Genomic DNA, 71580 nt, shown 5'->3' on the forward strand with positions numbered 1-71580 from the left:
TATACAATGATTTATTTGAAAAGGAACACTGGGAAATTCCAGCTTCATGTTATTTCACTACTTTCCCAGCACAGGACACAACACACTTATCCAATGGAAACAGCGCTACTGTAATAAATTTGTGATATTTGCGATATGCTGGGGCTTGCCCTATCCCCATAAATCATGTCATTACATGCAAACACCAGTGCGCTCCAGCTTAGCTGCACCTCAAGGAGAAAAGGAGGGACTCCATAACCCTGATCAGAGTAGCTGGAGTGTTTAGGGAGCACGGTGGGCTTGGTAGTAGGCCCAACTGGTGACTCTGATGCAGGCATGAACGTTTGCTCCTCTTCCTCCCAGTTTTCTTTTTGGAAATGCCCCTAAAACCCATTTGGAAGCTGGAACTGGCTCAGAATGCTGGCTGCCCGATTGCTGTCTGCGTGAACTGACATCGGCGATGCTGGTTACCAGTAGTCGAGGCACTAGTCTTTACCCTTAAAGCCCAAATGGCTTTAACACCAGAACCAGGGGACATCTGCTGAAATTGAGTGTCGGGAGAGTTAGGACAGACAAAATAAATTTTTTCTTTACTCAGTATGTAGTTAGTCTGTGGAACTCCTTGCCACAGAATGTGGTGATGGCATCTGGCTTAGATGCCTTTAAAAGGGAATTGGACAAATATCTGGAGGAAAAGTCCATCATGGGTTACAAACCATGATATGTAATGTGCAACCTCCTGATTTTAAAAGTGGGCTACCTCAGAATGCCAGATGCAAGGGAGAGCAACAGGATGCAGGTGTCTTGTGTGCTACCGGAGGCATTTGGTGGACCACTGTGAGACACAGGAAGCAGGACTAGATGGGCCTATGGCCTGATCCAGCAGGGCTCTTCTTATGGGACTAGGAAACCACAAGGATCATTTCCTCCTACGTTCAGAGGTGAGGTCAGATGTCAGGTTGGGTATTGACTGAGGGCCACACACATCAGGCTGATCCCTGAACCTTCAGGACCAGTGGCGATGGTAGCGTTCAATGCAGAGCACCTGCACCTCTCATGCAGGTGAGAAGGCATGTGCACGTGCTAAGTGGTCCAGTGCAGTGCTTTGCCTGGGACCCTAAGGAACCTGGCACCTGTGCTGCCTACGTGAACTTGCCTGGACATTAACGGCCAAACCCTATCCAATTTTCCAGGGCTGACGCAGCCCTGCCAACGGGGCAAGCACTGCACCCTGCAGTGGGGAGGCGGTCACGGAGGCTTCCTCAACATAAGGGAATGTTTGTTCTATTACCTTGTGGCTGCATTGCAGTCGCATCAGTGCTGGAAAACTGGATAGGATTGGACCCTAACATCCTTATTGGAGGCATGACGTGTGGCGTAAGGTGCGTGGTGATCAGAGCACTCCAGAGTATGCAGTCTAGATCAGAACCACAGGAGGGGCAAAGTGTTAATGCCCTGTGCCCCACTGGGCTTCTTATTCAACTTCTGCCGCTCTCCCTGTGCATGCTGCTTGTAAAGATAAAAATGATCAATCCATGCATTCAAAGTAAAGTGCGTCTTGTCCCGTAGTACAACTGATGACCAAATGTTCTGTCCCTCCTCCCTTACCAAGATGTTCCAGCCTCTTGCTTCTCCTCTTGCTGGATTAGAAAACAAAGGGGGGGGGTATGAAGTGGAAGAGGACCTGTGGGGGAGGAGGAGAGTGGTAGGCTATGGTTGAGATGTTCAAGGCTGGATTACAGCAATGTGTTGTACATGGGGCTGCCCTTGAATACTTCACTGGTACAGGTGGTAGCCTCTACCAGGTGGTTTTTGACTCAGTCATGTCATTACTGTACTAACTTCACTGGTTGCCTGCCAGGTGCAATTCAAGGTGCTGGTGAGGACCATTAAACCCTTCCTGGAGCAGGGTCAGTGTACCTGAAGGACTGCCTCCCCTGCGTGAAGTGGCCCATATTTTAATCCTTTCTTATTTTTAGTTGCTTGCAATGCCTCCAACTGGATGGAGAAAGATTGAGTATAAATATTTAAATTAAATGTAACCTGTTTTATTTGCTAGTCTTATGCTACTTGATAGCTGCGACAACCTGACTTTAAACACACTGGGGTTATAATGCTTCCTTCTTGTTCATTTACAGGACTGATCGTCACTTTAGAGGAAGTCTTGCCTTATAAGCTGAACGCTGGTTTTCTTTCACATCTCAGAGCTTTCACTTCCCATTGCGAACAGCATACCAACGTGACCACGTCGTAAGTGATGCAAACAAATTTCCAGTGAGGAAAGTACTACGGGAAAATGCTGAGGTTATTTAGTTTGGCTTTCAGCACCAGGCTGATCACTTTTAGCCAGATTGCAAAGACTGCATTTTGCCCTCTGCACTTGTTTCGCAATGGAAAGGGACGAGCTGCTTTGTGTTTCCAGTTTGGTCCAAGATTACTTGCAATATGTTGACCAGGAGGCACCAGCTGAAGCTGCCCCAAGCAGAGCCGCAGAGGTCTTGCGGAAAGTGGCATCTTCGCTTCATGGAGAGATTGAAGAGAAGCTCAGACCTTTCTTGGATTCCATCAAGATAGACAGTGTGGCTGATGCCTGCAGTATTTTCACTCGAGTCATGGAGGAGGAATTTGCTGATGGAAACATCAACTGGGGACGCATTTTGACAATATTTGTATTTGGAGGAATTCTTGCTAAGAAGCTACGGGAACATGGACTTTCTTTGACAAGAGAAAACAGAGAACAGATTTCTCATGTTATCACGGACTATATAATAAAGACCAAAGCAGTGTGGATCAAGGATAACGGAGGATGGGTAAGTTTCAGCCAACTCTTCACTCTCATCTTGAATTTAGCTGAACCCATAAAAACACTGAGCCAATTCCAGCGTACAGGAGCAGATGACAAATGCTCATTTAAAAGTAACCTGATAATTATGAAGAGCTTTGCATTGACTTTTTAAAGCTTGTAGGAGTTCAGCCTATTTGTGTGACAAAATGATAGTTCCACATGTGTGATGCTGTACGAGAATGAATGTGGCCTTTTGGCAAGCACTACTGTACTCTCAACATGTAAGGAAAGCTCCATATTAAGTGAAACTTGGGATGCTTTTTGCTGGTTATTTAAAACATTTTTTTTTTAAAAAAATTCAATTTTCAAAGAACAATATGCAAACTTAAAAAAAAACCTATAATTGTCATGGGCCTCTTGTGTGCAGGGCAGATTACAAGAGGGCAGGTCTTTGCTCCAAGAATCAACATTTACAACTCTATTCACATTCTACATGAGAATTCATAAACCATATAATTAATGTTTCACTTGACTTTTATGTACAGTACTTTTTCTCTGTTTCTAAAAATGACAACCAAAATGCCATTGTATTTTTTACTCAGAGGTAAACCCGATTGTGGGACATTTCCTTGGATGAGTGTTTAGTATTTTGCTACTGTTCCATAAGACTTTCTGTTAATACCTCTGTTGTGATGACTTCATCCTCCAAAGCCAAAGATGTTGGCTGCTATTTTGATTTTATCTTCATACATACCTTTAACCATAATTTCTTTTTAAATAATGTTTTTGTATTATTGTTTTTATGTTTATTGTTATTAGAGGAACTGAGAGCACAATCCTATGCATGTCTACTCAGAAGTAAGTCCAGTTGTAGTTGATGGGGCTTACTCCCTGGAAAATGTGGGTAGGATTGTAACCTTAGACTCATTCCAGTCCAAGAGGGCATCTCATATCAGGTCCTATTCTGCTTCTTTTAGGGAAAATGAGATAACACAATGCAAGACAATATTAAAGTAATTTGCCCTCTCCCAGTGTTAATGTGCACTTCTCTGAAGAGTTGCTACAGATCTCTGTCAGGTTTTCAACCCTCTCACCAAACTAGAATTCCCAGGGTACTTAGGGAAGAAGTTAGTTAATAAAACCAGTTTAAGAGAGCAATCCTATATCCACTTTCCTGAGTGTAAACTCCATTGAGCACAATGGGACTTACTTCTGATTAGATCTGCCTAGATTTGTGATGCAAGTTTGTAAAGCAGAAGTGTACCCTAAGTGCATTCAGTCAGGAGTGGGCACCTTCAAGCTTCTGGGCTGTAGTTCATTCTTCACTAGAACGGTGAGGTAGATTCCAACAGATCTGCCTTCAGTAGGGCTCACTCATTCACGAAGAGAACTGAAACAGTAGACCAGTGGTTTCCAAACTGTAAGCTGTGGCTCCCCAGGGAGCCACAGAAACCAGCCAAAGGAGCTACAAAATCCTTAAGAAAAACCCACTGCCTTATACAATGTTTAGGATTGTAGCCCTAACAGGGAGCCATGGCCAGTGGCCCAACAGGTCAAGGTAGCCACCAGTCAAAAGGTTTGGGAACCACTGTAGTAGCCCCGTGTGTGTGTGTGTGTGTGTGTGTGTGTGTGTGTGTGTGTGTGTGTGTGTGTGTGTGTGACACTGCCATTCACTTTGGCCCCATCCTCTACCACCATTTTAACTTCTGTTCCCATTTCTCCTCCTTTTCCTTGAATTTGAAAAGGAGAGAGCAGAAAACAAAGTGTGAAGGAGAGGAAGTGCTCCAGAGCCCCACTCTGCCCTCTTCCACTCTGCTCCCTGCTTCCTTTTCAAAGAGGCAGCGGAGTGTAGGAGGAAGGTAATGAAGACATGGGTGTGGGTGGTCCTTAGTACCTGTTGGATCACCACATTTAGTGCCCTGTGAGTGCAGGATCTGGTCCTGACCTTCAACTCAAATTTCCTTCTTGGTATTAAGGAACTAGCCCTAACTTTGTCATCAGAAAGCAAGCCCTCATGAGTAGAGGGGGGAGAAAACAGTTTTATTTTTTCATGCAGTTTGGTATTTTCTAAAGTTAGAAGTGCAGAAAGCAGAGTTGTGTTTTTATTCAAAATTTACATTATAACTGCTTTGAAATTGTACTAGGCAGGTAATATAGGTTGTATAGTGTCAGCAGCTGCAGCCAGTCAATATCCAGGCACCCCCCCCCCCATTAAATAATAAAATCCAAATAAAATGGTTTTATTCTTTGCAGATTTTGGTTTTTTTGTTTTGTTTACAAAACTGGAAGTGCAGAAATTTATTTCAATATCACCATTTTCTCCTACCTCTACTCACGAGCCCACTGTTTTATTTCCTGCAGGATGATGGCTTTGTGGCAAAGTTTGATGATGAAAAGCCCTGGCTGTCCTTGCACAATGTGAAGACAAAGATCATGGCTGCCTTCTTATACTTCAGTCAGTACCTCTGACAAATTTACTCAATGCTTCCTGGGGGAACAAGATGTGACCAGGAGATATGACATCAGCACTGCTTCCAGGAAGACTACCTGTTGTGCAACTGAAAATGTCTTACTGAGCCAATTTCAGCAGTTCCTTCTCTGCATTTTAGCTGTTATTTATACATTATTTATTTACTTTTTGGTATTTTTTTAATGAGATCTGTGATGTTTGCAATAAATCAAAAACAGCATCACACAATTGACCAGCATTTTGCACCACATTTCTCATTAAATCTTTGTAAATAATTGAATCCCAATAATAACCTCCAAGTTTTTTCCCCCTCATACAACTATGATCTTGTTGAATGGGCTGTTCTGAGCGCATGCTGAGCTTTTGTTGAGGAGCTTCAGTACTGGGTCTCCACTGATTCAGAAAGATGCTTATATGAGAAGCATTGTCCATTTCTGAATCTGCACCAAGTTCTCCACCTTTCAACTTGCATCTTCCTACTCCTCCAGCTGCCTTTGCTCCTGCTCTGTGATGCAAATTAATCAGCTACTAGTCTCATTTCTTTGCATCTCCTATTCTAGTCTTCTACCAAAATAGTACTTGGCAATTGTATGCATGGTGCTTTTGAGCGTCCCAAACATTTCACTGTGTTCCCTTATTGTAATTCTTACAGGAAAACTGTAAGGCAGTAGTTCTCAAACTTTTCAGCCTCTGGAGTCCTTTGTACTCCTAAAAGGAATCCTGGGGAGACCTGCTGGTACATAAATGGAGTCTTGGGGAGCCCCAGCGCATGCACAGAGTGGTTCAGCACTAAGCCCAATGCTGAATACCAGCAAGGAGCCAGAACAGAAGGGGAATGAGGGCCACGAACAGGGGAAGGAGAGGCAAGCAAACTATATAGGGAGCAGTTGGCAGCCACTTATGGAGCCCCTGAAGGGTTCTCAGGAAGCTCCAGGGCTCCTAGGAGCACACTTTGAGAAACACCACTGTATTGTATCCCCATAATGCAGGTGAGGGTGCTGAGGATGAAACAGAGTGACACATTTAATGTCACCCAGTGACTTCATAACAAGAGACAAGATTCAAACCCAAGGGGGACTTCCCATACCATAACTTGGTCACTTAGCTACTATGCGACATCAGTTCCAAGCCATGTGAATTCCTATTGTAACAGAGTTTGGATCCACTTCCTCAGTTTGTGCTTTGGTTCCATCTGTAATACAGGACCCTTAGCTACGGGGACAGATTGCTGGGAGGACACACTGTTCTCTGCCCAGTGCAGAAGAGACAACCTTGGCATTCCTGAGAAACAATTGGCTGGCTGGTCCCCCTGCTTGTGGGACTTAACTGGCTGGCTGCTTTTGATGTGTCAGGTAATGCAAGGAGTTCTACGCAACACTGCTGGGACTAAATCACTGTTAAACATTGTAGGAGTTGCAACAGAGAAGAGTTCTGAAACTGAGTTCATTGAGCATTGCTAATCTAACCACAGTACTTTTCAATTTGACCTTTAACAAGGAGGTTGGAAACAACCTAATTCAGCCTTCAGTCTGTATTTAGCAAGCCAGGCCTTCATTTCCATAAATTCCACATAGTATATTGTATTCTCCCCTTTTTTGCATTATTACATCAGAGAGAGATATATATCTCTGAATAGATTTATTTATTTAAAAGACAAAACCTTCTTCTTGTAAATGCTTGGGATTTCACCTTGAAAAACTGGTTTGACAGTGATAGCCACAGATAGCCACTGTCCCACTGGTACAGTGGGATAGTACCAGAATAATTGGCTTGAAGATTGCACAGTTGTGTGTTCATGAGGCACAATCTCTTCATTATTAGATACCTGGAATCAAGCATATGAGCAAAACCAACTACAATACACAACCACTTGTACAATATGCCTTCTGCATGGTTCTGAATTCATGATAAACCTTTAGGTATATGCATATTGTAGTTCAAAGTGTATGAATCCAGAGCAATCTGCTTTTGAATACCAACTGCAGGGGAGCAATGGTGAATGAGAAGTACACTTTTCTCTCCTGCTGATGGCCCTCCCAGCAGCAGTCGGTGGGCTATTGTGGGATACTGGATGCTGGACTAGGTGGGCCTTTAACCAGATGCAGGCTAATGCATCAGGCTAAAGGCCCATATTCAGACTCATGTTCAGAATGAGTCATCTGGATGGTGCTCTCTCTGATCCCTTTCACCCAGAAAAAGAGATCTTTCAATATGCCAGGAGGCAAAACAAGCAAGACTTGATCCTCACCAAGCTGAACACTAGCCATTTGGCCATGCTGTTTTGGCTAAAAGCCTACATAAGTGGTTGGTGGGCTGCAAATTGGCTTGGTGGCCCCGTGTTCTTCAGGTCTGGCTTGTTAAACAGAAGACTGCTGAATCACTGCTGATGGGGAACACATGGCCAATGACCCGACTGCAGCGCACGTACAGCACGGCTACGGAATGACAACTGTTGGGTAAGAATGGAGCGGCATGAGATAAGGATTCAGAAAAGAACTTTCAGCAACAAAGCACATTGACGTAGAATGAACTGTGCAGAAGTCATGTGCAAAAACATAACGTCAACGGGGAAAGCATCAATGAACATCCTTAACGGGAGCATTTCCACATTTCCTCAATGTGATCTTGAACAGCTTTGTGGGTATAGCAAGCTTCAGGATGGAACTGTAGCTTACAGGAAACTATCCCCCAAACAAGAGGAACTTATTGAAACATACAGCAGCTGTCAAATCTTATGTTCTAAGATAAATGCAGCCTTCACAGTACATGAGTTTGAACTTTGTTCCAGAGAAAGAAAACATAGATATTCACCTCCCTCTCTCAATCAGGCATCGAGGGCCCAATTCTATCCAATTTTCCAGTGCTGGTGCTGCTGTGCCAATGGGATATGCGTGGCTTCCTGTTATGGGGAGGCAGTCAGAGGCCTCCTCAAGGTATGGGAACATTTGTTCCCTTACCTCAGGGCTCTATTGAGGTTGCACTGGTGCTGGAAAGTTGGATAGGATCGGGCCCTAAGATAGTTCCTTATTCCAGTACATCACCAAAGGGCATTTTGGGGTACAGATTGCTGAACTATTTCCTAAGTCAGTTTGCTAAAAACCAACTTCAGCCTCATTGCCTTTTGCGACATGAGAAGCAACTTTGTAGTCCCAAAGGTCAGAAGTCAGCAGAATTTCTTCTAATTTGAGAAGCCCTGCAAGGTCAATTAATTGGTAGGATTAATCCAGTAACATTTTTTGATTGCTTGAAAAAGTGCCCTCATTTCTGGATTTTTAAGGGTTAATTTAATAAATGTACCAACTAAAAAGGCTTGTGTCATCTCAGAAGAGGCATTCCGTCTTCTCTTGCAGGAGGCATGCCTCTTCCAAGACAGCATCTAAATGTATCAGACTATCTTCTACCGCATCAGTCCACTGACTGACCTTGCTCAGCAGTGTTGTCACAGACCAAAATGGGTTTGCAGTTTCAAGCAGGGGTCTTTCCCCAGTTCTGCCTAGGAACTGACCTAGAACTAGAGCCTTCTGCGTACAAAACAGGGACTCTCTCACAGAACTATGAGCCTCCATTTAACACATTAATTTAAAAAAATTAATGCTTGTGGGCTTCCCGGAGGCATCTGGTTGGCCACTGTGGGAAGTGGGATGCGGGACTAAGCAGCAGGCTCCTCAGCCCAAATCAAAGAAATTGCTCGGTCTCTCTCGGAATGATTGTCTCCCCCACAGGAGCGCCCCCGATGCTTCTAACAGCTCCGGAGGGCTGTTTTTTGGCTGTGCAGGACTTTCCCCCCGAATCTCTTGCTAGCCGTGCCAAGGCTGGGCTGCAATCCTATCCCAGCTGACTTGGGGGTAAGCCCCATGGACTCTAACAGGGCTTACTTCTGAGTAGACCTGCCTGGGCGTGGCTCCAGCTCCCGCCCCGCCCCGCGCGCCGGAGAAGCAGCCTCGGCGGGGCGTGCCGCGGCGCCTCTCCAAGCGGGTGGGCCGTTCCCGCGCCGGCCCTCCTTCCCTCCCTCCGCGCGCTTGCGGGGCCCCGGAGAGGCCGGAGGGGCGGCGGCGGCATGGCGGCCCTGCGCGCGGCCAAGGGCGCCCTGCGCGCGGAGCTGAGGCGGCGCCTGCGGGCGCTGAGCGAGGCGGAGAAGCGGCGCCAGTCGCGCCTGCTGGCCGGCCAGGTGGGCCCTCGTGACGCGCGCCCGGGCTTTCCGCGCGGCGCTCTCGGTTCCTGCCGCCGACACCCGCCTGCGCGCCCAGGCGCCCCCCGCCCGCGCCCGAGAGCGGGCGCGCCGCTGCGCCCCGGGAAAGCCCCGACTCTCGGAAGGGGCGGCGCCCGTCTGGCCGTGCGCACTCCCCTCTCCGCAGCCGGGCTCCGGGGGCGTAGCTGGAAGGGGCGCAAGGCACTAGGTTTTGCGGGAGCCTCGGCATGGCGTGCGTGGCCCTCCCCGGTGGGGCCATTCCGGGCAGTGGGTATCGAAGGGGGCCCCCGTGCCCAGGCGCAAAGCGCAGAGTTTGGGACACGCTGGCATCGGCGGTCTGGAATGAAGGCATCTGCACCAGGCTGCGAAGCGCTGAGTTTTGCAGGGAGCCTCGCCGCAGCCTGCAAGCGGCCCCCTCCCCGCTCTGGGTGTGGGTGCAAAATGGGTGTGAATGCCCAAGGGGAGGGGCCGCTTGCATGCCCTGGTGAGGCTCTCTGCTTGCCCTCCTCTAGCTACACTACTGCTTATGCTGCGAATTCTGTGCCGGTTTAGGGCCTAATCCTAGCCAGCTTTCCAGCACCAGTGCAACCGCAGTGCAGCCAGGAAGTGAGCCAGTGCTTCCTAACCTGGGGTACGTCTACCCCCAGGTGTACTTGCCAGGCCCTTTCAGGGTACTTGAAAAAGAACTGAATAATGGTGGGGAAAAGGCAGGTCTATTAGAATGCCTTGCAGGGCTGGCAAGGCAGGCAGCTAGCTGGCAGCGAGGACCTCCGTCACTGCTTGTTTCCGGTCATCAACTTGTATATTATCAGATTGGGATCAGTAGTTGAAAATATATAAATCTGAAATACCAGGAGCTATGTTAGTTACAAACATTGTTAATATGAGGGGTACCGTTTATGGAAATGGACTGCCAAGGAGTACATATAAGTGAAAAAACACTGGGAACCACTGAAGTCAATGTTCCCTTACCTTGAGGAGCCCTCTGTGATTGTCTCCCCATTACAGGGTGCAGTGCGCACCCCCTTGATATGGCTGCATCAGCTCTGGAAAGTTGGATCAGGGCTTACTTGGGGTGCAATCCTAAACCCTTATGTCAGTGCTTTCCAGCACTGGCATAGTGGTGCCAGTGGGACATGTGCTGCATGCTGCAGTTGGGTGTCACTCATAGAGGCCTCCTCAAAGTAAGGGAATGTTTGTTCCCTTCCCTCAGAGCTGCATTGCCCTTAAGTCAGTGCTGGGAAGCACTGACAGAAGGGGTTAGGATTAAGCCCTAAGTCAAAAGTAAGGCCTGATGTGCATAGGGTTTATTTCCTCCTATGTGCCCTTTAGGGTTTTAGGCTGCAATCCTAACCCCACTTTCCTGAGAGTAAGTCCCATTGAACACAATAGGACTTACTTTTGAGTAGACATGCCTAGGCTTGTGCCTTGTCTTGCCTGGAGGTCTCCTTTTAGCCTGAGAAACTTCCCCCTCCCCACCCCTTCACAGATCATGCATTGAAATTGGCCCGGGTGAGCGGCTTCCTGTGAGCATGCACAGAATGCAAAGGTTTTGTTTTTGCATTGCTGATTCCATTGCTGAGCATAATCTACACAAAAAAGTTATGGGCTCAAGTGAATCAAGTGAAGAATGTAACTGTTCTTCCCTGCACTTCATTTCTCACACACAGGATCCAAAACTATATGCTATGTCCAAAACTTCCCCACCCCCAGATACTGGGACTTCCACACGCCCACACCTTCCTCCTTGGAAGTCTATACCAAGTTCAGAGATGAATGTCTGGCTATTGGACTTTCCCCTACAGCCTGATCCTGTGTATGTTTATATTCAGAAATAAGTCTCAAGTGAGGCCACAATTCTTTGCATGCTTCACACCTGGGTGCAAACTGTTACTATTAGTGGCATTAAATATATGTTTAGCCATAGCTTGTTTATTTGTAGTAAATGCTGACAAACGAGCAATATTCTTCTCCAAAGCATCACCTTATTAAAACAGACATAAATATAATACATTTGTGTACATGCAAAATTACACAAGCAAGTATAATGTGGTAAGATCACCTTGCTTTCCAGTACTCTAGCTAGCCTACCACGCCAATGGCAGGAGGAGCAGTGGAGATGAGTGACAGCCCAATCCTATCCATACTTTCCTGGGAGTAAACCCCTTTGACTCTAATGGGACTTCTGAGTAGACGTGCATAGGATTGGGCTGTGCGTGTGCGGAGGTAGGTGACCTTCCATCTGACCACCTCAGTTGGCCACATGGATGAACCAGCCTTGTATTAATGTTCAGGGGAAGCCTGACCCAGCCATTAAGAACATAAGAACATAAGAACAGCCCCACTGGATCAGGCCATAGGCCCATCTAGTCCAGCTTCCTGTATCTCACAGCGGCCCACCAAATGCCCCAGGGAGCACACCAGATAACAAGAGACCTCGTCCTGGTGCTCTCCCCTACATCTGGCATTCTGACTTAACCCATTCCTAAAATCAGGAGGTTGCACATACACATCATGGCTTGTACCCCATAATGGATTTTTCCTCCAGAAACTCGTCCAATCCCCTTTTAAAGGCGTCTAGGGTAGACGCCAGCACCACATCCTGTGGCAAGGAGTTCCACAGACTGACCACGCGCTGAGTAAAGAAATATTTTCTTTTGTCTGTCCTAACCCGCCCAACACTCAATTTTAGTGGATGTCCCCTGGTTCTGGTATTATGTGAGAGTGTAAAGAGCATCTCCCTATCTACTCTGTCCATCCCCTGCATAATTTTGTATGTCTCAATCATGTCCCCCCTCAAGCGTCTCTTTTCTAGGCTGAAGAGGCCCAAACGCCGTAGCCTTTCCTCATAAGGAAGGTGCCCCAGCCCCGTAATCAGCTTAGTCGCTCTCTTTTGCACCTTTTCCATTTCCACTATGTCTTTTTTGAGATGCGGCGACCAGAACTGGACACAATACTCCAGGTGTGGCCTTACCATCGATTTGTACAACGGCATTATAATATTAGCCGTTTTGTTCTCAATACCCTTCCTAATGATCCCAAGCATAGAATTGGCCTTCTTCACTGCCGCCGCACATTGGGTCGACACTTTCATCGACCTGTCCACCACCACCCCAAGATCTCTCTCCTGATCTGTCACAGACAGCTCAGAACCCATCAGCCTATATCTAAAGTTTTGATTTTTTGCCCCAATGTGCATGACTTTACACTTACTGACATTGAAGCGCATCTGCCATTTTGCTGCCCATTCTGCCAGTCTGGAGAGATCCTTCTGGAGCTCCTCACAATCACTTCTGGTCTTCACCACTCGGAAAAGTTTGGTGTCGTCTGCAAACTTAGCCACTTCACTGCTCAGCCCTGTCTCCAGGTCATTTATGAAGAGGTTGAAAAGCACCGGTCCCAGGACAGATCCTTGGGGCACACCGCTTTTCACCTCTCTCCATTGTGAAAATTGCCCATTGACACCCACTCTCTGCTTCCTTGCCTCCAACCAGTTCTCAATCCACGAGAGGACCTCTCCTCTAATTCCCTGACTGTGGAGTTTTTTCAGTAGCCTTTGGTGAGGGACCGTGTCAAATGCCTTCTGAAAGTCCAGATATATAATGTCCACGGGTTCTCCCGCATCCACATGCCTGTTGACCTTTTCAAAGAATTCTATAAGGTTTGTGAGGCAAGACTTACCCTTACAGAAGCCATGCTGACTCTCCCTCAGCAAGGCCTGTTCATCTATGTGTTTTGAGATCCTATCTTTGATGAGGCATTCCACCATCTTACCCGGTATGGATGTTAGGCTGACCGGCCTATAGTTTCCCGGGTCCCCCCTCTTTCCCTTTTTAAAAATAGGCGTGACATTTGCTATCCTCCAATCTTCTGGTACCGTGGCCGTTTTGAGGGACAAGTTGCATACCTTAGTCAAGAGATCTGCAACTTCATTCTTCAATTCCTTAATAACCCTTGGGTGTATGCCATCAGGGCCCGGTGACTTATTGATCTTTAATTTATCAATGAGGTCTGAAACATCTTCTCTTTTAACCTCTATCTGACTTAACTTCTCGGTTAGGAGGGGCCGTTCGGGCAGCGGTATCTGCCCGAGGTCTTCTGCCGTGAAGACAGATGCAAAGAACTCATTTAATTTCTCTGCCATCTCTAAGTCTCCTTTTATCTCCCCTTTCCCTCCCTCACCATCCAGAGGGCCAACCGCTTCTCTGGCGGGTTTCCTGCTTCTAACATATTTGAAGAAGCTTTTATTATTCCCCTTAATGTATTTTAAATCCCCATTGATTTTATTGTAAAGTGAACCCATTATAAACTGGAGTTCCACCTTACTGAACTAGACGGACCAGGGGTCTTGTTCAGGAGAAGGCAGCATCCTGTGTTTAATTCCGTCTTTTCAATACTGCTTGTATGTTTCTTGAAGCAGCTACGTGCTGTCCTCGTTCACACCAAGAAGGGGCTAAGGAGAAAGCTTAATAACAAAGATACAATATGAAAGAAGATTCTAGAAAAGTCGTTCTCAAACTTTTTGAGATCCACCTTTTAGAATGACAATCTGTTGGGACCCGCTGGAAGTGACATCATCAAGCAGGAAAATTTTTAACACACCCCTGTATGACAAAATCAAATAATTAAGTAAATTACTTAAGGACTAAATTACTTAAGGACTACTAACCATGCTTATTACAAACCACAGGCTCCTCATAGATCAGTTACCCATGGTTTGAAAAGGGTTTGCAAACCATAGTTACAAGAAAATATGGTTTGTGAGAAAGGTGGTATATAAATACCTATGCATGTATGTTCACCATGGTTTGCATTGGCACATGTGTAAAAGGTAATAATTACAGAGTTATATGAAAGGCCTGACAGGGATGATAAACTTGGAAAAAGTACTTTAAAAAATAATTTCAGAACTTTAAGTGCAAACCCCCCTTTTTTTAAAAACAGGTGATCAATCATTCTAAATACCAAGCATCCCAGCGAATTGCGGTCTTTCTGAGCTTGCCGGATGAAGTCCAGACTGAGGAAATCATCAAGGACATTTTTCAGCAAGGCAAAGAGTGTTTCATTCCGCAGTACAAGCCCCAGAGCAACCACATGGATATGGTGAGACTGGCATCCTATGAAGAAATTGCTTTGCTCCCCCTGACTTCCTGGAACATCCATCAGCCGGCTGAAAATGACAAGAGGGAAGAGGCCTTGTCCGTGGCGGGTGAGCGCAGCCTGTGTAGGCTGGTGTCAAACAGAAACCTCCCTGTGGCAGAAGAGATGGGCAGTGTCAGTGGCATAGCTAAGGGAGTGCAGGGTTGAAATTGCACCGGGCAGCAAGTTGTGTTTTTTTTTTTGGGGGGGGAGAACAAATTAACACTAGTGCTTGACACTAGTGACCAAAATTGTGAAAACCTTGATATGTACAAATAATACCATCATGTTATATATCATTGGAAGGGTAATTTAATGCTGAATGCAATGAAACAAACCATGCTGGAATATCTGTATGCTATCAAACGTTATGGCCAATTAATCAGAAAACTTTTTATTTATTTACTTAATAAATTAAATTTTATTTTTTTGTGTGTGGGGGGGGGGGGCTACAAAATCTTCTTTGACCCCAGGTAGCAAGTGCCTTAACTATGCCACTGTCCCATTTTTCACTTTCTAAAGTCTGGTGTTACTTCCAGAAGTGACGTTACTTCTCAGGCAGCATTCTGTACCCGGCACAGGGCTATGCTTTCATTAGCTACACCACTGGGTAGTGTGGTGCAGTGTGAGAGGATTGCTGTACTTGTTTAGAAACATTTAGAGATCAGGACCTTCAGTGATGTAGTTGTTGCCTCTTCTGGGATTGTTCTCACACTGTTCCGGGTAGCGTGGATAGCTTCTGCTCTTGTGGTTAGGGCGGATTGCATGGCCCTTGTGAAGCCTGTTTACTGCCTGCTTCTTATGCCAACTTTGGACAATCCCAGTGGTACCCATAAGCACTTGTATTTTATATTTCAGCTGCATGTCATAGGGTTATGGGGCTTGTTGGGAAGCAACTGGGAACTGACCAGACAGTCTCCAAGCAAAGATGGGAGAACTGGAATGTCTGGTGACCAGGGAAAACATTGACATAGTGGGCATAACGGAAACCTGGTGGAATGCGGAGAATCAGTGGGATACCGCAATCCCGGGCTATAAACGCTACAGGAGGGACAGGCAGGGGCGTGTTGGAGGTGGGGTGGCCGTTTATGTTAAGGAAGGGATAGAATCCAGCAAAGTAGAGATTGAAGGTGGGTCCGACTCCGCCGTAGAATCTCTGTGGGTTAAATTACCAGGCTTGTGCAGCGATGTAATACTGGGGGCGTGCTATCGTCCTCCAGACCAGAAATCGGATGGGGACCTTGAAATGAGGAAACAGATCAGGGAGGTGACAAGGAGGGACAGGGTTATAATCATGGGGGACTTCAATTATCCTCATATAGACTGGGTCAATTTGTGTTCTGGTCACAAAAAGGAGAATGGTTTCCTTGACGTGCTAAATGACTGTGGCTTAGAGCAGCTAGTCCTGGAGCCCACCAGAGGACAGGTGACTCTGGATTTAATATTGTGCGGTACTCAGGACCTGGTTAGAGATGTCAATGTTACGGAGCCGTTGGGGAACAGTGATCATGCTGTGATCCGTTTTGACGTGCACGTTGGGGGAAGAATACCAGGCAAATCTCTCACAAAAACCCTTGACTTCCGAAGGGCGGACTTCCCTCAAATGAGGAGGCTGGTTAGAAGGAGGTTGAAAGGAAAGGTAAAAAGAGTCCAATCTCTCCAGAGTGCATGGAGGCTGCTTAAAACAACAGTAATGGAGGCCCAGCAGAGGTGTATACCACAAAGAAAGAAGGGTTCCACTAAATCCAGGAGGGTGCCCGCATGGCTAACCAGCCAAGTTAGAGAGGCTGTAAAGGGCAAGGAAGCTTCCTTCCGTAAATGGAAGTCTTGCCCTAATGAGGAGAATAAAAAGGAACATAAACTGTGGCAAAAGAAATGTAAGAAGGTGATATGGGAGGCCAAGAGAGACTATGAGGATCGCATGGCCAGCAACATTAAGGGGAATAATAAAAGCTTCTTCTAATATGTTAGAAGCGGGAAACCCACCAGAGAAATGATTGGCCCTCTGAATGGTGAGGGAGGGAAAGGGGAGATAAAAGGAGACTTAGAGATGGCAGAGAAATTAAATGAGTTCTTTGCATCTGTCTTCACGGCAGAAGACCTCGGGCAGATACCGCTGCCCGAACGGCCCCTCCTGACCAAGGAATTAAGTCAGATAGAGGTTAAAAGAGAAGATGTTTCAGACCTCATTGATAAATTAAAGATCAATAAGTCAACCCTGATGGCATCCACCCAAGAGTTATTAAGGAATTGAAGAATGAAGTTGCTGATCTCTTGACTAAAATATGCAACTTATCCCTCAAAACGGCCACGGTGCCAGAAGATTGGAGGATAGCAAATGTCACACCAATCTTTAAAAAGGGAAAGAGGGGGGACCCGGGAAACTATAGGCTGGTCAGCCTAACGTCTATACCGGGTAAGGTGGTGGAATGCCTCATCAGATAGGATCTCAAAACACATAGACGAACAGGCCTTGCTGAGGGAGAATCAGCATGGCTTCTGTAAGGGCAAGTCTTGCTTCACGAACCTTATAGAATTCTTTGAAAAGGTCAACAGGCATGTGGCTGCGGGAGAACCTGTAGACATTATATATCTGGACTTTCAGAAGGCGTTAGACACGGTCCCTCACCAAAGGTTAGTAAAAAAACTCCACAGTCAGGGAATTAGAGGACAGGTCCTCTCATGGATTGAGAACTAGTTGAAGACCAGGAAATAGAGAGAGAGAGAGAGTAGGTGTCAATGGGCAATTTTCACAGTGGAGAGAAGTGAAAAGAGGTGTGCCCCAAGGATCTGTCCTGGGACCGGTGTTTTTCAACCTCTTCATAAATGACCTGGAGACAGGGTTGAGCAGTGAGGTTGCAAAGTTTGCAGACGACACCAAACTTTTCCGAGTGGTAAGGACCAGAAGTGATTGTGAGGAGCTCCAGAAGGATCTCTCCAGACTGGCAGAATGGGCAGCAAAATGGCAGATGCGCTTCAATGTCAGTAAGTGTAAGGTCATGCAGATTGGGGCAAAAAATCAAAACTTTAGATATAGGCTGATGGGTTCTGAGCTGTCTGTGACAGATCAGGAGAGAGATCTTGGGGTGGTGGCGGACAGCTCGATGAAAGTGTCGACCCAATGTGTGGCGGCAGTGAAGAAGGCCAGTTCTATGCTTGGGATCATTAGAAAAGGTATCAAGAACAAAACAGCTAATATTATAATGCTGTTGTACAAATCTATGGTAAGGCCACACCTGGAGTATTGTGTCCAGTTCTGGTCGCCGCATCTCAAAAAAGACATAGTGGAAATGAAAAAGGTGCAAAAGAGAGCGACTAAGATGATTACTGGGCTGGGGCACCTTCCTTATGAGGAAAGGCTACGGCGTTTGGTCCTCTTCAGCCTAGAAAAGAGGCGTCTGAGGGGGGACATGATTGAGACATACCAAATTATGCACGGGAAGGACAGAGTGGATAGTGAGATGCTCTTTACACTCTCACTTAACACCAGAACCAGGGGACATCCACTCAAACTGAGTGTTGGGAGAGTTAGAACCGGCAAAAGAAAATATTTCTTTACTCAGCGTGTGGTTGGTCTGTGGAACTCCTTGCCACAGGAAGTGGTGACGGCATCTGGCCTGGATGCCTTTAAAAGGGGATTGGACAAGTTTGTGGAGGAAAAATCTATTACAGGTTACAAGCCATGATGTGTATGCACAACCTCCTGATTTTAGAAATAGGCTATGTCAGAATGTTAGTGCAAGGGAGGGCACCAGGATGAGGTCTCTTGTTATCTGGTGTGCTCCCTGGGGCATTTGGTGGGCCGCTGTGAGATACAGGAAGCTGGACTAGATGGGCCTATGGCCTGATCCAGTGGGGCTGTTCTGATGTTCTTATGTGTTGTGGTTGTAGCCAAATTTTGTTTCTATGTGGTTTTAAACTGGTTTTATTATTTCAGATTTTGCACTCTAATATTTATTTATAACAAATAAACCAAATGAATATGCAATACAAAAAAACCCCTAAAAACACAACCAAACAACAACTCACTAGTAACAGGTAGGAAAGGCAAACAAAAAGTTATATATATAAAATAAAACCCTATTAATGTCATGTAAATATGGAGAGTGTCCTAATTCACTATAAATTCCTAATCATCTAATCCCAATATCAAGAAATATGTCTCCGTCTGCACTTACAGAATTCTTTTTAACTTACCAGCTAGTTATTTAGACTCTTCTCAATAGTTTATTTCATTTCTCTCTAATTCTCAAATCCAGAAATCATTATCTTTTTTCCCTCTAGTATGCAGAAAGTCAATGAGTGATTTCCAATTGCTCATAAATGAGCAATAAGTCATTTTGAGTGCAGGGTGCTGTGGGTGGGTGGGGGGGTTCAAACCAGAATCTCCAGCAGCCACAGCCAGATATTTGACTCCCTGCATCCCTGGAACAACTTGCAGGCAAGGAGAGTTAGGGTGCAATCCTAACCAACTTTACAGCACGAACTTAGCTGCAATGCAGACCCAAAGTAAGTTAACAGACATGCTCTTACCTTTGACTACCTCCCCACTGCAGGATGCAGTGCTTGCCCCACTGGCACAGTTATGTCAGTGCTGGAAAGTTGGTTAGGATTGTGCCCTTAGGTCCCAATCCTATCCAGTTTTCCAGTGCCAGTGCAGCTGTGCCAGTGGGGCGTGCACTGGATCCTGTGGTGTAGAGGCAGTCACAGAAGCATCCTCAAGGTATGGAAACATTTGTTCCTTTACCTTAGGGCTGCATTGTGGCTGCATCATTGCTGGAAAGTTGGATAGGATTGGGCCCTTAGTCTGCAACCCTATACACACTTGCCTGGGAGTAAGTCCCATTATGAACTCGTTGGGCTTCTGAATAGACATGCGTAGGCTTGCACTGATAGTCTGCATGAAAGTGCAACGGGGGGATGACGTGAATCGTTCTCAGACTGATGGGCTCTTGGCTGCCATTAGTGGTCCTGAACAATCCCATTCCCCACCCCAGAATAGTAAGTAACATTGTGGCAGTCCATTGAAGGATTTAAATAAGATACACTGCAAGTGACAGATAGATGGAGTACACATGTTGGTAGCAGCGGTGTTAAATAGAACAACATAATGGGAAAACAGAAAATGCTCCAGACAAGATTGTAAAGTGACTGCCAGGACGATTAGATTTTCTTTCCTTCTGGAAGGGTTGATTAAAACTTACAGTACAATATATATCCAAGGCGAGATATTAATTTAAAAGCGTGTGGTTCTTTTCTTTCTTTCGTTTTTTTTTTAAACCACACTGGTCATAAAAAAAGACCATGGCAGGAGACAAAATTGAAAATCAAGACTTGGCTCTTAATGTAATTTATTTTTTAATGAAATGATTTGAAGTTTGGAATGAACTTCTGCTTGGAGACAATGAGCCATGGCGTTTCAATATAAGGAGCGTGGAGGAAGGCGAGAAGCAGCAGGGCATTAATATTCTCGTGGAGGAGCCTCACTGGGAGAAAAGGTGGAGCTTCCTGGTGCAGCTCAGGATGTGTCAGGCACCATCAAAGCTGGTCCCGTCCCCCCACCCTCATTGCACTGGGTTGCTGGGAATGTGCTGTTCCCATGGCACCTCCTGCCTGCCACTCCCTTGCATCCGGCATTCAGGAGATAGGCTACCCTAAAACCTGGAGGATGCATATAGTCATCGTAACCTCTGATGGACTTTTCCTCCATAAATCTGTCCATTTCCTTTTTAAGGGCATCTGCTGTAGGCCAGGTGCCATAACTACATCCTATGGCAAGGTGTTCCACAGATTGAAGGTACATTTGCTGCTGATACTGCTTTCCCTTGGGGGCTAGGGGATAAGAAAAGGCCCTCGGTTTGGCTGTATTTGTCTTAAGAGGTGACTAAACAGCCACCGGATAGGTGGGACTCCTCAGCCTGGGAAGGCAGCTCATTTGAGAGAAGGAAAACTCTGATCCCAAACCTCCACTGCCTTGTGGCTACATCCAGTCATGGAAAAGGCTTCAGGAGTCAACCTCGAGGCAAAATCCGGAGCCGGAGTCCCTGAGGCAGTTCGTGGCTGAACACAGTCACATTCTGGCAACTCCTGCGCCGCCGCTGGAACCAACCATATTGGCCTCTGCCTTTCCATTGGACCATTTCAGCGACGTGGAGAGGGGGGATTTGCTGCATGGGAAACAGTCTATCCTCCATATCTACTTTACCCAGGCTTCGCACACTGGAGAGGACACTCTGTTCCAGAACCACCATTCAGAGCGTGACACCATGGTCTTCCGAGACTGAAGGATGCCAACACTGCTTCAGGGTGGCCTGGAACTGACAGAGTCTTTGGCCAGGGCCCTCGGTCAGTGGCCAACCTCTGATCCCTACTGCCTTCTGGGCCCACCTTTAACAAATACCTGGGAATTTCTGCTGGTGCAAAATGCTGTTTTTTGAACTATGTGACTCTGGTATTCTGCTGCCTTCACTGTTTTGTTTCTGAGCACAATTCAAAGTGCATTGATCACCTTTAAAGACCTAAACAATTAGTGATTGAGGTATATTAAGGACTGCCTCCTGCATTATTCTGACCCACTCAGATTGCAACCAGAGGCATTGCACTGGTTCCACTACACTCAGAGATGCTGCTGGTGGGAATACAGGACAGGACATGTTAAGTTGTGGTGCCCCAGCTGTGGAGCACCTAACCCAGTCTTATCAAAGCTTTCTCAGTGGAGCTCTTTAATCTTTCTAGAACATAAGTGCCATCACTACATCCTGTGGCAAAGGGTTCCACAGATTGATTACTTACTGGATAAAGAGATACGTTATTTTATCTCCTGCCACTCAATTTTAGTGGATGTGCCCTGATTCTGGTGTTGTGCCAGAGGGAAAAGAATGTCCTTCTATCCACTCTGCCTGTCATGCATAATTTGTCTGCGTATATAAATTCTAAACTTATTTCTCTTTGTAAACCACTATGAGAAGTTTTTGTTGTTAATAAGTCTACATATAAAGTTTAGAACTGTTACAGAATGCAATTAAGTAAATTCAACCTAAACAGAAGTATGGTAGGGAAAGAGCACATGTGCCAAAGGGGGGGAGAGAGGAGAAGAAAGGGAAATTAGACTCATGAACCTTGAATTTTTTATTTGATTGATACCCTGTTCCACTGCAGTAAATAATATATCCTTGAAAACAGTCTCTACTAGCATAACTCAGGGGGTGAATCGGAAAGATGAACGGAATCAGAAAGATTCTCAACATTATCTTTAAGCTTTGTGGATTCCAGAGAATGGAAAGTTTATGTGAATCTCTCTCTCAGTGTGTGTGAGTTTTCAGACATTTATCAGTGGGATGGAAAGTTTGGCCTGATTATCGCACGTGCGCGCGCACACACACACACACACTCTCTCTCTCTCTCTCTCTCTCTCTCTCTCTCTCTCTCTCTGCAACTGTGGAAAAATTGCAGAGATTGCTTCACAGTTTGCAACAGTGCACACAAAAAGGACAGAAAAGCAAAGGCTTCTGAACAAAAATAAATACTCATCATTAATTTATACATCAAGAAGGACTTGGAAACTTCCCTCCCCTGCAGGTTTCATTTCATAACTTCCTTCCTGACATCTTTATAAATGTAAGACCTGAAGATGCTTACGGGTTCTGTACTGGGGTCTAACTGGAAGTCAGAACGTACGTAGGTTGAAACAGCTCGCTCTTGATGGCCCATCGCTCTTGTGCTTATGTGAAAGCACCACAACAAACTGGGCCTGCATGATAACACCACTGTGGACGTTCGAAGCTCAGACATTTCTAACTTGGGGGCCAGTGTACTTATCCAAGTGCCTTATCTCACGATTGTAAATAATTTACCATCTGTAGTCAGCTTAAAAAATGGAACTTGTGACTAAACTTGCTGTGTGTTGTGTGATTCTTGTAGATCTTGACAGCAAGCACATTCCTGTAATATCATCCCCGATCCTCTTTTGTACTTCTGATTTTAGACTAGTGGTCTATACGTGCTTCTGTTTATTGCACAATGTGAAGTGAATTTGCTTTGGTCATATCAGTTTTTCATTCTGGTTTAAGAAAACACTGGATCTTTTGTAAGCCTGTGCATTGTGCAGGCACACTTGTCAGGGAACTGTAACCTGTTGAGCAGGGGGCAGAACAGGCTGCTCAGTGTCATGTGAAATGGCTCTGGTCTGAAATGAACTTGTGCGGTCAGGCAATCCAGGACTGCAAACCTGCAGGTAGAAAACTCTCCACCACTCCCCCCCATGCAAGTGCTTCCCTTGACCAGCAGGTGTCAGTGTTCCATAGGGGAGAGATGGAGTGACACTTTTCCCCATGTTGTTTGGTGTAATTAAAATCTTGCTCAGTCATTGTAGTCACGTACAGAAGAGATCAGATATTCCCAGGGCAGTCTCGGAAACTGTGGTAGGGCAGAATGGCAACTGTGATTAAGCGTGTGAATAAGGAAAAGGTGCTGGAAATAATACTGGAAAAGCCAAACTTAATGGAGTGGCTTGTACAGTTGTGGGTAGTGTGTGGTAAGCGGAGGGAAATGCTTTCCCTGTCTTCATATCACTGAACCTGGGAGTCACTAAGGGAATTGATTTGCAGGCAGTCCAGGGCAGGCCAAAGAAAGCTCTACAGCTGGTATAGCAAAGAGGCTGAACTGAGAATGGGGAACATCCTTGGTGCAAAACTATATCTACCTATATAAAATGTATATTGTAATAAGTTAGCACTTCACAGAGCATTTTTCAAGAGGTCAAATCACTCTGCACGGATTATTTCAGTACAGGCTGATCTAAAAGACCCATTATCCCCCATGGATTACAGAAATCATTGCTAACTATTGTGTTTTTCTTATTATAGGTGTATCAACAGGAATAAATCTTGCCATGTTTCATCAGATTTTTGCCCTCTATTCATATAATAAACTTTATTTATATCCCGCCCTTCTCCCTGAAAGGGACCCAGGGCGGCTATGAGATTGATACAGCAATAGCTTACATGCATTTAAACAATCTATATGGGGGAACGGGACTTTTGGACCAGCCTGTAGTCTTTGCAACAGTCCTGCAAGGTACACTGGCATAGTGATGCAGGTAGGTGGTGGTGGTGGTGATGGTGGCAGCTGAGGCTGAAAGACCAGCCCACCCAATGAGCCCTGTGTGGGAGTGGGAGTTGAACTGGGACTCATCAGCCCGCGGTGCTGTGCTTTCACGAAGCATCCAGTTGTGGCTGGCATAGGAAGACTTACGTGCAGATCCAAGGACAATGGGCAGGGCTGCTGCTGGGCTGCTTGGGCTCGGGCACCGCAAATGGCTGGGGATGCCTGGCCTCGGGCAGCACAAGCACACCCTGCTTCTGGCAAAGCCACCCCTCCATTCTCAGCCACAGGTGCCCACCACTGGTTTGTACCCTGCCTGCCTGCTAGCACTGGCACTCAAGGGAGTCTCCCATCCAGGCGCAGACGTACTTACCTGCATCAAGAGGGCTGCATCATGTGCCTCCAGGCCATGCTGTGGGGCTGTTGGGTGGGCATCCTGCTGGTTGGAAATATTTTTCCTCCCTCCTTTCCATTCTCACCCACAGTAGACTGTTATTGAGTCAAGTTTTCTGAAGGTGGGCAGGAATTGGGCAGGTGTCATCCGGCTCTCATGCCACCAAGTGGAGCAGAGGCCGTTCATAGAGCAGTTGTTAGCGTGCAGGCCTCTGCATTGGGCTTTGTTAGCTGAGGAATTATGGCCACTTGTCTGTCTTAAGCCAGCATGACTTATGGCCATCTTGGGGAGAATCATAATTTCATTTTGCTCAGAGGGGGGCAGGTGTAGACCAGGAAGACAAATCATGCTGTCTCAGAGGTTAGAGAGGGATATCGCTGTATTATCTGAAGTCTGTTCCTAGTATCTGCCGGTGTCTTCACTGAATGCCGGGCGTGAACATCCATGGAGGGGCCTAGCATATGCTTGAGAGGACCAGGCACTAACCAGCCTGGATATTCCAGGCTCCCTTCCCCTGTGTTCAGGTTTCGTTTTATTTTCAACAGTTAGTACCCTTTACATATGGAGATACAAGGACAAATGGGCAGCTTGTTTAGACACTGGGGTGGGGGTGAATGGGTGGTCTCCAGCAGCCGCTCTCTTGTGTCTTGTCTCCTACAGCATCATCAGACTGGTTCCTTCACTGAGGTCTGTTGTTCAAGGATGTCCTCTAGGTTGTAGGGTGTCATCTCCACTTGAAAGGATCTCAGGTTGTTGATGATGGGAAAGACCTCTCCCCCAAACCCTGGATTCCTGCTAATAGTCATAGCAGACAGTATTGGGCTACCATGGGCTACCCTTACTTCAGTAGCTTCCTATGGCCGTATAAGACACGGGGAAGGCAAGAGAGGGAGGGGAGGAACATGGACACAGGGAGCCGAGGTTGAGGGCGCATTCAGTTGGGCTGTATGCAGGGCCGGCTTTAAACCGGCTGCTCCCAATTGGACCCGTGCCTAAAGGGCCCCCATCTACTCTAGTCTTTTCAAAGGCATACAACAACACATTGCAATGGACACCTCACACCACATGGCAGGTTTTACAGAGAATGGCACCGATTTTAATTTTCTTCTGAATTCTTAAAAAGTCAGTAGTGTTTTTTAACATATTTTGAATTTTTTTTTACTGTACTTGAATTACATAATGTGTTAATTCTAGAACAGTGTAAACATGTATTTCTCTTAAAGAGTTAGAAAGACAAATGTACAACTACTTACTTTTCAAAGGTAAGGTATGCATTTTGTTTGCTAACTTGTAGGCTTACGTGTGTGCATTTTACAGCACAATCCTATACATGCCTATGCAGAAGCAAGTCCCTTTGTGTTCAATGAGATATACCCTAAGAAAGTATGTATAGGATTGCAGCCTTAATATTAAAATGTGCTTAGCTCTCTTTGGTCCATTAACTCATATGCACATTTTAAGCACACATTTTGATTGCTTTCCATTCTACTGTAGAAATATAAAGTCTATAATAAATTTTATTTATATCTAAGATTCTACAGACCTTGGCTATGATCCTGGGGCCCCACAAAAAATGTTGCCAATCGGGCCTCAGCAAATAAGGTCAGCTCTTTGTACGTACAGTAAAGGTTACAATATCTAGCGCGTGATGTTATGGAAAGCTGGCATAGGGAGTTCACCTGCCCCAATGTCTGGTTTGCAGCCTGCTGAGGACTACCTAAACAGCCCAGGGGCTCTGCAGTGAAACCAACATTGTTTTGACTGAAACTGACAACTGCCACCATGGAGAGATTATAATTTCTGGAAAATTGCAATACACAGAAATTGTTTTGGTCCCGAAGATGCTGGATATATCACAACTTTTATTGTACTTGTGCTTGGTGTAGGTCAAAGGCAAGGAGCAAAGGGATGCCTCAGAAGCTTCATGGAAAAGCTGGGTTTGCCTAGAAAGCATAGCTGAATTGGAATGAAACACCAAAGCTGCAGACAAAGTGCTTGTGACTAGCTGTGTCTCATTACGCTGTCCCAAGCAAAGGGGATTTATTTGCCAGCCCATCACTCTGCATCGGAAAGACAATGAAGAACAGACATCCTAGGCAAATGCTTCCTGCTTCAAGTAGCAAGGCAGAGCAGTTTCAACTTGCTCATAAGTCATTGTTGTAGATGAGGTGAAGACTGTGGGTGACTGGCATATCGATGTATCAGTGTACGGCGATCTGGCAGATTATTATTTCTTACCAAATAGGCCGTCTTTGTGGCGGAGTGGGAGTGGAAATGAGGGCTTGAATTTGATGGTTGCCACTTTTGGAATCTATATATGCATGATTCTAATTTGGGTTGAGAAGGTGCTTCTCATTTGCAAACTCTGAGGATTTATTTCCTAAGGGGATTGTCAATGTTTTTCTTTTCTACCCAAAAATGCTTTTTCAATATTGATTCAGAAAGCTATTTATTTAAGACTCTGTTCTCACATTATTTAATAGGGAAATCCTGCCGTGTTTAGTTTGCACTGTTAACTGTGTGCTTGCTTGCTTTTTATCACTTGCTCCTGTATTTCAGGTTTGTTTTTTTTAAACTATGTGTTAGTCCATGACCAGTTTCAGAGTCAAACTTGTAGGTTCCAGAGACGGATAGAGGTCCAGCTTCAGTACAGGCAAACCCAGGTCCAACAAGCCAGATTCAGACTGGAGACGGGCTTAACCATCTAGGTTTGAGAGCAGCAAGCAAGGGGGAGGTAACAATATGGAATGGAATGCACTACTACAGCAGTTCTCAAACTGTGGGTTGCCACCCACAAGTGACCTGATTTCTCCTGGGTCTCGAACCTGCTGAGGCCAGGACTCTGCAGGGTAAAACAGTAAACAACCCAGAAGTTGCTTCTGGGTCGTGCGAGCCCCGTGCCATTGGCCACATCATGTTTCTCAAACTGTGTATCGTGCTGGTGGGTCACGACACACAGTTTAGGAAAAGTGGTACAATGCAGGCAATGATGGGGGCATGCACACACGTGACTCGAAAGTGGTTGCCAAGGTTGTCCATCATTTTACCCTGCAGAATCCTGACCTCGGTGGGCCCCGGATCCACCATGGACAACACAGTGAGTTGCCACTGTAAGGAGTTTGGAAACTCCTGCACTACTGAGTTGTGTGTGAGAGTAAAAATAACCGAAGAATGTAAATGATTGGACAAATTGCCCTTTTGTAATATCCTCCACCTTCCTAAGCTACCATTTCATGCTGGCAGTCTGCCCCCCCCCCCCAAAGAAAGAAATTCCCAGGAGCCTGAGGTCTTCCCACCCTGCATTATTCCACACCACCTTCCAACATGGAAGAGGGGATTGGAGCAAAAGAGGATGTGTGGTGGAAAGGACATCCCTCTCCTCCATTCCTCTTTTGCCCTTCTTTTTGGAAGCCAGGAACCAAGATGAAGGGAAGGAGTGGCAAAGCCTGGTGTGTGAAGGATGGTGGGAGGTTGGAAAGGCTGGTGTTGGGCTGACTCTTCAAGACCTGTGACATTTCTGCCAGGTGTTATGAAGCAGCAGGGGATAGCTAGCAGCAGGGGATAGCTAGCACCCCTTTCCGCAGGGGTGCCCAAACTCCGGCCCTGGGGCCACTTGCGGCCCTTGAGGACTCCCAATGCGGCCCTCAAGGAGCCCCTAGTCTCCATGAGCCTCTGGCCCTCCGTAAATTTGTTGGAGCCCGCACTGACCCGACGCAACTGCTCTCAGCAGTTTGACCTCTCGCTCCCTCCACTGCTTGCTGTTTCACGTCTGTGATGCAATAGCGGCAGTAAAGGAAAGGCCAGCCTTGCTTTGTGCAAAGACTTTTATAGGCCTTGAGCTATTGCAAGACCTTTACTCATTCATACAAGCTCATCTTTAATATATTCATTTATGTAAACTTATGTAAATTTATTCAAATTTTAAATGTCAGTTAATTCTTTTTCCCCCCTACCCCTGACACACTGTCAGAGGGATGATGTGGCCCACCTGCCAAAAACTTTGGACATCCTTGCCTTAGAGTGATATTTTGGGGGGGCCCTAAATGTAATTCCTTATAAGATAGTACCAGATCCATTTGATGCACGGGAATCTCATTACTGGGCCCCATCCCTACTGGACAAAGAATTTTTATTTACTGTATGTTTGTTCCTTTCTATTTTTTTCTTGAATCTGATAAAACACAGAAGCTGCGGCAGGAGCAGTGAGTGAGCCTTGGCAGTAATTACAACATAGAACACCCATCCGGCCACACGATACCAATACACAAATAAATTGCATCTCCCAGCCAGAAGCCTGAAATAATTAAGTGAGAGGAAACAATTTACTTCAGGCTGGAGACATTAAACAAAAAGGGGGAGGGGGGAGTTCTTGCCTCCACCCATTCCTGCCTGTCTTCCTTTACAATCATATCTGATAACGTGGCATAGAGTTTGAGGGGTTTACATCTGAACATGGCAAAAAGGACGTCCAGCCTTGACGTGCCTGCCTTTTCGAACCCTGGGGTTGGGGAGCATCTTTGAAGCTGTTACCGGTGTGCAGCGTCAGTTTCCAAACCTGTAAAATGGGGGTGGTGATACTATGACGGTACTTTTACCCAGTTGCCTGCAACGTTTTCAGCTCCAAGCGCAACCCACTCCTAAGCGTACTCGATGATCTTCAGTGTGCCGTGGCCCATTGATCCACAAGTATAGGTGTCCACCGCTTAGCAATGGTTCGCTTACTGACGAACCGCATATATGAAGGTGGTCGAAGCACAATAAAGATTCTCTTAATGAGCCAATCATGTCTACCGTAGCCTGCGGCAGAGTGTCTGTGTACACAGCAGAGAGGCTCTTAATGCAAAGAAGAGGCCATCTATCTCCAGCAGCCTGTATAGCCAGCTAATGTCTGGCAGGGAGTGTCTCTCTACCCATCAAAGGCAATAGATTGGACTGAATGTTCACTTAATGACCTATTTGCATAACAACAGGAATGAGAGAATGTATCCCCGTAGTTAAGTGGTGCACATCTGTATTTAGCTGGAGTTTGGAGCACAACAGTTGAAATGGCTGAAAAACTCTCCCGGTTTCTGAAGCTTTGTTTCTAGGACAACCGTCTGTAGTAATGAATTGGCAGAGCCGGTGGAGAAAGAGGGACAGACAATTCATTGCTACAGAATCGCCCTTGAAACAGAGCTGCAGAACCCAGAGGAAGCCAGAAGTGACATCACAAGATGTGAAGATCGTAGAGGTAAGTGTGCCATGAGAACAAAAAACACTGAAAATCCCTGCTCTGACTACACACTGTTGCATTTGATGTGGCATGTCATTTGACCCCGACGTTCCTTGAGCCGGGACCCCAAAGCAGGAAGAGTGGGAACCAATTCAGCCATCAGATATGCAGGAGGCTGCTTTGAGGGCTGGTGAGGACTCCTCTCTGCTTCAGCCAGAGGTGGAGAAACTTTATTTTCCCTTGGAAAGGAGCTGCAAGAGGGACTGGGAGGCAGGACCTAGAACCTCCTGGGGCTCAAGAAGAAGCTACTCACCCCAGGTGGTTGTCCACCCTCAGCGTGGAGGTTTCTTGCACTGAGGTTGGACTCATCTTGTGTTTCCACCACACTCCAGTTTGTCCTGGCTGCTAGTGTGCCATTAATCCTGGGTATGTTTGTCTTAGGCTTGCTAGGTATTAATTATTCCTCAAGTGAAATAGTTATCACGGTATTTGTTTGACAGAGTTGCACTGCAAGCAAAAGAGCTTCATCTAATTCTGCATGAAGTGTATCTAAAACCAGTTCAAAGTGGTCCACGTGAACCACCAAGCCATTTTCTAAAGCTGACTTAATGCATCTGATGACATGGACCGTAGTCCGTGAAAGCCAGTGCTGAAAGAAATGGGCTGTTTTGTAGGGTTCTAGAAGCTGGTGTCTGTTCTAGAACTGAACTGGGATGTTCAAAATGCTGCTGAGCCTGAACTGGAACCGAACCCCAAATTGTAGCCGTTTGAGTCCCTGCCTGTTTCTGACGCCTCTGGTCCTTTGCGTTGGGACTTTTCTTTTAGAGAATCAATATGTTTTTTGCTGTCGGCCTCCCTGTGGATGAAAGTTTCAGAAGTTTTCTCTCCTCTGCACAAACTGGCAAGAGAGATGATGAGGCTCGTTCCAAAGGGCTGCACAAGCACTGCAGGCTCATTTGTTTCAAAGATCCCCTTGGCGATTGCTACTCCATATCTGTACAAAAATAGCAAACCGGCACGTCGGTTGCCTTTGAATTTGGCAGCTGTTCAGGATGGCAGCCGGTTCCCTTGTGCTGCTTGGCAGAGGCATGAATCAGTTTCAGAAAGCAAGATGGCCAGCAAGATGGCCAGCACGGAGCGTGGAGTAGGGTGTAAATAGGCAGTCAGAGCTTCTGAAAAGGCCTTCATTCCTTTTTGTTTTGGTTGCTCTTTTCTCCTTTGCTCAGGAGTCCATCTGCAGAACCAGAGCCATCTTGTACCCAAGAATCAGTCCAAGGAGACCTTTTCAGTGAACCAGAATCCACCCAGGGCCTGCCCGAGATCTTCCTGAAGCAGACGCAGAATGCAAAGTATTGTGACCACCCCTTTTTCCAGGCAGCAGACAGCACTTTGCTGAATCAAATGCTGCCATACTTCCCTTGGCTAGTGGAAGAGCCAGCCTTGTTTTCCCTCCTCCACTCTTTGGACTTGGAAAGGAAGAGGGGAACAGAGCGAAGGGAGAAGAGTGGAGGGGAGTGGTGGGCTGCAGCACTGAGAGACACTCTAGGCTGCCACTCTCATCTTCTGCACTTCCTCTTCTGCTCTGTTCTTCTCTTCAGACAAGTTGCTGTGTCTGAACTGAACCAACCTCATAGAATGAATAAAATGGGGAGAAGAGAAATCCATGTGGGTTCCTAAGAGAGAAAGTGGAATAAAACTGTAAGAATAGGTCTGCCTTTTTTATCTGCAGGGCCTCTGCGGGTCTCAAGGCCTGCGGGAGGCCTTAGAAAACCACTTCTGGTTTCATGAGCAAACGGGAAGTGGCTTTCCACAGCGTCTGCAGCAAGTCAAAATTTGCAGATGCCGAATCCGCAGATACCAGAGTGACGCTGTAATGCAGTTTCTTCAGAATCACATCCTGTATTAGTTCATGAGAGTCACAATCCTCAACAAGAATGGCAAGCTCAGAAGTCTGTGCACTAATGATGACACTGACGGCATACAGGCTGGGACCCAGAGGTCTCCTAGCCAGGGACCTAATTTGTTATTAGTCCTTAATTCCTTTGAGACCTTGGTCCAAATGGATCAAGCTGTGGCTAAAATGCTGCCATCGTGGAATAACGGGTGTTTCTTTTCTTCCACTGAAGGGAAAAAAAATCTTGATTATTAAAGGCAGAAACCTGGTTTTTCACGTTATTGATTGCATGATAGATCAACTGCAAAAATAATTATACCTGTGAAAAGCTTGAAAGGAGGGGAAAGCACCTGCTGTCGAGCAATCCTAATTTGTAATTTTAAAGAAGAAAGAAGGAGGCAAGGATGTGAGCCTATCTGAAAAAATTAAAACCAAACAGAGGGTAGAAATGATCATCAGAGTGCCACCACAGAAACAGAAGGGAGGGAGGAATTAAACCCAAGAACCAGGAATGTGGAAAACATTCTCAAGAAGGGGGTTAAGTATTTCTCAAACAAGCCATAACCTGTTTATAGTTAATGTGTGAAAAGCCCGTAAAGAGCTGACTGGTGAGCGGGGGAGGGGGATGAGAGAAGCTGTGGCTCAGCAGTAGAGCACAGTCTTTCATACAGGAGGTCCCAGGTTCGATTCCTGGTATCTTCACTAGAAGTGACAGTCTCTGCATCAGGCTGCATGTGGAAGGAGCGATCGCTGCCTGAGAGCTGCCACCAGCAAGAGACGCTGATCCTCGGCAAGATAGCCTGGTGCTCATGGAGAAACTGGGGCAGCTCTGCTGACCAGTTGCAGAGTCTGGATCTCTGATGAGCTGCAGGAACTCCAGATGGCCGCTTACTTCCACATATGCATGTTATCTCAGTATATGGCTCATGGGGTGTGGAAAGTCATTAACGCTACTGCCTTGCATCTGGCTCTATTCCCACAGCTGCTTTGCACCCAGGTCCCGTTGATGGACCTTCATAACAATGTGAATCCTGCATATCTGAAGTTTCCCTGAACTAAAGGACCACCTTAGCTCATATGAACCAGTCCATCAGTTAAAATCATCATTGGAAACACTCATCTTAGCACTAACATCCAAGGTTAGGTCAGTGGAGACCTGGGACAAGGGTCTTTTCAGTAGTGATACCCCAAATTTACACCTTGTCTGATGATGTTTTGGGGTGCTACCCCGAGGCCTTAACATTTGTCCCAACTTGTCATGATAAGTAAAGCTGTTTCTGCTTTTGCTAGTTGTTTTGATGGCTTGTCTTTGCAGAGATTATTTTTTTTAATTGCTGTTTTAACTATGTTTTTGTAGGTGGCCTTGCAATTATTTAAATATCAAGTGGGATATTAATTTCTAAAATGTCAAGTATGCAATCTTTGCCTGCATACCTAGACGTATGCCCCATTGAACATAATGGGAATTACTTCTGAGCAAATGTGCCTAGGATTGCATTGCGTGGCTCCAACTGAAAACATACTTACGTGGGAATAAGCTCTGTTGAAGATGGTGGAGTGCAGAGATAGGATTGTACTGCAAGAGATCTGGATTCAAAACCCCATCCAACTATGAATCCTTTGGGCTGGTCGTTATAACCTGCCTTGCAGGGCTGTTGTAAGGCTAAAATGGAGTGGGGAATCATTTGTGCCATCCTAAGAGGAAGAGTCATATACAGATGTGACTGATAAGTAAATAAAAAGTAGATATAGGTTTGTGAATGCTGTTTGGATTGAGCAGGATATACTTTTTTTTCTTTAACAGAAGGACTTGATCTCATCCTCATGCCTGGGCTTGGTTTTGACAGAACTGGCAACCGCTTGGGAAGAGGAAAGGGATATTACGACACCTACCTTGAAAGGTGTATGCAACACCCCAAAGGAAAGCCTTACACGATTGCCTTGGCTTTCAAAGAACAAGTCTGTGACATGGTCCCTGTGACTGAAAATGACATGAAAGTGGATGAAATCCTTTTTGAAGATGATGGTCACTGACTGACAGCTTGGACAGCAAATCAGCAACGGGTGACTGACTACTTGGATGACCAGCTAATTAAGGAGAAGTCAGCAAGGCAAAGAGTCACTGTTGCCACCTCCACCTGATAGTACCTTTTTAAACAGCTGTGCCTTCCCCCCGGGGGTGGATCCAAGGGGGAGCCATGGGTGTGTGGCCCCCCAAATTGTCACGCCAGTGGGGAAGGGAACAAAGTCAAGCACGAGGGGAACATCCCTTGGGTGGGGTAGTGGTGGTCAAGAAGCTGAGTTGGAATAGGAGCCTAGGTCTACCCGGCAGGTAGTTCTCGGCTCCAAATCCAGGCAGGAGTCCAGCTCTACCCCCCAGCAAACCTCAGCCACAGAGGCCATAAGCTCAGCTGGAAGCCCAGGCCTACCCAGCAGGTAGATCTGCGTTCCAAGTCTGGATGGGAACCCATGTCTACCTGCTTGGTTGACCTTGGCTCTGGAGTTACGGCAGTGCCTATGGCCCCCCAGCACAAACACTGGATCCGCCCCTGCTTCCCCCCCTACAGAAAAACACCAGCTGCTCTGGGAGGAGGAACCAGAGAGGCTTACTCCTCCCCCCCTCTGCAAAATTTACTTTTGCATTCGGCTAATATGTCAAGAAAAAATACTGTAAGCCACCTTGGGTGCCTCCCGATGGGGAGGGGAATAAAATGAAATCACTGACATCAGCTGTTGGTTTTCATGCATTCTTAGAGCACAAGAGAGCTGGTTCATACAGGAATATTCCCCAGTAGATGCTGTATCAAGTGATGAATGCGGTGCAAGAGTTCTACATGGTTTAACTGAGAGGAGAGACAGCCAGGGCCTCTTCACCAGCCTGGCTGGGCCCAGTGGAAACTTTTTATTTGTAAAAACAGCATCCACGGAGGGGAGATCCGGATCTGGACTGCTGTGGAGCAAATAGATGAAACCCCCTTCACACTGCAGTCCTGATCCAAACTGGGGCCTTGTGCACTGCAGTTGTCATTTTCATTTTAAAATACAGATGCAAATAACATGTGTAGGTTCCAATTGTGCAGTGCATGGATTGCTGAGTTTTGCTCTTAGTCAGGAGGTCCGTACAGCAGGAGTGCTGGTCTGCTGGAAATATCCTTCCAGGGCTTTTGCACCAACAGTAGGACTGTTTTGCCCCCAATTTTCATTCATGCTGCATGATGAATGCTACATGATGTGTACAGGATGTTCTCACTTTCAGGACAGAACTGCTTAAATATTTATTTTATTTATTTTACATTTGTATACCGCCTTCCCTCCGAGGAGATCAGGGTGGTGTACATAGTTCCTCCTCTCTTTTTGTTATCACAACAACCCTGTGAGGTAGAGCAGGCTGAAAGAGAGTGACTGGCCCAAGGACACCCAGGAAGTTTCACAGCTGAACAGGAATCTGAACCTGGATCTTCCAGGTCTAACTCCCAATCCACTACACCATCTTGGCTGTCCCTATAAGATGGGGTTCTATATCCCGTTCCTATATCCTGTAAACTAGTTCCGTAGCTTGTCTAATAGTTGCCTAGGATTGTGGGGCTAGGCTGCGTCGTCGCCAATGAACAATTGCGGCTAACAGAACGAATTTAGGCTAGTAGCAGCTCCATTACTCTGCTGCAGTTTGACCTCCAAGGGTGGAAAGCTTGGGTTGCCGCAGAGCCCAATTGCCTGAGTACACTTTAAAAAAACCCAAAAAAAACCCACAATGCAGTGAAGTCTGAAAAGGTTGAAATCCAGTCATCTAACGGGGAGCAAATTAATCCACCCCGACCGACTGTTATTGTTCAGCTCAGAAGAAGGTGCCGTCTCTGTGAAGTGCAGACGGATAATTATTATGACAAACACGTCACAAAGGGCCAGCCCAAAAGTAACCTTCTCAATTGCGATAGCCTCCAGTAATTGCTCTCATGAACAGGGAGCTAATTAGAATGCATTACACACTCCAAACATATTTCCAGTTTTGCTCCCTTATGTGCCTCCCCCCCCCACCCTAATCAGTTGCATTTCCCCTAAAGGGAAGATTTGGCTTATTTTCATACAACTGCTTGGGGTTCCCTAAGAACAAGAAGCAATTAACAGATTTTGTGCATCACAAACAACAGCTTTCTTTAAACCAGCTACATACAGTAAGTCATTTTTTAAAAAAGGCCTAGAAAACATTTTTTTAATTGGGTTTTGCTTTTGTTTCCCATATAATGCCCTGGTCAGTGACTGCTTTTCCTTGTGGAGAACCTGGAAGAGGAAATGAGGGTGATGCATACATGAAGCTGCCTTTTTCTGAGTCCAGTTGTTGGCCCATCTCCTTATAGGACCTGCTCGGTTCGGTGGCAGCTCTTGAGGATTTCAGACAAGGTGCCTTGCCTAACCTTGCTTGCAATGCCGGGAGATTGAATTCGACACCTTCGGAATGGAAAGCAAGGAGCTCTTCTGCTGACATCCCAACTTGCTGATGCCAAAAGTCATCGGTGAGCAGTTTCCCTTCCACCAGTGTGACTTCCCCCACACCTTTGGCAGCAAGGCTTCTCTCCTCAGGTTCGACCTTTGACCCCAGTGGCGTCACTAGGGTTTGACCCCAGCGCATCACCCCCACGATGGACTTCCTCCCATTCAGTGGGCAGGGCGATGCACCACCGCCCCGCCTCTGCTGTTTTTTTGGCTGGAACTTCAAGGCGGTTTGTTTCATTGCATTCGGCATGAAATTACGCATTAAATGTTCTATAAGGTGATGGTATTATTCAGAAATACCCAGATTTTAACAATGTTTGACTAGTATTGGTATCATCCCTCTGTGCGCGTTACCTGGTGCAGCCCACGCCCACCACACCCTCCTAGCGATGCCACTGGCTGACCCTCAGGGGTTGACAATCGGTGGCCCACAGGCTGGATCTGGCCCACCACCCAAAGTCATCTGACCTGTGTGGAGCTCTGCTCGGGTGGCAAAGCCTCCTGCCCAGTTTGCCACGTGCAGGACAGGGCATGGCAGAGTCGCCTGCCCAGGCTTGCTGTTGTCCCGGCCCTCATTTCCCTAAGATCATCTTTCAGGCCAGCTTCACTCTCTGGAGAAAAATCCTTTCTAATAACCCTGTGAGAGAGAACATATTTGTTGATGAGAATGAGTAACTGGATTTGATTTTTATGGTGTGGGTTATTTTCCAGACCAATCCCTCTTCCACAGTTAAGTGAAATAAATGGGTATCCAGGTCAATGGTTGACAGAGGACTACATTGCAGAGAAATGGTAGTCTGAGAGAGCACAGCTGGGCCCAAGTCTAGGAAGCTTTATGACCAAGGGAAGATTTAAACACAGGTCATCTAGGTCTGTGATCAGCACAGTTCTCCCTGCACCCATAGGGACAACTAAGGTATCTGAGCCCCTCAGCCAAAAACCCTGGTTTAGGTCTTCTTGCTCTTTATAGCCCATCATACACGCAGGTGCAGCTGGGATATTTGGGGGGGGGGGGTTTGTAGCTCTGCAGTAGAGCACATGACTTGCATTCAAAACGTTATCTATTCTGTTTCTGGCAGCATCTCCAGACAGGGTTGGGAGAGTCTCCCACTTGCTTGAAGCCTGGAGAGCCAACCATCAATCCAAAGTGTTTGGATAGATTGTGATACGGCTTTAGCTTTTCTTGTTGCTGCTGCAGCAGCATTGGAAACCCCGGCGAGGCCCATTTGATTCTAGAACCTCCTCAGCTTTACAGTCACTGTAGAGTCAAAATTACAGTATGAGGGAACTGCTCTTCAAGCATCAAATCAATCTTCCTCCCATAAGTGGACACCATTTCCCAGTGAAATCGATGGACTGAACTTTCTTCTTCCTGATCTTTGGAGAGTAAGGGGAAAAGAAAATCAATTTTGGTCTCCAAAAAAGCTGTTTGTGCACAAGGTGACTTCTTAGAGGTGCCTCAGGACAAATGTTGCTGGGGAAATGCACGATGAACAGGCAGGGAGCAGTGCAAATTGAAAATCTGGGCTTCTGTTGCAGTGCTTGGAAAATTGTCGCAGAAAATAAGCAGTTGCGTGCAACTCTTCTGAGCCTGAGGCAAAGATTTTGTGGTGAGATACAGTAGAGATCTATTCCAAACTGGCGCCTGCCCCTCACTCTGAAGACTCTGCTGTTTGGAAAGTAGGTGCTCCAGAGTTGGGAGAAACCACCTCTGCTATGCTAACTTGAAATATTACAGAGGAATATATTATTAAGAGGTCCTTTAAGCCAGTAGCCTTGGCCTGAAACCTGCCTTGCAGAGACCATGCTAAGCTAGAGATGCGCTGAACATCCCCTCCCCTAAGAAATCTCACTTGTCTTATAAAAACTCCCTTGAAGGAACCCTCAGATATGCTTCGAATTGTACTTTTTTAAAAATATCAGTGCTCACCCTGCCTAAAACTTCTCGTTCACTCCCATCCTAAGACTGATACAAGCAGCAGGCTTGAGGGCCTCGCCTCTCCTGCCCTTCCCTGCTTCCTGTTGTTTTGCTTACCTTCCATAATGAACATCGAGAACATTGCACTCTGGGGGACTCAAAAAGCTTGCTCAAGATTTTGTGTTCTTTTAGTTGCTCCTGATAAAGGTGTGACCCAAAACTTTGCCTTTTGGGTTGTTTTCTAATGGACAAGCATGGCTATCCGTGACTAGGAGCGAGACATTGGGATTAGTTAACCGGGAAGAGCTCAGGGCGGGGTAGTCTTGCAGTGAGAAGTGAGAGACTGACAGCCCAATTGTATACTTCGCGTGGGGAACTGGCCAACGCCGGTTCCCCCTTTGCGATGGCACTGACTGCCACAAAGCAGTCAGCGCCTGTCACAACAGGTGCTCCAACAGTGCATGGTTTAGGACATTGCTGGGAGCACCAGCAGAAAGGCCTGCACCTTCCCGCCCCCATCACTAAAGGTTCCCTTGCTTGCCAGAGCAGGTAAGATGATGGGAGGGGCGGAAGTGGGGAGGGGGTGAAACAGGGTGGGGCAGGGGAGGGTGTGGGAGGATTGGGTCCTGGGAGTGGGGCAGGATTAGTGGTGCCAGCACTGCCAATACCCTAACCCCCTTCCTGGGCCCAGTCCTGTGGCAGGAGTCAACTTGGACGTACATGAGCAAAATAGCAGTCATTGGTCTGAGTACTCCCACTTGTGCCTCAGAGATTACCTCCAGGTAATGAAAGGATCGTTCCCTTACCTAGAGGAGACCTCCTGGACCGCCCCCCTCATAAGATGCAGCGGCCACCATTTTGGCACTGCTGCATCGACAGGTGCCGAAGGAGATAAGATTGGGCCCTAAGAACTCTACTGGATCAGACCAAAGTTCCATCATGTTCAGCACCTTGTTTTCTACAGTGACCAGACTGATGCCTGCAGGATGTTCACATGTAAGCCATGAAGACAGCAGTACTTCCCTATGGTTTGCCCCCCCCAGCACCAGGCATTCAGCGGCACGGTAATCAACCTGGGATGATCATGTCTGGTTTGGCCCCAAGACGTATTTGCTTCAGTATCACTTCCACAGCAACCTCCTCAGAATCCCACCATCAGTGCCATATTTATACATGAAAGCACCAATCTTCATTCAAAACGATGAGGGATTCTCAGGAAGAGCAGCAGAAGCCGTTATGAACACAGGAGGCTTATAAGCGATAGGATAATAATATGATAATTAAGGAAGCTGAAAAAAGCAAATTAGCTCTCGTGAGCTTGGAAGAGGCTTTTGAGGAACTATAAAGGCAAAATAAGCAGACGGTTTCATGGGCAGCTAATCTCGAGAAGCACATCTCCTTCAGAAGGGTTTCTGTAATTTCCCAATACGTCCTGTGTAAGCAGCTATTCCCTTTGCTGTGTTTCGGTTTTGAGCGGTGCCTTGTTCTTGAATGTCCTAGTTTCAATCTGCAAGAATTCAGTCAAGGACATTCCTGCTAATCACCACCGATGGAGCATTATTTTCTTTTACTATACCCAGAGCTTCTGAGATTCCTGGCGAAAGAGTTGCCCTGTCTGAAACTTCGGATAGCGGGCAACAGAACTGAAAATATGGAAGGCATTAATCAGCGGAACAGAATGCGCGCCTGCCCTCCTTGGCTTTCATCAAATCCATTTAAAACTAACTTTGCCATTTATCTTTCATGAGATTTTCATTACCTCCTTTCCCACCAAGGACAAGATGAAATCGTTAGCTTTATCATTCATTTGTCTAATCTTCTGTTTGCTTAATGGGTTACTCAGACATGGGAGTGCGATATTTCACTGCCAGACTCCATGGTACATAAGAACAACCCCACTGGATCAGGCCATAGGCCCATCTAGTCCAGCTTCCTGTATCTCACAGCGGCCCACCAAATGCCCCAGGGAGCACACCAGATAACAAGAGACCTGCAAGGCTTCCTGGGAATTGTAGTTAAGAACATAAGAACAGCCCCACTGGATCAGGCCAAAGGCCCATCTAGTCCAGCTTCCTGTATCTCACAGCGGCCCACCAAATGCCCCAGGGAGCACACAAGACAACAAGAGACCTGCATCCTGGTGCCCTCCCTTGCATCTGGCATTCTGACATAACCCATTTCTAAAATCAGGAGGTTGTGCATACACATCATGGCTTGTACCCCGTAATGGTTTTTTCCTCCAGAAACTTGTCCAATCCCCTTTTAAAGGCATCCAGGCCAGATGCCAGCACCACATCCTGCGGCAAGGAGTTCCACAGACCAACCACGCGCTGAGTAAATAAATATTTTCTTTTGTCTGTCCTAACCCGCCCAACACTCAATTTTAGTGGATGTCCCCTGGTTCTGGTATTATGTGAGAGTGTAAAGAGCATCTCCCTATCCACTCTGTCCATCCCCTGCATAATTTTGTATGTCTCAATCGTGTCCCCCCTCAAGCGTCTCTTTTCTAGGCTGAAGAGGCCCAAACGCCGTAGCCTTTCCTCATAAGGAAGGTGCCCCAGCCCCGTAATCATCTTAGTCGCTCTCTTTTGCACCTTTTCCATTTCCACTATGTCTTTTTTGAGATGCGGCGACCAGAACTGGACACAATACTCCAGGTGTGGCCTGACCATCGATTTGTACAACAGCATTATAATACTAGCCGTTTTGTTCTCATTACCCTTCCTAATGATCCCAAGCATAGAATTGGCCTTCTTCACCGCCGCCGCACATTGGGTCGACACTTTCATCGACCTGTCCACCACCACCCCAAGATCTCTCTCTTGATCTGTCACAGACAGCTCAGAACCCATCAGCCTATATGTGAAGTTTTGATTTTTTGCCCCAATGTGCATGACTTTACACTTACTGACATTGAAGCGCATCTGCCACTCTGCTGCCCATTCTGCCAATCAGGTGTCATCTGGAAACTGGTCTGCCATGTGGACCTTCTCATCTTCCGCGCCCCTCTCTTAAACAACTGGTATATCTTGGCAGGTTGAGAGTTTAGCGAGCAGGCTGGGCACACAGAAAATGTATCTGCCGTACAGGGAAAACTGTTTTCCTTGTAATTGCTTTCAGGACTGCAGCCTGTAGATCAGACAATCATGTTGCTCACTCAGTTGGTACAGTACAGGTGTGTCGTCCCCCCCCCCATATCCATGGGGCATCTCCTGCTCTCTGTTAACATTTGTTTATTCTCCCTCTAGCATGCAGGCTGGTTGCCTGCACATTCAATTAATGCTTGTTAAGTAAGAATCATCTGTGCTTCAAGTGCTGCTAACAAAAAACAAAAGTACTATAATGGGCATGGGGGCGGGGCTTACCCCCGATCCACGGATAACTGAATCCACCAATACTGGATCAATGGATACGGGAAATGCCTGTATATGTGAATCAGCCACGAGCGATGGGACTTCGCGTCATTTGGCGTCAGCTCAAAACACCCAGTGCTTTGCAATGGACTCAGCTCACTCATTCAGCATCATCATCAAAACAGGCATCAGTCAGTGAACATAAGTGTGAAACATTTTTAAGGCTCCAGGATCCTATAATTTTATAGCTGTGTAATTAAGGCTGCAATCCTAACCACACTTTCCTGAGAGTAAGCCCCATTTAACAAAATAGAACTTACTTCTGAGTAGACCTGGTTAGGATTGTGCCCTAAAACAGTTTTTAAGCTCTCGCTTTGTGCCCTTAGATGGTTCTGTAATAATAATAATAACAACAACAACAACAACAGGTATTTATATACCGCCTTTCTTGGTCTTTCTTCAAGATTTTATTCAAGGTGGTTTACATAGGCAGGCTTTATTTAAACCCCTTATTAAATAGGGATTTTTACAATTGAAAGAAGGTTCTTTCTTTCAAGAACCACATTCAGGTGTTTTGTTCTGATCTGGCTTCACATTCTGGCCTCCATCCTCCCACGCTCAGAGCAGATGGAAATAGCTCGGCTTCAGCTTGTCAGCTGCTCCAAGGTCGCACAGTGTAAACATGCTTGGGAGCAGACTGTGAGGCATTTCAAAGGGGTCAACATGGGGAGGCTGTCATCATTTATAAGATCTTGGAAAAGATGTTTATATCTCCTGGGACCTAGATGTGATGTGGACTCTCCTTTCTGCAGCCAGCATGGTGAAAACTAAAATGCTCGTAGGCAGGGTATTATTTCATATTTCACAATATATAATTCATGAGTTGGGGTCCCTGGAGAGATATCAATATGGGATTTAAATGAGCTGATGAAATAGGCAGTCTACAGAACCCAGCAGGTTGCATGCTTTCATTTAGAGCTCATCTGAACCAGAACTAAACTTCTCTTCCCAGTCCAGCTACATGCACAACATCTCTGAATATAATTGCAAAGGTCCTGGGCCCAAGTTCCAAAATAAGATCTACACTGAAGACTGAGCTTCTCAAAGTGGGACCCCCATCTCAGATTCCATCAAGAAGCTTGAACCTTCACATCAGGGGTCTCAAACTCCCCAGGATCCAGTCACTGCTGCAGGCAACATATTGGGCAGGAATTGATGGGGACACAACAAAGTCATTCGAATCTGGCTTGATGGCTTTAAGGTTTTTCACTTCTCACCCAGGGTGGCAGAGACTGGCCAGGAGGCATGTAAGGGCTCTGCTGGAACTCAGACTCTGTTGTCCAGTCCAGCTACTCATGGAAGCTGGTCAGGGTTGTGAAGAACTTGTTTCTGGGCAGCCTTTCCATCTCTCCTAAAGAGGCCTTGAGGAAGAAAGACCTAGGAAGGGATGAAAACAACAACCAAAAATGGCAGCAGCCATTAACAGAGCTACAAATATCGAATGTTCAGAGAGAGTGGACTGAAATGCACATCCAAGCAATTACGTTTTTCATTTGATGCCCAGACCCAAAGCAGGCAGAAAGGGGGTCAACCTCAGCTCTCAGAGCAGGGAACTCTGAGCTTAGATGTTGTTGCTGAGAAGGCAAGGTCCTGTCCCACAGGCTCACTGGCTGCAGCTCAGATGGTGGTGAAACATAGGTTAGGAACTATGGAGCTGTGTGTGAGAGGGTTCATATGGGAATCAGGCCATCCCTTTGCCACAAGTCTAACACTCTTCCACAACATCTTCTTGTGTTATCCCTCCATCCCAGTAATCCACATCCTGCCATTCTAAAATGAGCAAAAGAATTATCCCTTCCACTGCTTTCAGCCTGAGTTCAGGGGCTGGCTTTGCCCTTTAAAGCCTGGAGCAGTATTGGCATCCGAGTGTCTTATGGACCACTTTTTCAGGTACGTGCGCCTTTGTGCCTTACCATTCAACATTAGAGGTCTTGCTGTGACTGTCTCCACCAACTGAAGATAGCAAAGATATACTAGAAGCAGGGCCATTTAAGTAGTGCAGTCAACATGCCCTCCCCAGGGAGACCTGCCAGGCCTCCACGCTGCACACTCAATCACCAAATTAAAATCTTAATCCATCTGAAAGCCTTGGAATTAAATAGATCTTGCTACGTTCACCTCCCTTGTGTTTTTTCTGGTACAGTATTGTCTTAATATTTGCTGGTAAGAAATTTCTCTCTCTCTCTCTCTCTCTCTCTCTCTCTCTCTCTCTCTCTCTCTCTTGTTCTTTGACCCTTGATTGGTCTAAATTTTGTTTTGCTTGCCACTTTGAGTTGTGCTTCATAAGATACAGTGGGATATGAGCTTTAAACATCAATAGAAATAAATAATATACAGTACTTTCTCCATGCTACTTATCATCACCTAGATTATTTTGAAAAGCTTCAAAATGTCTCTGCAAAGTTACTCAAGCGTCTAAGAGCAAACAAATAAGTAGAATTTAATTCAATCGCACAATACCTTCTCCCTCTGAGAATGGATGGTGCAGCTTTTGCAGGTTTGGGTTGTACCAAAAGTAGCACAATCAGAACCTCCTCTGTCTGTACTGCATCTAATTGAATATTATGCATTTATTTTCGACGAGCAGCTAGTTTGTTTAACGAGATGGCTAAATAATTGTAAGGTTGCATTTGTTTTCTGCACAGGATGTTTTGCATCTAATGGGCTGGTATTTAATTATCATCATTCAGAGAGATGCAAAACGCCCTGCTGAGTGTATGGGGGGAAAATGCAGTGATTTATTTCTGCAAGCCCTGACTGAGCAGTGTGTAAAAAGACTTGGGGGCCCAAAGCTCATTACAGAAACGGGAAACGGTCTTGGGTTTCTTCCGATTTGATTCCAGCGGCAGCATGGAAAATAACCAGCTTGTCTGCCCATTGATTGATTTGCAACTGATTTTCAAGAAGTACACATTTTTTTCTTTGAAGAAAAGAAAGGAAACACAAAGAAAAAGTGTCCCAGTTTCATGCAAATAAAATTGGACCTAGGTCATGACCTAAAGTGATTTAAATTAAAAAGTACTAAAAGGGGCCTATCTATTCCAAAGAAATATATTTGCTTATCTGGTTAAGTAGCTCTTACACTCTGTTGTCTTCCATGACGTCATCATGCCACTAAGGTCTATTGGCTTCACAAGACTGTCCCAGAGCCAGTTGCGGTTGCAGAAGCAAAAGCTTTTGCATTGTGACAGGCTCTGAAGGCGAGGAAGAGGGGCGCTGGCCAGGCGGAAGAAACAGGCAGCCCAAGCCTATCCCTGCGGTTAGGCACCAAAGTGGTTACTGCTGCATCCAGTAGCACCACGGAGGCCACTGCAGGTCTCCACATGGGAAAGCCCCAGGCTTTGCAATGGGGCTTCTTCAGTCTGCACCAGCTATTTGGCTGGTGCAGACTTGAGACCTGAGACTATTTCTGCCGCTGTAGACTTGAGAGTTTCCGTGTCGGGCTTTGTAGCCTGATGCAGAGGATAGGATACAGTGGATCGGAGCCCTGCCATTCCCACCTCCTACTGCCCCAGTTTCTCTCCCGCCCCACCCCATTCTGCCCACCTCCCACCTCCCCCCTGCTCTGAACATACTCACTGCCGGCCGGCGCTGCGGGAATGCGGGCTGGCCCTCTACACAGCACTGAAGCTGGAAATGGAAAAGGTGCAAAAGAGAGCGACTAAGATGATTACGGGGCTGGGGCACCTTCCTTACAAGGAAAGGCTATGGCGTTTGGGCCTCTTCAGCCTAGAAAAGAGATGCCTGAGGGGGGACATGATTGAGACATACAAAATTATGCAGGGGATGGACAGAGTGGATAGGGAGATGCTCTTTACACTCTCACATAATACCAGAACCAGGGGACATCCACTAAAATTGAGTGTTGGGCGGGTTAGGACAGACAAAAGAAAATATTTCTTTACTCAGCGCGTGGTCGGTCTGTGGAACTCCTTGCCACAGGATGTGGTGACGGCATCTGGCCTGGACGCCTTTAAAAGGGGATTGGACAAGTTTCTGGAGGAAAAATCCATTACGGGTTACAAGCCATGATGTGTATGTGCAACCTCCTCATTTCAGAAATGGGCGCTGTCAGATGCAAGGGAGGGCACCAGGATGAGGTCTCTTGTTATCTGGTGAGCTCCCTGGGGCATTTGGTGGGCCGCTGTGAGATACAGGAAGCTGGACTATACAGGCCTATGGCCTGATCCATTGGGGCTGTTCTGATGTTCTTATGAAGCTCAGCACTGACTGGAGCTAGTGCTGAGTCCCCATAGGATTAGTGTCCCATCCCATCCCCCCCAGGAATGCCAGTACTTCTATGGCTCCACCGGGCTGGAAGTCAGCTCCAGAACAGAAACCTGGCTACCTGAGGCTTGGCCTCTCTCATTCACTTGACAACAGGTCTCTGCCTCAAAGGAGCCTACAACTAAATTACTGAAGATATTTTGCCTTTACACTATTGTGTTGATTTACTAAGGTATTTAATTTTTTTTTCAAAATGAAGATGTTCTAAAGAACATTCCCCCCCCCCTTATACCTGTGCATTTCTAGGTACAGTATTTTATACACCAGTAGAATAAAGGACCTGCTTCCTTCTCCCCCACACCCTCTGCCAGCAAAAATGCATTGATTTGTATTCTGTTGCTGCTTCCCGTAAGATAACAAATCCATGAAAAAGGACATCCATCTCAAATCCCTTCCCTTTTCTTTGTCTGCTCTACCATTTTCTGTTGTGCTGAGACTGTTAATAGCCGTTTGTTTTATTGGTGGATTAAATAAAAGAGGAATGCTGTGTGGAGCCTTTTTTTAATACCTGTTACCACTTGGACAGAGGTTCAATAAGTTTTTGTTTTCCTCTCAGTCACACAGCCGAAGGCCTTTATCACGGAAGCCACAAATCCGCAGAGTTGTAGAACCATTAGGAAATCAAGTAGTTGGAAGATATTTTCACGCCTGTAGTTCTTTCCTGTAGATCTTCTATTGATCTGTTTCTCTCTGGAGAACTTCTCTTTTGTGTCAGTGTTTGTTATTAATAATAATACCATATATGAATATACAGGAGGCAGGTCTGTGCCCCAAGAAGCATCTAATCTAAAATGAGGAAGGCCATTCCACCAGCTGGCATCTTTGCCATCAGCCAGCCTCCAGGCTCCTTCAGTCCTCTCCCAGTAGAGGGAAGAGCTTGCAATCTGGGCTCATCATCAATCCTGAGACCAAAAAGGCTACTGAAAGCACTTCCATCTGTTCCTAGGGAGGGCCAGGCAGAGGCCTTCAGCTGAAGATGCTTTCTGTTGCGTCAAGCAATTGATCAGTCCAGCTCAGAACTGCCTGCCTTGGAAATACCTTGCAGTGAACCTGGGACCTGCTGCCTGCTCCAGACCCCCCTCTGCCCTCTCTGGGAGCAGTTCTGCAGCCAGGGAACCGGAGCTGGAAAAACTCTCCAGGTAGGGTTGGGGAAACTGCTCCTTGAGGCCACGGAGGGCTGTTGCTGGTTGACAACACCAAGCCAATGAACCAAGACCCCACTGAAGGCATTTGCCTGGGCCCTCTCTGTTTGCTTTTGGGCAGAACAGGCTTCCCTCTCCTCCCAGGCCTTTTAATCTAGAGCCTGTTTTGCTTTGAAACAAGTCACTGTGCTACCCTGAACGCTGCTGTCTTCTGGGTGTCTTAATTGCAGCTGTTGTGCTTTTATGGTGGTCCTGCTGTTTTTGGATTGTCTGTTCTGTTATTTCTGTGCACTGCCTTGGTTTCAGTGGCGAAGGGAGGTCTGTGGAGCTGGGAAAGAAATACATACATAAAAGAATACTATAGAACAATGTTTCTCAAATTGTGGGTCATGAGCCAAATTCAGGTGGGTCCCCATTCATTTCAACGTGTATTTAATATATGCTTGATACTACCATGTTATGTAACTGCTTTTGGGGAAAAGTTACACATGGGCTTCCTACAGGCTTACTGTGTAAGCTTTTAACAATAATAGTCAATGGGATTACTAGTGTGGCCAGGATTGCTGCCTTTGGGATGTTTGGTGAATTTAAAAAAAAACAAAACAAAAAACAGATTCATGACTGCTTGGAAGGGTTAGGAGGGCTTTATTTTAAATAATTTTTAACATATGTATTGTTAATTTATTTACTTACTTAATTTGATTTTGCTATATGGGGGGGGGGGGTGCTAGAAATTTCCTGCTTGATGATATCACTTCCAGGTTAATGATGTCACTTCTGATGGGTCCTGACAGATTATCATTCTAAAAAGTGGTCATGGTGCTGAAAAGTTTGAGAACCGCTGGCTTAGGATATGTAACACGGCTTGCATGGGTGATCACTGCTCTCTTCTCTCCCAGCCCCACATTGGTAAGAAGTTGTACCCATGTAGAGATGGATGGCACTCCATGTTTCCAACCCCTCCAATGTTTGATTGCAATAACTAAGGGCCCAATCCTATCCAATTTTCCAGTGCTGGTGCAGCCATGCCAATGGGGCATGCACTGCATCTTGCGGTGGGACAGAAGTCACAGAGCCCTCCTGAAGGTATGGGACATTTGTTCCCTTACCTTGAGGCCGCACTGCGGTTGCACCAGTGCTGGAAAGTGGGATAGGATTTGGCCCTAAGTTGGCCCAGCTTCACTGTAATGTGGCTGCATTTCACCAACCTGAAATTGCCATTCATTTCTCTGGCTCGACCAAGCAAGAAGCCCGAGTGAAAATATCTTGCTCCTTCCACTCGTCCGTAGTGTGGCAAGATGCTTCTTGTTCCACATCAAAGGATCCATACTATTGATTTCCAGAGATGAAAAATAAGTTTAAGGCCAAAAGCTTCAGGAGGGAGAAAAAAATCAATATAATTTAAAGTGACTGAATGGAACTATCAATTGCGCTGCTAGCAGTCAAGGAGGGTTATCCTGTCCCATAATGTTTTGGTGCCTGGACTTTTGTTTTCATTAAATTTGTCACTGACAGAACGCTGACCTTCCCCAATAACTTGCTAAAAATTAAATTAAAATTAGGTCTATTCTTAAAAGACGACTTAGATTTGGCAAAATGCTTGGGGGGGGGGGGGAGAAGATACCTTGAGAAAGGACCAGGGCCTGATAAGGAGGGTTCAGTAAAGCAAACCTGTTGCTATGTGAGAAAGCCTGGAAGTTTAGACTTGTCGGAGAGAAATGAGTGCTTCTGCTCAGACCTCCCTAGTCCAATCCCAACTGCTAGTAATGACAGAAAAATGTAACGATGACCTGCCTATAGACAACCTGCAAGCACTGATTGGCCCATTTGCTAGAACAATCCATAGCAGGCCAAACTGGGCACAATAGGGCAGCCACATGTATTCGCAAGTGGATATATATACTCCAGATGCAATGATTTATTCCTGTTTTAACAGCCCAATCCTAAGCATGCTTACCCAGAAGTCCCATTATAGTCAACAGGGCTTGCTCCCAGGAAAGGGTGGATAGGATTGCAGCCTACCAGCCCAATCCCAACTGGCCAAAATGGCTGCCACTGTTTATTGTGTGGGCAGAGAAGAAGCGGGAGGGAGGGAGGGGAGCATCTGTTTTCCTCAGGCTGCCCATCTACTACCCCTTTGGACCTGTCTGCTGCCCCCTTGGATCCCTCACAATTTGCCCCTGATGCAACCTGCATCGGATGGCACATGGATGAGCTGGCAGTGTGTCTATACTGATGGCAGGAGCTGTCCAGGTTCCCCCCCCCCCCAGCTGGAGAGGCCAGAAACCGAACCTGAGACTTTCCCACGTGCAAAGATATTTTTAGGCCACAGCCCATTCAAGTGTGCAGAACTCTGGATGTTGTCCCTTTAAGAATGTCATCTTGCCCCACTGCTCTTAACACCAGCTCTCCGAGACAAGGACTCCGTCACACTGTGTCCTCGGCAGGGCCAAGCACGTTGTCAGCGTGGAATCCATAAAACTGATGATAATGAGGCTGCCAGAATGCATGCTCCTTGCCAGCAAAACAGGCACAGTTGGAAGATATCAATAGGCACCTGCAGAACGCAAGAAGAATCGGAGGCTGCGAGGCAGCTTGGCGGGAGAGGGGCCACGGGCGTACTTTGCCCTCACATTTGCACCAGCAGCAACGCTGCCAGTTCATTGAGCCAAAAGTCCAGTGATTTTCAATCTGATATAGACACAAATGGGCAGCACAAGACTCACCAGACGGGGTAGCACTCACATGCTTAGGACTGAGCTGCTCAGGGGCTTTTTTGATACCTGAAATAAGAACACAGGAGAATTTTAGCTGTTAGAAAACTGAATTTCTAGTTCTCATTGTCTGAAAAATCTGTCCTGATTCAACACGCGGGTAAAAATATGAAAAGAAATCCACCTTCAGGTCTTCTGTTCCCTCAAAGGACTCAGCCTTCTTCCCCTGGCTGCCCCTTATGCTTGGAATCACCTGCCAGGGCACCTCCACAACTCGTTTGAATCGCCTTTTATCCAAGGAGGTTAGGATGCCCCACCTGGCCCTTCTCCTCTCCCATTTTATCCTCACAACAACCCTGTGAGGTATGCTCAACGGGCAGCCCAATCCTAACCTGCACTGGCACAGGCTGGAAGGCACAGGAGGTGCAGGCTAGGAGGCTGGGGGAATATCTTCCCCTTTCCCCAAATAACAGCCAGCCTGCCCTAGGGGGCTACCAGGATCTTTGCCAGCTATATAGCTGTTGGAAGTCCAAAAGGCTTCCCGGGCCGAGAGGGGAGTGAGGATATGGCAGGAGGAGGCCTCGGCCGATCTCCCCTCCAGGGCCAGATCAGCCCCTGCTCCACCGTCCCCCACCCCAAAACTCCTTCTCACCACCCTCTCCCAGCCCCTGCGCTGCTTCGTGCACAACTCGCCTCCACCAGCGGCCCTGGGATGAGATGTGGCAATGGCGGCCCAACTGGCACAGCCAACTCCTTACGGCATGTTTATTTCCCTCTAGGGTGGTGGAGCGGTGGCCAAGTTGGTGGAGAGTAAGTGTGGATTGTGCTTTGAGACAAAGGAGCTGATCCAGGGTCACCCAGTGAGGTTCATGGTAGAGTCGGGTCCCTGAACTGGGTCCCTTTGCGGAGAAGGGCGAGATAAAAATAAAGTTGTTTATTATTATTATTATTATTATTATTATTATTATTATTATTATTATTATTATTATTATTATTATTATTATTGAATCCAGGTCTCCTTAGTGCTAGTTTGAGATTCTTTTATTAGTTTTGGATACGCAGTGCCGGGGTGGGCAAGTCAGATGTGACCTGACTTGAGTCGAGTCACGAGTCTCCGCCTCCTGCAACTCAACTTGAAACGAGTCATAATGGGGCCACTTTCCGAGTCACTGAGTTGCCTTTTCCCGACCCGAAAATGCTTGAGGCACAAGTCTTTTTGATACACGTGTCAGGCGTAGAAGAAAAATGCTGCTGCTGTCGGGGTGTGTGTGTGTCGGGGTTCTCTTTAAACTCTCCCCTGCTGTCCCCATCCCATCTGGAAACAAGGCAGGAGGGGAAGGGATGGATGGTGTGGGAGCAGGGATAGAAGCAGCAAGAGGGAGGGGTCATGCGCAGCAGCTGCGAGGCTTACAAGGATGACCCATCCTTTGCAACTCTACTCAGAAGTAGTCCCACTTCAGCAAGTTATTCAATGAGGCTTCCTCTAATCCTTCAACGGAGCTCACGGCAGCCATGTGATTGGAAAGTATGATTGCTGTGAACCTCCACCCCTCTGGCTTCCCCACCTTCTTTTTCCCTGAGTTTCTCTGGCCAGTCCTAAGGCAAGAACCCCCCCTCCCCCGGGCTCTTCCTCCTGCCCTCCATCATTCAAAGAAACAAACCAGACTGCTGATCATCAGTTCCTAACAGAGGCGGGTAAGAGAGCCTGCTCCCCCCCCCCCCCCCCCGCTCACATGCAAAAGCAAACAGCAACCCTTCCCTGCCTCCTAGCTGGAACTTCTCTGCTGCCTGCCTGGTGGGAATGAAGGCTCCGCGAGGTCTTTCATGCTGCAAAACAGTAAGCAAGTACACCAGACACACGTACTTGAGTAAGCATCGACAGCTCCCTGCCCTAAGGAGTTTCCAATCTCAACTTTGCTACGGGGAACACAACAGAGGAGATGGAGGCTGGCAAAACCCAGGAAAGAATATCCTCTTGTTTTAGCTGCAATTAGGGTACAGGGACTCTAACCACTATCCCACAGTTCCTTTCTCTACCATTATTACAGCTCCTGTAATAATTGCTTTAAAACAGCAACCTACAGCACTGTGTAAGGAAAGATCGGGGTGAGTGAGTTTGATGCCTTGCTATTAATTGCAGCATGGCCAGGCTGCTAACTCAATATTAGCATGAACAGGAACTAATTGTTGCAATGATCGTTTTATTATCGTGTGAATCATATAAATAGCCCTGTTAAAGCTCTTGGTAGTTTACAAGCCATATCGGCCCTGCGGTGGCTCTGCAAGTCGGTTTTTCTGCAAGCAAGCAAGCAAGCAAGGAAAGGGGCGGGCTTCCTCTCTTGCAAGTGTCTCTGCCATTCATTTAGTTATGCTGCATTTAGGATAAAGGTGAAGTTTTAAAGATGGTATGTACAGTATATCTCATTTTCAAAAAATAGGTAAGGAGCAGCCCAGTTCTACCTACATTCCCCTGTTCTGATGCAGTGGCACTGGTGTAGGCTACACTGGGGAATTTAGCAGGCGGGAGGTCTCCTCGGGGTAAGGGGACATTTGTCCCCTTGCCCTAGGGAAAGCTCCAGCCATTGCTATGGGTCAACTTATAGTCCTCTGAATATGGCTTCCTTGAGGGAAAAAGCTCCATTATAAGAAGGTTATAAAAACAAAGAAATTTGCAAATTTATAAAATTACTGGTTGTGAAGCAGGTAACATGCTTTGTGTGTGTGTGTGTGTGTGTGTGTGTGTGTGTGTGTTTTGAATCAACGATTCACATAAGTGTATCATATCAGGAATCGCCTTTAGAAGAGGCATTCTGTTCTGTGTGGGAGAAAAGGGAGAATGTCTCTTTTGAGACGCTGCTTGCCATTTGCTGTTTTCGTAACTACTTTTTTTAATATATATTTTTTTCTGAATCGGCTGCCCTATTGTTTTAGTCACACTTTTTTTTAAAATCCATTCATTGAACCTCAGCCCTTCAAACATCATCAAATGATCTACAATGCTAAACAAACACAAACTTAGCTTTTCATCACCAGTTCACCCTCCATGTTCAATTTCCTCTTCCTGATGGACGCAGTGCTTTCCAACCGCAATGCTTTGCTTTCCAAAAAAACATTTTTTTTTCCAAAGTCAAAACTGTGAATCTATTAATATGAAGGAGCATTTTTTTTAAAGAAGGAAAGGCTTTCCTTGAACCTCCAGAAACAGTTCAACATTTTTTCCCCATCTGGTTTCTGCCCTTGCACAGAGATGAATTATCCATGGCATGAAGGCAGAACAAGAATGGATTGCTTCTGAAATAAACTACACAAAGGACCAGAATACATCTTAGCAGGTTCTCTGTCCAACATTTCCTTGACAAATGAAACTAAGCTGGGTCAGCAGAGGGTTTATTTTCCTCCCCCACCCTGTCCCAGTGTCTCCGATGTGCTCCAAAACATCATGCTTCTGTAGAAGAAGGTAATGAAAGGCCATGAATATTTTGCCATTCAATGCAAATGCTTTAATAAATGCCACATCTTTCCTCCTTACTCTTTCATTGCTATTACCAGAGACCAACAGAAGAATCCAAGCAACTTTCAACTTCTCAAAACTCCTTGAAACCACTGCACATGCAGTGAAGGCAACACAGGAATAGCAAGCAGACCAGCAATCACTTTACAAAGAGCATGTGTGCATTGAACACAGTGTGTGAACAGGGCTCAGAAATCATCGCAGAGACCAGTGCAATGTAGTGTAAGGCTAGGAGTGGGGAGACGCTGGTTAACATCTCCACTGCGCCATGAAGCACACTTAGGGTTACAACCTTATACACACTTTCCCATTAAGTAAGTCCCATTACTCCTGAGACATTTTGGATACAGTGCAGTCATCAACCATTAGCATTTGGATACATCAACCATTAGTCGAAGAGCAAATCCAAAAATGGAGACAGCAATAGTTTGGCCACATCTTCAGAATGAACACCAGTTGGCTGCCACACAAGCTCCTCTGGTGTGAGCACCCTCCTTACTGGAGGGTTCAATGGGCAGCACCACAGAAAACTGGCTCAAACACATTGAGGAAGACCTACGGAACCAGCAATTGACCATTGACAAGGCTAGAACATCAGCAATAATTGCAAAGAGTGGAAATGTGCCACGAATGTCACAAAGATCCCAGCGACACCCAGAGCAGTGTGTTGGTTGAGAGGACAACCTGCTCCCCAAGCACCAGCTAAGGAATGAAGAAGTCCCATTGAATGCATTGGAACTTATTTCCGGGTAGATGTGCACAGGATGGCACTGTTGGCAACCTTGCGTCAGCCTCTCTCTCTCTCTCTCTCTCTCTCTCTCTCTCTCTCTCACACACACACACACACACACACACACACACACACACACACACACACACTGCAAGATTGTTGTGAGGATGAAAAAGGAAGGAACAGAACTTTGTACAACACCCTGAGCCTCTTTTATCCCCACAAGAACAAAAAAGAGAATGAATTAATTAGAGAATGAATTAGAGAATGAATGAATTAGACAATTAATAAGAGAATGAATTAGATTGACGGTCCTAAACAAGTGAATGGAGAGGAGAGTGTGTGTGAGAAGCAGGTGCAGGAGAGCTGAACTCTCCCTTGCCATTCACTCATTCAGCCAAACAATGGACCTTGGGGGTTTCAGTTTACTGGAACTGAATCCTGAACAATTCCAACCATCTTTCCAATAGGGAAGGGAACAAGCATTCCCTTACCTCAAGGAGGCCTCCAAGACTGCCACCCAACTGCAGGGTGCAGCACAAGCCCCACTGGCACAGCTATTCCAGTGCTGGATAGAATTTGGGCCTAGGAAGATCTTCATTTCCAGCAGCACCCACTATGTTTACAGACTCTGCTCTCAACAGATGCAACCTGATCCCACATGTCACTGGGCTCTCTTGTTCCTGTTGTCTTTGGCCAAATGTTGGAGGCTGCCGGACTCATTGGTTCATATTTGTAAGAAAGTGCATCACCCATATTGCTATACATCAGGAAGGTATTCCAGTGAATCGAGGGTGTAATAAGGTCCAGAATAAAATGTCTGCTGATCCTGGAAGGAGCTTGGGAATCCACACTCATTTTAAAAAGGGGGGGGGGATCAATTTGCACAATGCCATTTTATAATGTCAGAGAAGGTTATTATCTGGTCGACATCCCGCTGTTGTTGTAAAACTGTTCTTTAAGCATTGTTATAAATTGCACAACCCTTGGATAAACATGAGAATACTGCCAACAAATTGGCAAAAAGAAAACCAGACACCCCCCCTCCCGCCACATCTCTGCTTGAGCCTTTAAAGGCTAGTCACCAAAGCACTTGCACCCGATGTGAGGAAGGAACGGGGCAGGATAGTGGCATCTGTGGACTTACAGCCCAAGCCTATGCAGGTCTATTCAGAAGTAAATCCCACTGTGTTTAATGGGACCTACTCCCAGGAAAGTGTGCCTAGGATTGCAGCCTTTTCCTATATCCTCTGAAAATAGCATCCTCGTGGCAAGTTCTGTGCTCCTGGGTGTAACCTGTAGAGGGCAACCCCTCAGAAGTCCCACATGGCCTGTTTCTGGGAACTGAAGGACATGCCGACCTTCTCCCGCGCCTCTGAGAAAGTGGGCAGCAGTCCACCAAATCTCCTGCAGGAATGATCATTTGTCCTTGTGTACCCAGGAGACAATGAAGCACATTGAGGGGGCTTTTGGTAGCTAGAAGGTATTTTTTGAATAAGTTTGAATGGTTGCGGGTTACTAGTTAGCACTCTTCCCCCCCCCATATGTCTGAGAGGGGACTGGAAAAGCAATAGAAGGTCAGCCTTGTGGTACATTTACTTTACTTTTTAATTCTTGTTTTTATTTGTTCTTAAGAAAATAAAATAAAAAAGAATCAGAAACCATGAAAAAAGCAAAACCTTGTGGTACAAAGGTGAGATAAAATATTCTAAACATCAGGGGTGGACAAACTTTCAACTTTAGGGATCCTGGACCTTTAGTTGGCATCCTTCAGTCTCGGAAGACCATGGTGTCACGCTCTGAATGGTGGTTCTGGAACAGAGTGTCCTCTCCAGTGTGCGAAGCCTGGGTAAAGTAGGTATGGAGGATAGGCTGTTACCCATGCAGCAAATCCCCCCCCCCATGTCGCTGGAATGGTCCAATGGAAAGGCAGAGGCCAATACGGTTGGTTCCAGTGGCGTCGCAGGAGTTGCCAGAACGTGACTGTGTTCAGCCATGAACTGCCTCAGGGACTCCGGCTCCGGATTTTGCCTCGAGGTTGACTCCTGAAGCCTTTTCCATAACTGGATGTAGCCACAAGGCAGTGGAGGTTTGGGGTCAGAGTTTTCCTGCTCTCAGATGAGCTGCCTTCCCAGGCTGACGAGTCCCATCTACCCGGTGGCTGTTTAGTCGCCTCTTACGACAAGTACAGCCAAACTGAGGGCCTATTCTTATCCCCAGCCCCCAGGGAAGTCCCTTTAACAGTTGTATAGAAGAGGGAATTTCAGCAGGTGCAGCTTGTCATCTCACAGATGAGAAGCAGCACCTGCTGAAATTCTCTCTCCTGAACAATTCTCTCTCTCTCTACACAAAAGAACAGGACAATCCTCCAGTGCCTCACCTTACAAGTAAACAGATTCACGTAGCAGACGTCCCTGGAACACCCTGCTCTTTGAGGGTGAACACACGTGCACCCCTGTCTAGTAAATTAGTTCTCTTTAGTCATAATTCAGGGGATGAATCGGGGTCACATATTTAAATAATTACTCTGTTGCTGGCATCTCCAGAACATGTCTTGCCCTCCTACCCAGGGGAACAAGGTATGTTTACATTTGCCTACACAACAGATGAACTTTTAATGGGCAGTGAATCACCCCACTCAGTTGCAACACTGACATTCAGCCCCCAGAGACTGCAACATGTGAAGATTTATTTTATCCTCCAACTTCTGGAGCTTAATCGATCCAACTGATTTCTTCATCCTGCGACTTTAGTTCCTTGGTGGCTACCTGAGCTGGTGAAATCAGACAGATCCTCTTTTTTTCACCAGGCAGATCCTGCCAGTTTTGGAGTGGACTGGAGTGGAAATACAGATGGTGATCTCAGTCTGCAAGCTTGCATTTCTCTTGAACAGCCTGCTGGGAAGGATTGATTACTCGACTCCAAAAAGGGGGGAATCAGCAGATGCTATTGATACGAAGCAGGCATTTATCCACCAGGCATGCTGTTGATGTGGAAAAAGGCCACATACAGCAATTTTTTTAAAGAAAAGGACAAACAAACAAACAAACAAACAATTCCCCTCCCAAAACACCAATCGACAACCCAGTGTTAAAAAAGTAAAAATAAACTTGTGATTCCACATTTGGGGTCTGCTAACATTTATTCTGGAGCTCTAGGAAGCATCAATAGTGGTAAAGCTGATCTCTGTTGTCAGTGGCTGCCCATGGCTCCTGAGCAAAAGCACAAATGCCAGCAGTGGCTTCACTTGTATTATTTGCTATTACAGGCTGAACTAGATAGTGGTGTATGTGTTTCAATGGCTTCACTAGTGGGAGTGGGGGGCTGGGAGCGGGATGCCTACAAAATTACTATAGGGTTAGAGTATAGGCGAGTATACTATAGGCATACTTGTCCCCATATCCCCTGGGGGCTGGGGATAAGAATAGGCCCTCAGTTTGGCTGTACTTGTTGTAAGAGGCGACTAAACAGCCACTGGGTAGATTGGACTCGTCAGCCTGGGAAGGCAGCTCATCTGAGAGAAGGAAGACTCTGACCCCAAACCTCCACTGCCTTGTGGCTACATCCAGATATGGAAAAGGCTTCAGGAGTCAACCTCGAGGCAAAATGAACACAGTCATGTTCTGGCAACTCCTGTGACGCCGCTGGAACCAACCGTATTGGCCTCTGCCTTTCCATTGGACCATTTCAGTGACGTGGAGAAGAGGGATTTGCTGCATGGGTAACAGCCTATCCTCCATACCTACTTTACCCAGGCTTCGCGCACTGGAGAGGACACTCTGTTCCAGAACCACCATTCAGAGCGTGACACCATGGTCTTCCGAGACTGAAGGATGCCAACAACTATAGGCATATACTATACTATACTAACTATAGAGTATACTATAGGTGAAATACTATAGGCGAATATCTACGGTATCTCTATTCTCGCATACGTTATGGCCAAAAAACCAGCAGGGCAGGGCAATGGTACATCACCATGCTCACTACCCATGGCATTGCCCCGCCCACTGCATGGGAGGAAGTCCATCATGGGGGCACTGGCCTTCCCTGCTGGGTGACCCAGACCCTAGTGATGCCACTGGTGTGTGTGATATACTGAACATTTGGACCCCCATCTGGTAAACCGGTTTCTTTTCAATTGCTACAAAGCAGCAGGGGCTGAGGGGGGGGGGTAGAGATTTGTAACAGAAAGCCTGTGGTTGGCAGGGGTGTTTAATCTCTTCCCTATCAATTGCCCTTCAAGGCTACCACTCGAAATAAGAAGAGCCTTGCTTGATCAGGCCAAGGGCACATCTCTACCTGCTTCCTGTAACTCACAGTGGCCCACTCAGGGAGCACTCCAGACAACAAAACCTGAATCCTCTTGCCACTCTCTTGCATCTGGCATTTAGAGCTAGCTTCCTTCTACAATGAGGAGGTTGCATGTACCCATCATGGCTTGTAATCTGTGATGGACTTTCCCTCCATCCATCTGTCCAATCCCCTTTTAAAGGCATCTAGGCCAGGTGCAATCACCACATCCTGTGGCAAGGAGTTCCACATATTAATTACACTTTGGATAAATATTTCTTTTTCTTTACAGTGGGTCTTATTTTTTTAATAAACCTGCGCAAGACCAGGCTGTAATAGTCATAGCAATGTAAGAAACGAAATTATTGTCCAGAATTATTAGAAATTATTGAAATTATTATTGAGCACATTGCCCAGGTTACTGCTCAATGATAGGCTATAGCTCAGTGAGAAAGCATCTTTTTGTGTGTGTAGAAGGTCCCAGATTCAATCCCTGACAGCATCTTCAAGTAGGGCTGGGAAAGACTCCTGTCTGAAATCCTGGAGAGCTGCTGTCAGTTGGGGTTGACAATATTGAGTTAGATTGACTGATGGTCTGGCTCAGTTAAAGCCCTTTTCAAAGTAGTAGTTTCCAAGGCTCAATGATAGACCAATTACATAAATTGCCAAGTTCAATTATTGGCATCTCCAGGTGAGACTGGGAAAGTCTTAGATAGCTGCTACAGTCCATGTAGACAGCATTGAGCTAGTTAGATGGACCAAAACTCTGAATCAAGATAAGGTCGCTTCAGTAGTGCTGGGGACAAGAGCATCATGATTTTGTTAAATCTTAGAGGATGTCAGGAATAGGAACTTGTCTCATATAAGTGACTCGGGATGCAATGACTCATGAGTTGAGTTGAGTCAGGGGGTTATGGACTCACGACTTGACTCGCAACTCCGGCACAGTGACTCCAGGAGGATGTCTGCATGCAGCCCAGGATGCATCATTTTGGAGAAGGCATTCCTTCCTGTGTGAGAATGAGGAGGGGGGCTACAACTTCTAAGATGCCCTCTGCCAGCCAAGGTTTGCCTAACTACTTGAATGAAAAATAATGAACATTTTTTTAAAAATCTGCACCAGTTCATCAGAGGCTCCTGTTTGAGTTGAATGAAAGGTGGTTAAGTGCTTCATCTAATCAAGGAACTGATGGGCATTTCGTAGCCATGTTGAGGTTTTGCATTCGTATCCATGAGGTGCTGTTCATGCATGCCATAACAATACAAAAATGCTGCAAATGGTAGGAACAGGGTGTTTACTTGCTTGTTTCGTGTTGGTTTCCACAGCCTCTTCCTTCCTGCTCTATTTAGCACAGAAATAGCAGAAGCCAGGCTTTTAGGCTGGTCCCCAGATAGCCATAAGGAGGACACCATGCTGTATTTATTCATTGATTGCATTATGGAAGAGGATTAACAAATGCTCTAAGTGGTCAGTGGGCCCTGATCCAAACCCCTCTTGCAATGTAGCGAAGATACATCCATGCTTCTGTACATCACTTACCCCAAACCGTCCTTTTGTTCCTGCAAATGAATTAGCCTGGAAGAACTAACCCCCCACCTTCAAGGCTACACTCATGGCCACTGGCACTTCATGCATGAGCACGCGTTGAAGGGTGGGTGGGGAAAGCTGCCATTTTGACTCTCTGATTGCAGCTACAGCAAGTGGAAAGGGCATGTGGTCTGTCCCTTGGACAGATTTGGAGCAGTTCTCAGCCAGGCACCCTCCAGTGAGTCCTGTTCTCCATGGTGGGTCCCCCCCCCCCAAGGTTCATAGAAGGACCTGCTATGGAACTGACAACCCAATCTTAACATGCCCTGGAGCAGGCTGGCCAGCTGGCCTGTACTGCATCCACAGCAGGGCTGGGCCGAGTTGTAGTGCAACTTGGAGTAAGGGGAATGTACTCCCCTTTCCCCATGTCACATGGCAGCTGCTCCTATGGGGCTACTAGGATCTGTGCTACCTAAAGAGGTAGCGCAGATTCAGGCGGCCCAGTGTAAGGTTGGACTGCCCAGGAGGGGGGTTAGGACTTGACTCAAGTGCCACCCCTGCCCCAGAATGCCCCCAGACCACCCTCCCCAGACCCTCACGCTGGTCCAGCTCAGCCAGTGTGAACTCATCAATCTGCCGCCGCAACGTTGCTGGATTCAGACTCCTGACTCCTGAGGTGGTGCAATCTTCCCTGGGGGTTTGAAAGCATGTATCAGTGGTGGGCCCTGACAGGGTGTAGAGGCTCTGACAGCCCCTAGGGATGCCATGTGCTGACGCTAGGCCTGCCCTGGTAAACCAATGTCCTTATGTTTGCCTTTTTTGGGATGCCTTGCTACAGTGTTATTCTAAATGCTTCAGAATTTCGTTCCCTCCCCTGGGATCTGTAGGAGTTCATTCTGTGAGTGGGAAACAGATGCCTCTTTTCTCCACTTCACACGCATGTCAATTCATGCACATGAACCCTGCGACAAAGTGCAATGGATGGCTGCCTTTCCAGGATCCCAGCAGCTGTGGAAATGCTCTTTCCTGGCTGCTGTGAGCTGCCTTCAAGTGTGGCCCAGTTCGTACCGATTTCTTCATGCAGTGAATTCCCGGAATGCAAAGGGTTTGTGACGTTAGTTGCCACTTTGCACGTGTATGCTGCTCCTGGTTTGTGACTAAGTTCTCTCTGGACCTATCTACATGACAAACGCATGTTATTTTTATACCAGTTCAACTGTTAGGGTTCCAACAAACCCAAAGAATCCTTGGGATTGTAGTCTGATGAGGGTGCTGTGACTTCTCTGCTACAGATTGCTTGGTACACCTTAGAGAACTACAGTGACCAGACTCCAGGGAGAGAGAGATTCTAATACTAGATACTATTAAACAAATCTCAATTCTGTGGTGTAGTTATATGCTTGGTCTGCTCTAGCTCCCAAATTCAAATCCTAGATCACACAGCAATGGGAACTATTACACACCCATTATTTTGGTAACAGCCTTCCCTGGGATAAGACACAACAACTGGGCCTTCAATTATTAGGAAGATGTATGCAAATTGGCCAGGAATCAAGGAAAGGGCAAGCAAGGCCATTAGAGAGCTGTAAGGCTTTATTTATGAGCGGGCACTTGACAGACTAAATAGACAAATCTTGGCCCAGGAATGGCAGTAGGCCGCCACAAACCTAGGAAGAGAGCAGAACCCAAGGAAGAGACATGCTTCTTGATGAGCAAATCCACTGGCAGGACTACCAGTGCTCCAATGCTCTCTGTGCAATCCCAAATGCCACCTGGAATGCAACCACTTCATCCTCAGCATGCATTGGGACCGCAAATCGCAGGTTTTGTTCACAAGCAAATCTGCTTTGGGGTACGTGCATAGCTTGTTGTTTGGGGTGGCAAGATTGTGGGGACAATGCTTGTTCTGTGGCCTCCCTGGCAAGTAATGTGGTGGGGAAGTGTCATGAATATGTACAGTTTAGGCCTAGTAGCATGGAGAGCCTGAACCAAACTAACCAGTAACAGAGAAGTGGCTTGCAGTCCCTAGCTGCAAGGACCTGAGTAACAACAGCCAACGGAATTAACAACTCAATGGCAGGTGATAATGTATCACCTATGCAGACAGAAAGGCGCCCATCAAGGAAGGAATGCAGGTAGACCTCCAGTGGGGAGGGGAGAACTGAGAGGGCTAGCATCCAGCCCCACTTCCAGGAAGATTCTGTCCCCAAGAGTTTCTGATTGGACAGTTTAAATAAGTACAGAGTCACCTCCATCCTGTTAGCCTGAGAAGTATAAGAACAAAGCCCAAAGGGGTGTGTCTGGGTCTTTTTGGTGGAAAAGGTTGTGGGTGCAACATCCTGCAGGTGGAGAGCATGGTCCACCAGGGCCATGTGGCCTCATAGGTAACATGGAGCTGAAAGATCTACAAAAGAAAGCTGACCCAGGTGAGAGTTAGGGAATAATAGAGATAGTCAGTTAGCTTGTTATTTTAATGCTGAGATGTTTCCTAGAAGTTTTATGCCTCTAGCATTTGCTGCCTTTTGTAACTTTATGTAACGCTATGTATTTAATAAAGTAAAAATCCTTTTACTAAGTTGTTTCATTGTCTGTTGGGAACAAAGTTTCAGAATCCTGCCTAGCCATTCAGCAAGCTACCAAATACTCATTGAGGACTAGTAACTTGAGGACTGAGGCTTTAATTAAAGAAAGTGCTCAGTGCCTGCAAGGGATAGAATTAAGCCTACAGGGTCTCAGTGTCCCTGGACTGAGACACTGGCACATACAGGGTGGTGGCAGTACTACCGAACAAGGGTCCTTGAGGGCTCTAGTGTTTGAGAACCAAGAACTCTGAGCACCCCAAAACCCCGGGAGTACACAACAGGAAATGAGGACTCCTTGAATGAAGAACTCACTCTCTTCCACGGCCAAATTAGAGAGGAAGCCCTAATTGTGGGTTTCAGGTGCAGATTGACTAGACTGCCGTGCATTGGGTCCTTCACCTAAGCATTTTGGGTGACAAATAAAGAGGTCACGAAACACAGCTCTGAACTGGGAAGAGAGCAAGAAATAGATGAGGAGCAGGAAAGAATACAAGCTCTCTCTGTGTATAAATACCATGCAGCAGTGGTTCCCAAGCTATGAACTATGATCAATGAAAACCAACCAGGGGAGCCACGAAATCTGATGTAAAACCTACCACCCTGTGCAATGTATAGGACTGTAGCCCCGATGGAGAGCAGCGGCCAATGGCCTAGTAGGTCAAGGGAGCTGCCAGTCCAAAACGTTTGGGAGCCACTGGTGTAGAGCAATTGTTCCAAAACATTCTTGGAATGGGACCTACTTTTAAAACTATACTCCGTTGGGACCCACCTGACTTTATGTGTGTTAAAAAAAGTTTCACTTTACCAGCCACTCAAGCCTCTGTTTTAACCTTTTTATTATGGGGGGTGGCACCATCTGGAGCATGTTCATTGGATTGGGACCATTCTGGTGACCTGGCATTCCACCTGACCTTCAATAAGAGCTGAGGCACATTCACCTACGCATGAAAACAAACATGCATGTGTGGCTCCGTTTCACTTTCAAAAGGGCTCAATACATTTCCCTTGTCAGCTGGGGGGGGGGACTTTATTGGAGGAGAGTTTGTTGGGCCTGCATTCATTAGATCGGGACCTTTCAGGTGACATTGTGTTCCCCTTTTCCTACCCTTTGAAGTGGGCCAAGGCATGTTTGCAAACTCATGAGTAAATGGGATCCTGACCAAAAGTTTGAGAACTGCTGTTGTAAAGGATGGGATTAGTGTCTGCAGAGGGGAAAAAATAATGTAAGAGAGATCATTAAACCAGTTCCACATGTCCATTTTTTAAAAATTTAGGCTCTTCTTTTGTTAATGGCAGACCAATTGGTTCACATCTATCCTGCCTACCTCTCCGCCCCCCCCAACCTTGAAAAACAGAGGCCAGAAAGATCACTTGGTCCCAGAGTGAACTCAAAGGTGGCTCAGTCTGGGAATATTATGCTTCAGTAGATCCTAGATGGAGGTAGTGGAGATGGAAAGGGGCACAAATTATTCTGCACTACTGTAAACCACCGAGAGGTCCCAACCCAATTTCTAAGGTGCTGCACATTGTAAAGTCTGATAAATTCAGCAACCTCGGTTGCCGAGGATTTTAGGTAATAAAGGAACAAGGCCCTGGAGTTTTCTTTTGCAATGTTCATTATACATTCCCCAGCATTTCAGCCTTTCAGTAGCAATTTGGAGATTTAGTTACAAAACAGCTGCACCAATGTGAACATTTGCAATGGGTTATGAATGGCTTTGTGGTACACAGAAGATGGGGAGAGCTTACATTAAGCTGAAAGGTTTTTGGAAAAGAAAACCATCCTATTCAAGAGAGGTCATCTGGCTGAAACAACTTAAAAGTTGTTAAAGCAAAATCTTTCATCTGGGCAGAGATCAAATGTAGACCATATTGAATTGTAAAGAACTGCCAAAGTGCCTGTTGGGTTCCAGCAGCTCTGAAAAAATAGCAAAGATTTAAACACTGTTCCTGGGCAAAGATCTACCTTCTACCTTAGCTGTTCGCTTTAGCAGGCAGAGAGCAACTGTCCCAGAGCCCGATCTTATGCATGTCTACTCAGAAGTAAGTCCCATTAAAGTCAATGTGACTTACTTGCAGGAAAGTGTGGATAGAATTGCACCCCCAACTCACTCTAGCACAGTACCTTTTCTAGTGGCTGTTGCTGGTGTCTACCTTGTGTCTTTTTTTCTAGACGGCTCCTTTGTGATAGGGAATAATTTTCTTATTCCTTTTCCTTTTGCTGTGTAAACCACTTTGGGAACCTGTATGCAGAAATACATTCTCACACAGTAATGTTACTAGGGAGGCTGTGTGGGGAATTAATAATGTTTCCCTAGGAAAGGGTAGAGGATTGCCCTTCTACCCTCCCATAACTATGCCACTGGCTAAGCAAAATGAACCAGTCCCCTGATAAAGGAATCTGTTACAGTTAAGTCAGTTAGCACAAATGGGGGGACGGGGAAGAGAGCAATCCAGCTGGGAGAGGAGAACTTCCAGCCAAACAGATCACAGCTTTATTGCAGTGTTTCTCAAACTGTGGGTTGGGACCCACTAGGTGGGTCGCGAACCAATTTCAGGTGGGTCCCCATTCATTTCAATATTGTATTTTTAGTATATTATAGTATATTATAGTATACTACTAGTATACTACTAGTATACTACTATAGTATATTATAGTTTTGCTGTCATCATGGTCTCTGTGTCAGCAATACGTTCTTCAACACGAAGCCCCAACACAGAGTCTCTTGGAGACACCCAAGATCAAAGCACTGGCACCAGCTCGACCTGATTCTCACCAGACGCTCCAGCCTTCCCAGCACCAAGATCACACGCAGCTATCAGAGTGCTGCCTGCGACACTGACCACTCCCTGGTGTGCAGCAGAGTGAAACTGCAAACAAAGCGACTGTATCACACGAAAAAGGAAGACCTCGCATTGATACCAGCAAGACCCAGGATCAGAGAAAAGTGGAGGAATTTGCACGAGCACTTGAGGAATCTCTTCCAGGCCCGGTCGATGCAAACGCATCCAACAGATGGGAACATTTCAAGAATGCCGTTTACAACACCGCCTTGTCCATATTTGGCAAGAAGACCAACAAGACGGCAGACTGGTTTGAAGCCCACTCTGAGGAGTTGACACCAGTCATTGAGGAAAAGAGGAGAGCTCAAGCAGCACACAAGGCCTGTCCCAGTGAGCGCAACCTGCAGGTCCTCCGAGCTGCTCGCAGCAAAGTCCAGCAGACTGCCAGGAGATGTGCTTACGACTACTGGCTTCAGCTCTGCTCCCAGATACAGGTAGCAGCTGACACAGGCAACATCATGGGGATGTATGACGGTATCAAGCAGGCCCTAGGTCCAACACAGAAGAAAATTGCCCCTCTGAAGTCTGCCACAGGCGAGGTCATCCGGGATCAGGCGCAGCAGATGGAACGCTGGGTGCAGCACTACTCTGAGCTATATTCCAGAGAAAATGTAGTCACCGAAGAAGCGCTGAACAACATTGAGTGCCTGCCTTTGCTGGAGGAGCTTGACAGTGAACCAACCCTAGAAGAACTTCACGTGGCCCTGGACTCCCTTGCCTTTGGCAAGGCACCTGGAAAAGACAGCATCCCTGCTGAAGTCCTAAAGTGCTGCAAAGAGATAATCGCTACTGAGCTGCATGAAATCCTCTGTCTCTGCTGGGGAGAAGGTGAAGTACCTCAAGACATGAGGGATGCAAACATCATCATGCTGTACAAGAACAAAGGTGACAGGGGTGACTGCAACAACTACCGTGGCATCTCTCTCCTTAGCGTTGTAGGAAAGTTGTTTGCCCGAGTTGCACTAAAGAGGCTCCAGGTACTTGCAGAGAGCGTTTATCCAGAATCACAGTGCGGATTCCGAGCGAGCAGGTCCACCACTGATATGGTATTCTCCCTTAGACAACTGCAGGAGAAATGCAGGGAACAATGACAGCCATTCTTTATAGCCTTCATAGATCTCACGAAGGCTTTTGACCTGGTCAGCAGGGATGGCCTCTTCAAGATTCTCCCCAAGATCAGATGTCCACCCAGGCTCCTCAGCATCATCAGATCCTTCCACAAGGACATGAAGGGCACTGTTGTCTTCGATGGCTCCACATCAGACCCTTTTGACATCCGAAGCGGCGTGAAGCAGGGCTGTGTTCTTGCACCAACCTTGTTTGGGATTTTCTTTGCTGTCCTGCTGAAGCATGCCTTTGGAACTGCAACAGAAGGCATCTATCTCCGGACCAGATCAGATGGAAAGCTCTTCAACCTCTCCAGACTGAGAGCAAACTCCAAAGTCCAGCTGAAATGTCTTCGTGACTTCCTCTTTGCCGACGATGCAGCTGTCACTACCCACTCTGCCAAAGATCTCCAGCAGCTCATGGATCGTTTTAGCAAGGCCTGCCAAGATTTTGGACTGACGATCAGCCTAAAGAAAACACAGGTCATGGTTCAGGATGTGGACTCACCTCCCTGCATTACAATCTGCACATGAACTGGAGGTTGTCCATGACTTTGTGTACCTTGGCTCAACGATCTCCAACAATCTTTCTCTCGATACTGAGCTAAACAAACACATCGGTAAAGCAGCTACCACGTTTTCCAGACTCACAAAGAGAGTCTGGTCCAACAAGAAGCTGACAGAACATACCAAGATCCGGGTCTACAGAGCTTGCGTCCTGAGTACACTTCTATACTGCAGCGAGTCATGGACTCTCCACTCACAACAGGAGAGGAAACTGAACGCTTTCCACATGCGCTGCCTCCGACGCATTCTCGGCATCACCTGGCAGGACAAAGTTCCAAACAACACAGTCCTGGAACGTGCTGAAATCCCTAGCATGTATTCACTGCTGAAACAGAGACGCCTGCGTTGGCTCGGCCATGTCATGAGAATGGATGATGGCCGGATCCCAAAGGATCTCCTCTATGGAGAACTCGTGCAAGGAAAGCGCCCTACAGGTAGACCACAGCTGCGATACAAGGACATCTGCAAGCGGGATCTGAAGGCCTTAGGGATGGACCTCAACAAGTGGGAAACCCTGGCCTCTGAGCGGTCCGCTTGGAGGCAGGCTGTGCAGCATGGCTTTTCCCAGTTTGAAGAGACACTTGGCCAACAGTCTGAGGCTAAGAGGCAAAGAAGGAAGGCCCATAGCCAGGGAGACAGACCAGGGACAGACTGCACTTGCTCCCGGTGTGGAAGGGATTGTCACTCCCGAATTGGCCTTTTCAGCCACACTAGACGCTGTGCCAGAACCACCTTTCAGAGCGCGATACCATAGTCTTTCGAGACTGAAGGTTGCCAATACAATAAAATTATACTTGATGCTGCCATGGTATGTTACTGCATTTGGGGAAATGTTACAGACATGTACTTTTAAGAAGCTACTATGTATATTCTTTTAACAATGATAGTCAATGGGACTTACTCTGGGGTAAGTGTGGGTAGGAATGCAGCTAGGATTGCTAAACATTTTCCTGCTTGATGATGTAACTTCTAGTCATGATTTCACTTCCGGTGGGTCCTGACAGATTCTCATTCTAAAAAATGGGTCCCAGTGCTAAATGTGTGAGAACCACCGCTTTATTGTGAAAGAACAGACATCAAAACCACCAGTAGCTGAAGAAAAATACAGTAAGGAACATCAAACAACCCTAACAATTATGCACATGTGACTGGTTTGTGGTGTGAGCATGAATGTGCTTGTATGAGTTGCAGTGAGGTCCCAAAGGGGTCCCTGGGTTCCTTTCTCTAGGCCAGCCATTCTCAAACAGTGGGTTGTGACCCACTAGTGGGCCATGACCCAATTTTTTGGTGGCTTGCGAAACTGACCTACTGATAACTGACAAGGAAAATGTACTGAGCCCTACAGAAACTGAAATGGAGCAGCAGGTGCATGTTTACTCGTGGGTAAGTGAATGTGCCTCAGTCCACTTCAAAGGGCCGGCCAAGAAGGGCCAACAGCAAAGCTTGACCAGAATGATCCGACACCCACACGTTCCTTCTCAGGAAACAGGCCTTGCCTGACAACCACAGGTGTCGTGGGCCTGCAGCATCTGCCCTCTGGTTTCAAAAGGAACCACGTTCATTGTGCATTGATTCAACTCAGTGGTGTAGCTGGAGGGGAAGCAAAACACGAGACTTTGCAGGGAGCCTCACCACAGCACGCAAGTGGCATCACCTCTGTTTTTGCTCCTACCGCCAGGAATGACTCCGAAGGGGAGGGGCTGCTTGCGCACTGCGGTGAGGCTCCCTGCAAAATTTCGTGCTTTGCACCCCTGCAGGTATGCCACTGATTCAACTCATCCAACATGCAATGCAAAGCTGGCAAAAGCAGGCGGTTTGGCTTGGGTGGTGTGACCTCGCACCAGGGCATGTATAAACCACAATTACATGCATTTTATTAAAAGCAATAAAAATAATAAAATGGAAGAAAACCAACACAGGAAATGGTAATTGACTTTCACCGAACCGGGGCCATTGCAAGGAGGGGCGGGTTTGGGATATGACTGAGCTATGGGCAAGGTAGAAGGGAAACTGGAAATCGGGGGGAAAAAAATCCCAAATTTAAAAAGAAAGCCCAGCAAACTTTAAAAAGAAAGTCCCACTACAGACTTTCACTGCTAATGAAACGCACCCAGTTGGATGGTTCATTTTTAATACGAAACATAAACACGATTCTCTGAACAACAAACCTAATCAGTCCTGATTAAATAAATGCTTTTGTTATCAGAGCCTACAGCTCTGCAGGATTTTTTTTTGTTTTAAAAATACCAGGTGCGCCAGTGTGAGCCAAACACAACTGCCAGGTTGGTGTCTCCTTGAGTCGCAGTTGGCTGGGATGCCAGAGTTCTTTCTGAAGTCACACTGACAGCTTTGTCCTCCACTTGTATTCAAGGCCTGGAACTTCTCCAATCCATGGAAGATGCAGTTGTGGGTGCCACTCTTAGTCTCAAACCAGGGCCAGGTGAAGCAATTGGGCTGCCTGAAGCGGCACACAAGTCCTCCCCCCTCCCCCCAGCTGCACTAGCCCCTTACGTGACTCCTTCTTCTGTGTGGACTCAAGTCAAAGCAGGAAGTGTGAAGCAAGCTGAGATCATGCCCAGCATGCTCTGTATCTCCTCTGTTTGACAACAACACCGCAGCGGGTCTCCTTCTTTCCGTCCTGGCTGATTCTCCCAGCACCTGAGAATCCTTTGGGCTCTCAGCAGTAGTATCAACAGCAGCCCCTGCCCCCCATGGTTGTAGGCCATTCCCCTTCGTAGTTCATCACTGATGTCTAGGATAGATCGGTCCACCTTCAGAAGCTATTATGATAATGACGAACACGGTTGGCCTAAGAGCTCCTGGCACCGGAGGTAGCGTGTCAAATGCTGTGTCCCCTTATCTGGTGAGGTGCCTTCCACTCCTCCCCCCACTCCCTAAACTGGAAAAGGAAGAGAGGGAGGGAGGGAGGGAGGAGAAGAGGATATGCAGAAGACAGGAGAGTGTTGGCCAGAGTGAATCCAATGCTGTAGCCCAGCACTCTTCCTCTCCTTCACACTCCTTCCTCTCTGTCTCTTCCTTTTTCAGTTGAGGGAGAGGAAGGGGAGTGGAGGTGGGTAGGCTGACAGAGTGGGCTGGCCCTAATGATACATATTTATAGAGCGCTTTTTCAATGGATCTCATAGCGAAGCAAGGAGGACTTCCTGCCCCCCCCCCAAAGACACAAGAGAGACATCAGCAACAGTCACTGGAAGGGATGCTGTGCTGGGGGAATAAGTATAGTTAGTTGCCCTCCTCCTGCTAAACGGGACAGCCGACATTGAGAGGTGCCCTTACCTTACCCTTACCCAGTTCACAAGGGAGAAGCAAACCCACATGCAGCCCAGTGCTCTGGTCCACTAAGGTTCTCCCGTCCATCTCCGGTTTATGTTTCTTTCATCTACATTCGTATCCGACCAGGTGGAGATAGAATTTCAGTGTTTAATATTTAATGATAAAATACAACATTAAAAACAGAAGAATGGATACCCTTGAAAAAAGTGTCATTAAGAATACAGGCAGACTTAAGCAAAAACACAGTGCTGGAAGAATAGCACCTTTTTCAGCTGGTCCCCAGAACTCCTCAGAGTAGGAACCAGCCCCCCGCCTGCCCTGGGGCAGGCATTCCAGAGCAGTGTCACTGCCAGCCTCTGGGAGGCCTTCAGAAAAAGAGCCTTGTAGGGTCCCCGCACTGTCACTGCCCTTCCTCTGGTTATTTGAATCCTCCTGGCCTGCGAGCCTCCTTTGCCGGCAGCTTGACCGGTCGCACTGTTAGTGACTTACACCCACCCAGTTCCTGGGTGGGGATTGCTGGGATGCACACTGGCTCCAAGCACCTCCATCAGACCAGTGGGTGCTGCCAATCCTCCTTGACTCTGGCGCTGTGGCATGAAGGAGGAGGACTCCTGCCCACTACGGGGGAACAGCACAGTAAATATTGCAGGTGCTGCAACATGCTGGGTAAGTGGCCCCTCCCACTAGTCCACTTGCTTCTGGACCAAGAGGCTCCTGCTCACGTCATTGGTGGAGGCCCCACATCTGCTGCTACTGCCTGCCCGCCCCCCACTTCCCACCCAGTAAGCCTCCTGGTTGGTCACCTAGCAGAAAATAGTGGGGACCAGCACATTAGCAGCTGGCTGCCCTGCTTACTCAGCCAGTGACCTTTGAAATTGCATGGCTCCCCTTCCAGCATTTTATGGCCCTGACTAGGGAAGGAGGGTAGTCTGCTCCTGCTGTCACTCTTTCCTTATCACCCAGCCAGCATCCCCGACTATGGCTTACTGGGCAATAGAATATGAGCAGCAATATCTCAGTGGAGACAGGTGGCACATGGGCATGGACACTCTCAGGGACACTCTCGTGGGCCTGGCACAGTGGTTCCCAAACTGCGTGCCCTGCCACCCCAAGGCGCCACTGCAAACTCACAGAGGTACTGCCATCTTGGCCAGGTTCAGATTGTGCAAGATCTCATGAAATTTTGCGCCATCTTGGGAGAGTGCTGGAGGCCGTCTCATCCTCCTGCAGGGAGCCATGGAAGAATTGGGTGTCATGATCAGGGTAAGTTTTTGAGAACTGCTGGCGTGGGGCCTTGGGTATTGCCCAAGAAATCCCCACACATGAAAGCGCCCCTGATCAGCAACTGGACTGTGGCAGCTGGGAGAGTCTGAATAAGAGTCTTCCAGTGACTTCAAAGAATGGGCATATGAGATGGGAGTAGTAGGTGATCTTTGAGATGGTGCTAGCCCCTTACCACCAGTGGTAGAACTAATATCGCCCAGGGGTTTCACAGGCGTAGTCACTATGGCCAATGAGTTGTGTGGTAAGTAAACATTCCTGTCAGCAATTAACAATGCTTGCGGCATGCCCTCCAGGTTGCAACTCCTTTTCAAAGTGGTCGTGTACAAATGTGTTGCCCGCGTCAATCACAACATCAAGGGAATGTTTGCAGCCAATGACTAGATGGACTGCCTCCTTCTTCTCTGCCTCCCAGCTAACCACATTAAGGCACAACGGGTGGTGGAAACAATCTTCAGCAGTTAATTAGCCTGAGGCATTTGCAATTTTCAGACACTGATAAAAGATGCTACATCACCAGCGTGCATCCTTTGAAATCCTGTGTCTCAGTGTGGACTCTTAGTTGCTCCATATGGCGAGCAGATCCTGCTGAAAGCTCCCCCGAGAAAGCTTCTCTTCCTCAGGAGAAACCAGGCCTGGTTTCAGAGAGGGGGTACAAATTTTCTTTGGGGCACCTTCCCAAATGGGTGGCGAGGGGTGAAACAGAGCAGGGGAGGGT

The 71580-nt window shown here is 46.8% G+C and overlaps 2 protein-coding genes across 2 annotated transcripts; both read left to right on the plus strand.

Moving 5' to 3' along the window:
* The first annotated feature begins 2369 nt into the window (after positions 1-2369).
* On the plus strand, positions 2370-5370 carry BCL2A1 (BCL2 related protein A1). Its single transcript, XM_066636354.1, has 2 exons — positions 2370-2789; positions 5126-5370. Exons 1-2 carry the CDS (start codon positions 2370-2372, stop codon positions 5231-5233), a joined length of 528 nt encoding a protein of 175 aa, XP_066492451.1. The 3' UTR covers positions 5234-5370.
* A 3839-nt stretch (positions 5371-9209) lies between these two features.
* Positions 9210-33890, plus strand: MTHFS (methenyltetrahydrofolate synthetase). Its single transcript, XM_066636256.1, has 3 exons — positions 9210-9402; positions 14368-14632; positions 32969-33890. The coding sequence occupies exons 1-3, from the start codon at positions 9292-9294 to the stop codon at positions 33196-33198; spliced, it is 606 nt and encodes a 201-aa protein (XP_066492353.1). The 5' UTR covers positions 9210-9291; the 3' UTR covers positions 33199-33890.
* The last annotated feature ends 37690 nt before the right edge of the window (positions 33891-71580 follow it).

The sequence above is a fragment of the Tiliqua scincoides genome, chromosome 8 (assembly GCF_035046505.1).
Source record: "Tiliqua scincoides isolate rTilSci1 chromosome 8, rTilSci1.hap2, whole genome shotgun sequence".
Lineage (NCBI taxonomy): Eukaryota > Metazoa > Chordata > Lepidosauria > Squamata > Scincidae > Tiliqua > Tiliqua scincoides.

What these genes read in the sequence shown, in the direction of transcription:
- BCL2A1 (XM_066636354.1), top strand. Translation starts at nt 2,370, where the DNA reads ATGGAAAGGGACGAGCTGCTTTGTGTTTCCAGTTTGGTCCAAGATTAC. An exon ending in TCAAGGATAACGGAGGATGG is followed by an intron (nt 2,790 to 5,125) that starts GTAAGTTTCAGC and finishes TATTTCCTGCAG; the next exon opens with GATGATGGCTTTGTGGCAAA.
- MTHFS (XM_066636256.1), top strand. Translation starts at nt 9,292, where the DNA reads ATGGCGGCCCTGCGCGCGGCCAAGGGCGCCCTGCGCGCGGAGCTGAGG. An exon ending in CGCGCCTGCTGGCCGGCCAG is followed by an intron (nt 9,403 to 14,367) that starts GTGGGCCCTCGT and finishes TTTTAAAAACAG; the next exon opens with GTGATCAATCATTCTAAATA. An exon ending in AGAGGCCTTGTCCGTGGCGG is followed by an intron (nt 14,633 to 32,968) that starts GTGAGCGCAGCC and finishes TTTCTTTAACAG; the next exon opens with AAGGACTTGATCTCATCCTC.